Source organism: Miniopterus natalensis, chromosome 7 (assembly GCF_054644295.1).
Source record: "Miniopterus natalensis isolate mMinNat1 chromosome 7, mMinNat1.hap1, whole genome shotgun sequence".
NCBI lineage: Eukaryota > Metazoa > Chordata > Mammalia > Chiroptera > Miniopteridae > Miniopterus > Miniopterus natalensis.
The window spans coordinates 19,208,101-19,280,189 of NC_142087.1; positions in this window are offsets into that span (position 1 = coordinate 19,208,101).

The window sequence follows — 72,089 nt, forward strand, 5'->3', positions numbered from 1 at the left end:
ATTATCCTTGGCTTACAGGGGCGAACAACAACAGACCTCTAACGGGGTCTGCCAGAAATAATGCATCAAATTAAATTCGTATTAAATTCTATCTAACCTGTCTTTGATCTCTAACCTTTATGCAAACTCAATTTAATCTAGGGTATGTTTGTTTGGTTTAATTTTTTTTTAATTTTCTATAACTGTCTAAAAGGCATGGGAACATGTGCTGCAAAATTTACAGGCAATTCTATCATCAAATAATTGATAAAACTGGGCAGCAAAACTAAAGTCCCCTGCACCCATGTTCTGGGTAGGCACCCACTGAGCATTGAGTTGGCCTTGCTGATCTGCCCTTGGGCAGGTTCCCACAGAAGCGACATTTAGAGCTTTAATCATCAGTAGAGACCAACTGGCCCAATTCTCTCTTTACACAGTGGAAAAGCTGAAGTTGCGAAGGAAAAGCAAATCCTCTCAGGGCCGCACAGGCTGGAGCAGGAACTAGAACCAGGGCTCACCCAGGGTTCATGGTAACTCCAAGTGGCTGGCCCTGTGCTTACAGAGGCTTGCAGGGGTCACTGCTTGCTGCCCACCTGTGCCTGTGAGTGCTCCCTGGCAGGGCTGGACCGGGTCTCGGAAGCTCTGCCTCTTTGTCCGGTGCTCCCTTCTGTCTGTTATATTTTCACTCTATCCCCTTTTCTAACATGAATACTTGATGCACTCCAAACTTCCTTTGGAAGAAAATGGGTCAATATTTAAGAATACCACTGGGTTAATACTGTCAATAGGAAAATTAAAATTTTTCTTCCAGTTGAAATAAACTGTTGTCAATCTAAAAGTACGTTGGAAAAGTAATTCACCACAGGCAAAGAGGAAGGAGAAGCTTTGGAATTTATTTTCAATAAAGGATCCTGAAAGTAGAAGAAACCCCCTGAAACGCTGGTTTTATTGAGGCCCATTAACATGTGTACTTGTAGCAAGAGTATGAAGCTCTTAAAATCTGCCCTTTCAGGAACTTTGAAAAGTTATGTAGGGAGTTAAAAGTACACAGATGAAAATGAACACCTTCCCTTGGTAGATGTATTTCAGGAGCGTTGAGGAACCATAAAGAGAAATTGAGGGTAATAGAATCTCACCTGGTAATTTTCAGGGGTGAGAAGAAGAGGCTAAGCTGCCCAGAGCTAAAGGGACTAAGAGACAGAAAGAAGGGCAACACACGGTTAAGTAACATATATAGAACTGTGCTCGGAAATTCTTATTTTGGGTAAGAAAGTTTACCTTCCCTGACGACGTGATCATATTGACTAGTTCGATAAAATGTTTAGATGTGTAACCTTTGTGTTTCTGTTAAATAAAAACCTAAACATAGGTGAAATATCTCTGCTTATTCTATGTCAATATAATTAGGTGGAAAGTGGGACAATCCAATCCATGTCTCACTTTACATTTAACATCTCTTTCAGTTGGATTGTAGTGGAGATTCTTGGCTTTTCTGTCTGAGAGTCTATTCAATTATTCTCTTATGGACCTTTCCCTTCTCTTAAATCTATCCATAAGTGGCCATTACATCCTAGTCCCAAAGGTAGTGAGTGAATAGGTGATTAGTGAATAGAACTCTTGGCATCCACCTCCTCTGTTCACTATGACTTTGCTCTTCCAAGTGAGCCAGTCACATCAGTATTGCCTGGGAGCTTGTTTGAAATGCAAATCTCAGGGCTTCACCCTAACCTGCTGAATCAAGACCAACATTTAAAAGAGATTTTTGGGTGAATTGTATGCACATTGAAGTTGAGAAGCTGCCATTATCTGTATAACACTCTTCACCTGGAAACGTTGATTACGATTAGATAAAGTCTAAAATATGCCCCGCGTGATTTAAATGCCTACTGTGGGAAATATCTGGCAATAGCTGGGAAATAAAATTAATGAGATTATCTGTGTGCATATGTATATAGTTTTATAGGTCTCTGCTTGATGTTTCTTTCTTCTGTTTTATTTTTTTTTTAATTTTCATTTTTTTAAAGTGATTTTTATTATTACCCACTTTGTTTTTCAGCAATAGCTGAAAAAGTTGAGAACAGAGCCAAATGGACATCTTGGTTAATCTCTTTCCTCTATTTTATTGTATGCCAACGATTAACTATTCTACTGAACTAGAGATGCTTCTCTTTTGGAGAAATTCAGACTCTGACCAAGGGAGCAAAATTAATGTTGTAAGGAGCCCTAACTCAGATGTTCTGAGTAGGTCATAGGCTTGAAGAACTTGATAGCACAATGGAAACTAAGGAAGCTTCTTCAAGAAAATGTTCTCAGTTTTGGATGTTAAAGCAACTAGATTAAGCCCAACATGGAGCTGCTCATGCTAAGTCTTATGTCAGCTAACCATAATTCAAATAAGTTTCTAAGCTCGGCTCTCCCAGGAAAGGAAGGCTTTGGCCAACCAATCTTAGTTCTTGACTGCTCAGCACAAGACACTCCATGTTATTCCAAGACTTCCCTTTGCTTCATATAAGGACAGTAACCCTGTTTTTGCCAATCAGTACACGCCCAGTATAACTTCCTTGATCCTGCACATATAGTCTATAAAAATCTCTTGCACTGTACAGCTATTTGGAGCCCCTTTCTGTCTGCTGGAGTGGATGCTGCCTGGTTCATGAATCACTGAATAAAATCCTACTGGATCAGTAAATTGTCCATGGATATTTTCTTTGAACACGGGGAATTCATGGTATCACTGGAGCCCATCTGTAGACTTCCTTAGGAAATTTTACTAATCTGGTTCACGTTGGCCACAGTGTCTGGGATTCATGAATCTTAAGAAATATCCCAAACCCCTGAGTTCATATTTAAAAATTCTATGTTTATGTGCAATTTTTCTGGGAAGAAAATGGTTACCAAAGAAATCCATTTCCCAAAAATCAAGGTTAGTAGATATTAATAATTTCAAAGGTTTACATAGGTTCTCACTACTTAGAAAATCCTTTGTGTGTGTTATCTTAGCAAGTCAACAAAATGGGTAAATGGAGATTCAAGGGTGGGGTCTATAGAAAGTGTAAGTCAATTAACTTAGTTTACACTCAATCACCATTCCCTGCCTATTGAGCTGGTAAACTTGAGGGGCCCTTCTCCAAAACCCACACCTACCATATTCACAAGTGTTCCCAATAAGGTGTTCTGACTCCCAAATCTTAGTTCTTCCAGGGCAGCTCCAATCAACCCCAACTTCCCAGGTCCTTACAAAAGAAGCAGCCCCCAGCTTTCCTGTAGTGGGCAAGCAGAGTAGGTCCACTTGAAGGACCTTCATGACCATGAGAAAAAGGAAGAAAGGAAACCAGGAGAGGAGGGAAGGAAGTTAGCTGGAAGGGAAGTGTGGCGGAGGGAGATGCAGTGGTAGGACGTTTTCTTCCAGAGGGTCCTAGGGGTTTCAATTGAGTAAAAGAGTTTGTTTAAAATGCAGTGGGCAAGCTTTCTCTTTGGGCAGGGTGAATTAAAAATGATTGTAAGTTTAGGCCTGGCTGGGTGGCTCAGCTGGTTGGAGCATTGGCCCATACACCCAAAGGTTGTGGGTTCAGTCCCTGTTCAGGGTGCTTATGGGAGGCAACTGATCGATGTTTCTCTCTCTCTCTCTCTTCTCTCTCTAAAAATCAATGAAAACATATCCTTGGGTTAGGATTATAAAAATGATTTGAAGGTTACTAAAACTATTTAAAGAGTCTCAGCTTGCTTAGAGTTGCCTAGTTAGCAGAACCCCGGCTCCATTTCATAGTGTGGGTATTTCAAATTTAGCTCTTTGTAGTCTCCATTTCTTGAGTGATCTTGGATGTCTCCACAAACATGAGCAACTGTGATACATTTTTCTTCAGCTTATTTCTTTGAAATATTTTATGCATTAAAATATTTTCCTTTTGGCCTTTAAGCATAAAAGATATAGTCAATGGCTCAAACATATCCCTTTTTTCTTTAATGGTAAATTTGTGAACTATTGTCTTAACTACTTGTATAGAATAGATCTGACAACCAGGGAAGATTCTAGGTCAGGGGAAGTTGAAACTGAATTTCTTCTTAGATGAAGGAAACTTTGGAAAAACTGTCTTTGAGTAGAACGTTTTGTGGATTGTTTTAGAATGTAGGTGATGGCTCTTTTTAAAGCTGGACCTCACGTATGAATTACAGTGCCTAGAATAGTCTTGTTATTTCGTTTTCATTTGCCTAATAGTAACAATTTACTCTAATTGAATCTTTTAATCGAGAAATACCAGGGCACTTTACAGGCATTAATTAATGCTCCCAACTCCCCGGTGCGGTAGGTAAGTGTTAGCCTTGTTCTATAAATGGGTAACTGAAAGAACAGAGTTAAGTGACTTGCCCAGGGCCACCCAGGAAGCCAAGGGGTGGAAGGCCGAGGGAAACTGCAGGGGCTGGTGATCATCCCCAGCCTCTCAAGCTGGAGGCAGGCCTGCGTTTGATTTATGTGGTGTAAGAGAAAAGGGAAAAAACGTGGAAGTCCTTTCATCTTCACTTCTTTGTTTCAGAGATGAGGGAACTAGGTCACAGAGCAGTGATGTGACTTCACTACCCAAGATAAACCTGCCCATTCACCTATTCATTCAACAAATATTCTTTTGCGCACCTGTCACATGACAAGCGCACTTAAATTCTGGGAACACACTGAACAAAACAAAGGCCCTGTTCTTGAGGAGGTTATATGACAATGGGAGGAAGACGGGCAATACATTTTATGCTATATCAGGGTGTAATCAGGGTTTTGGGGTTTTTTTAAAAGCCCCAAAAGGGGAGCAGAAGCGTGTGTTTGTTGGAGGGGAGGTGCTGCTACTTCATAGATGGTGTGCAATAAAGAGCTCATTGATAGTAAAGCATTTAAGTAGAGAAATGGGGGGTGGGGGGGACAAGACATGCAGGTACCTGGAGGAACAGTTTTCTAAGTGGAGGGAACAGCATATACAAAAACTCTGAGATAAAAAAGAGTATTTGGCTTATATGAGGAATAGTGAGGAGGCCTTTACCCAAGAGAAGTAAGCAAAGGGGAGAATCTCAGGCAATGAGATTAAAGTATAAGAGGTGACAATATTTTAGAGAGCCTGGTCATGCACTGTAAGGATTTCAGCTTTTCCCCTGATTGACATGTGAAGCAATGAGAAAATTGGGGAAGAGGAGTGATATAATCTGACTTTTAGTTGGGACAGATTACTCTGGCTCTTATATGGAGAAAAGTAGGGGTGTGGGCGGGGGGGAGGGAGTGTCCAAATAGGGAGGCCAATTAAATGGGCAAGAGATTATGTTAGAATTGACCAAGATAAATGGCATGGAATAGGAAAGGCTGTCACAGACTGTATAGCTCTGGCATTAAATTCCAACTTCAAGGCATAAGCTTTTTCCATTGTCATGCTGGGTGTTTAATAGGCTTCAGAAGATGGAAAATATTCCTTCTAGGTGAGTAACAGCAACTGTATCTAAGTTTTCTCTAATGTGTGCTCCTTAAGATACAGGTGCCAAAAGATGAGGAAGGGGTGAGCTGCACCTTGGGTGCAGATGTACATGTCACTGAGGTGAGGCACATTCCAAGAAACTGATTCTGTAGATCAAAAGGGAAATAAAGGAAGGGAGTTGATGGTGCTAGAGATAAGCTTGTGAATGGCCAGGTCAGTGGGCCTGGGTTTTCATTCCAGCTCTCTCTTGGAAGCTGAGTGACTTTGGGCAAATTAACCTCTCAGAGTCTCAGTTTCCTCATCTGTGAAATGGGGTTAATAAAACTGGCTCTTTCATTAGGTCAGATAATTCACAAGCTCAGGTCCTTGAGGCAAAACACTTAGCTACTATTTCTCAGTAGTAGTCAGACTCATTAAGGATGAATTTTTATTATTCTTAGGTTTATTAAGCAAGCTTTTCCATGGAAATGCTTATAAAACAAGTCACTTTTATACTTCAGCCTTCATTGGTTACTACTTAAGAGCTTCAAGAAAGTTTAGCAAGAAAATTATAGGCCTCAGTAATTCGGTTGGTTCTTTGTCATCAGGTATTTTTAAGTGCACTCTACATTATAGAGTCTACGATACTTAAATAGTGACTCATCATCACTTAGCAAGAAGGTTCTCTGTGACTGAATGTATCCATCAGGGATATTTTCAGCTGCATGGAACAGAAAGATATGGCCAACGGGGTCCTAAGTGATAAGGGCATGCAATTATTTCTCGGGTGAAGGAGTCTGGTAGAGGTTGGTAGACCAGGACTGGTGCAGAGGTTCAAAGATCAGAGTCCTGCGCTTTCTGTATCTTACAATTTATCTTTCTTATACTGCTGTTTGTCTCTTCACAAGATAGTTGCTTGTCTCCATCCTAACTCCGGACATGACACCCTCCAGGGGCCACACTCAGAGAGGCCGTGGGCGAGAAAAACACGCCGTCCTGACCAGGCTCGCTCTCTTTACCTTAGAAGGGAGGCCCGGAACAGACAGACCCTCTCCTCTCACTAGTCAGTACAGCACCGCATGGCACTTCTAGAGCCTTTCGTTGGGTCCTTGAATGGAAAGGACCACCGCGCCTGCTCAGAGCAAGCCTGAGGCCTTCCGTGTCGATGAGAGGGGCCCGCATTCCCCACGATCACGATCTCTCTGCCTTCTCTTGAACACAGTCAGGACCCTAGGAGCAGGTGAAAAGTACACTGTGTTTGTGTGGGGGACAGGGGGCAGGGATGACAGTTGGGCAGGGGACCGCCTGAATCAGTACTTTAGATAGGGTAGTGTGTGCTGACTTTTCTGGCGGTGACAATTAAGCTGTGATCGGTATCTTCCCAAGGAAGAGGAACCCCAACCCGGCTCGTTGGAAGGACAGGAATATATCTTTGGTGGCTGGGAGTGGTGGGAAAGGAGGCTGACAAATAGGCAGGGCCAGGTTAAGAGCTTGGATCTTACTCGGAGTAAAAAATGGGAAGCCATTGGAGAGTTTTCAGTACAAGGATGACAAGATTTGATTTATGCCTTAAAAAGAGAAATTAATATCTACATTAAAAGATTCCCTCCTCCTAGTGTTTTTACGCTTGTGTAGTCAGTGCCCATATTTTACCAGGGTTAGTCAATGCGGCCAGTAGAACATAGCAGAAGTGATGTTCTATTGCTTCTGAGACGACGTTATAAAAGACTGTGGCTTCCATCCTGGTCTCTCTCTTTCTTGGGCCTTGCACTCTGGGAGAAACAGGCTACCATGTTATGAGATGCCCTAAGCAGAAGCTCATGTAGCAAGGAACTAAAGCCTGCAGCCAGGTGCCAGCAAAGAGCTGATCCATGCTAACAGCTCCGCGAGTGACCTCAGCTGAGGATCCTGCGCCAGGTGAGGTGACTGAAGCCGCATTTGACAGTTTGCAGCCTCATGAGAGAGCCTGAGCCAGAACCACCTGGCAAAGTAAGTCCCTTCCAGATTCCTGACCCTTAGGCGCTGTGTGAAACGATACATCCTTGTTGTTCTAGGGCTCTGTGCTATGATTTATTATACCACAGGCGATGGCTGATACAGGTGGCAGCAGTGGAGTTGGAGAGACTTGATTTTTAGAGAATTAGGTGCCTCTGGATTCAGCAAGAATTCCTGGCAGATTGTGTGTAAGGACTGAGAGAATAGAGTCTGATCAGAGTTACCTTGCAGACTATTGACTTGAGAAACTGGAGGGATTTAGTGTCATTTACTCAGGTGAGGGCATTTTGGTAGAAGACCAGGTTTGGGTAACATAACCAAGAGTTAACACTTTGGGGCCTGGGGGTATGATGCCGGTTACTCCTCAGGTGGGCAACTGGCTGTGCATCTGAAGTCCCAGGGAGAACTTGGGAATGGAGAACTTGATTTCAGAATCTCTAGAATAGATTTTAGGTGGATTTAAAGCCCGTGGATCTGGATGAACTAACCTACAGCGAGTATCTAGAGAAGAGAAGGGTTCAGGGCATGGCCCTGGGTCCCTTAGCATTGCTGCTCTTATTGCAAATATTGACCAGGGACTGAGAAATTAATATCTACATTAAAACACAGCTCACTTTACAAATTAAAACTCAAAATGGGAATACATATAAGCGTTAAGTTGTCCACGCTGGGCCTGTTCAATATTGGGCATTCCTACTAGAGAAGCCTCTTAAACCTCTTTATGATGTGGCATCTGTGCACTGTGGGTGTGTGTAAAGGTTGCTATGGGACCTTAACTCTTGAACTTCCTGACACTCGGTGTATTTTCATTTGAAACCTTCCTATTGTACAACCATAAACTTACAAGTTAAATATGAGCAGCTTTGCACAGTGGCTTCCACTGTGTTGAATTCCCAAGGAAACGTGTACCATGGTATTTGCTATTTATGAGTGGAGAGAAATCTAAGGAAATGTATTTCCATTTCATATTCCATAGCAAATTACAGCTCGGCATGGGCCTTTAAAAATAGATTTGCTTTACTTCAAACAACTTGCTTACCCTGAGTTTTTCTGAGAGTGCCGGTACATATACTCCTGAGGGCTCTTTTATATATGGTGTGGTGCGCCAGAACCTTGCTCCCCCCTCGGCTCCTTGGAAACAGGCAGAAGAGGTTATCTTTTGCCTTGAGAGTTTACTTAGGGAAAACTAAAAGCAATGTTCCATTTGAGGTCCATTTCCATTATACTGAAAAGTTTTAGTCTTAGGAATACAAAATTAATATAGTATCTTTCCAGTGGTCAGGAGAATACATGTCCAACATACCTTGTAAGGAGAGAGAGAATGACAGTCAATTCAATTTCTCGTATTGGTAGGACAACAGGACTGAAACACACCAGAACTTCTTGAAAGTTGAGTGTGAACACAGTTGTTCCCCTTTGCTCTCTGGACTTTTCTGTTTCCTATCTCAAGGGAGACTGATTCCCTAGAGCATGAAAACTTTCAATTGGGCTTTAAGCTTACAATTTGTGCTTCCCTTTAAGAACACCCCCCCGCCATGCCCTGGACTTCAATCATGATATATTACCAGCAGGTGGCAACAGCGAGTGCAACAGTAGGAAAACCCCGGGTCAGGATCTCTGCAGATAACTAGGAAGGGTGGCACGCCAGTGTGTGCAGAAGGGAAATGACTGCTATCATTTAAAGAGAAATGTGCTTCACCACTCAAGCCCACCTCTTCAAAAGCCCGTTCGTTCTCTTTCTTCCACCAACACTGATTTGGATCAGGTCAGTACCCTATTAACCAGGGGGAGGTCCTTTTAACAGCCTGTAGATCTTTCCCTCTACATCAAGGGGAGGGTGGTTTGCCAGCGTTTGTTAAAGAGTTCTCATTTTCTGACTTGCCTGCCCCTATGGGCCTCTTAAAACAGCTCTGGCAGCAAGTGGCAAAGAATAATTTATTACTTAGAAGACTTAGCAAGAGCCAACTAATTTGACCCTGTAAGTGGGGTATCAGAAAGCCAGGAAGGGATGGATGACTGGGGTATTTGCCAACACATAAGAGCACCAGAGCCCCTTGGTTTTAAGGGCTGGCAGCAGCTGTGGTCAGTTCACTGACATTGCTCTGGCTGGTTGATGAGGAGTCCCATTTCTTTGCAGATGTCACCTCAGAGGGGATTATTGCTCCCCTGCAGTGGTTTCTGTGTGATTTCAGAACTAGCGTCATGACAGGCGCAATATGGCAGAGTGGGATGCTTGGGCTTCTTACATGCACAAGGAGGTCTCAAGCTCTCTTTCAGTCCCAAGGAACAAGATTATTTGAGGAAGTTCAACTGGGAGTGAGTGAGTGTTTTTCGAGGGAACATTTGCCCCACAGGCATTTAGACCCTTGGAAGGGCATTCCTTGCAAGCTGTGGATGAGACAAGCCATACATGAGTGAGGATGAGCTTGGGTCTCCTCTGAGCTCAAAATTACCTCATAGACTTAGGAGTTAGTTAGACCTAAGCCATAACAGTGTGTAAGGGAAGTAAATACAAAATTGTGAGAACACAGTTGTAGACACAGCTTTGGTGGGGCAACTCTAAAAATGATCCCTTTGTCTGGCTGGGGTGGCCCAGTGGTTGAGCGTTGACCTATGAACCAGGAGGTCACAGTTCAATTCCCAGTCAGGGCACATGCCCGGGTTGCAGGCTTGATCTGCAGTAGGAGGCATGCAGGAGGCAACCAATCAATGACTCTCTCATCATTGGTGTTTCTACCTCTCTTCCTCTCTCTGAAGTCAATAATAAAAATACATATGTTAAACAATGATCCCTTCATTTTCCTCTGAAAGCAAGTATGTGAGCATTTTGCAGAAACCTCTTACCTCCCATCCCACTCAGAATCCAAACTGTTGGCAGCTTCCTGAGATGCAGTTCTTTTCATCCATGAGGCATCTTCCCTCTTCACTGGCTGTCTAAGAACAATGACATATTTTAAAAAGCAGGGGGAATTGTACTTACCTCACCACCTAAAATAGCTCATAGTAGGAGCTTGGGCCATGGTTTTAGTCTGGCTTGTATTTAACATTTTAACTTCTTGGCAAGTTATAAAATTTTTGTATTTCCATTTACGGATCTGTCAAATAGGGTAATCATCTTGCCTTGGAGACTCTACAGGATATATAATAATAATGGTATTGATAACTAATTATGACTATCGCTTAGTCATGTTCTAATTGCTAGACCATATGGTCCCCCACCCATACTCCTAACATTACTGATAACCCATGTCTGGCTCTTTCTCTATTTTCCAAAGCACTTAACTATTAATTACGATTACAGTTTATTGACATAAGATCTATAAGTGCAAGAATTGTTGTTTGATTTTTTTCTCAGTGGAATATCCCAAGTACTTTGAAAGTGTTTGACATGCAAAGGCATTCAAAATATCTGGTAAATGAAAGACAACGAAACAGTCCTGCAGGTAGGTACACACACACACCACACATTCTCAAACACACTCATACAGTCGGCATGCTAATTATAAATGGTTCTTATCTATTCATTCAACTAGATCTAGCAGAGTGTTTATTTGGAATAGTTAGTAGCCTGCCTCCTATTAATTTATATACTGAAAACATTAAAACCACATTTCTCTTAAAATATTCCTAGATTTTGATCTTTCAGAGTCAGACTGATCATCTCATAGTTATTTCATGTTAGAAAGTTAATACTCTCTAAAATATGTGAATGAGTTATACTTCTATAATATATAAGCATTTTCTTTTATAAAAATAGTTTCAGAAAAAAAGAAGTTATCCAACTCATCTAAGTGCAGACTTCAGTAGTTCTTATTGTACTGCCTTTGTGGTAGGAATGAAAAATAAGTTATTAACCAACCTCATCGAGATCTAAAATGAATCCCTTTATATGTGCGTGAGTGTGTCTGCATGTGAGCGTTTGTGAGAGTTGTGTGTGTGAGTATGTGGGTTGGTGAATATATGTCTGTGTGAGTGAGTATATGTGTGTATGAGAGTGTGTGGTGAAGTCTATATGGGCACCTTGTTACTGCTGTTCATGTTTTCTGTCAGATTGTAGACAGTCTTAGTGACATCATTGGCCCTTAAAATATCCCAGAGCCTAATCACTGCTTCTACTATTCTAGGGAGGACAATCCTGAAGCACAGATTCACCAAGAACCTGTTCAAATATTATGCAAATCTAGCCAAGAATCAAGTCCAAGTCTTCGGACATATACGGACAGCTGTGAGGAAGGCAAATGCAGTGCCTAGATCTACACCAGAGAACATTAGTGTAAGTAATGATGATTTTGAGTCTTAATTGTAATGTCTTAATTTTTTCAAATGGATCATAAGCAAGAGGACGTAAGGGAGTTTGCTGACCTTGGCAATGTCTTAGATCCCAGTGTGACCTCCAGATTCTGGATTGCTTTGAGGAGTAGTGGTTCACACAGCAATGATTAACAACTATAATTTAGCAATTACAAATTTTTTCTCTGACCCAGACAACAGAATCATCTGAAGGAGATTAAGTATCAGAATGGAACAGGGTAAAAAGAATCATGAAGGAAAATCACCTTCGACTTAAAACTAAACACGGTGATGGTTAGTATCAAAGAGGGTTCTTGCAATGTGTAGAATTGGTTAGCCGCTACAGTGATCATTTTGAAAACCAAATCTTCTGCTCTACCTCTATAGTAGTTTTTGTCTGCTAGCAAATGGAGAGGGCCACTGGGCTTTGGGGATCACTCAAGCTATTTTATAGAACTAATGGGAGGGGGGAGAAACCAGTTTGCCAACAATGGTTATTCACAACTGTCACTGAATTCCTAGTAAAGGGTCTGAACATTTTGGTTTCTTTGATGAACTCATACTTTTGCTTCTTGCCACTTACCAATGTATTTGTAGAATTTGGGGCATAAATGAGTTTGGTTTCAAAGTTTATAAAATGTTTTGTGAACTGCAGAGGGAAAATCAGCGATGCAGAATGTCATTAAAAAGTGATTTATTAGGAATATTTAACCCGAGTAAAGAAATATTGGGCCTGGATAAAATATAATTAGTAAGGTCTTAACTGAAGGCTTAATAGTAGCTGCCACTGAATTTATATTCAGATTGTGTATTAAGTATCTAGCAACCTATGATATTATGCAAAAGAGTGTTTTGCATATTTACCATGTTTTTCCACATTTGCCTGACTGAAGTTCAAGGAATTGGTACACGTTAAAATTATAAAATGTGACATGTTACTACAAAGATTGTAACTTTTTTTTGTTTTCCATTTCTTAATGTCTCTTACGATTTGAACAAAGGTACTTGTTAAACAGCACATGAAATACATGTGACAACTTAGCTGGGCAGTCTTCATCTCTCTGAGCCGTACAGTTTTCAAGTGACATTTATGATTTTTTTCCACTTTCAAATAATATATGCTCTGTTATGGAAAACATGTAAATTTTTAAAAAGCATAAAAAAGGAAAACACTGATCCAGAAATTAGCACTGTTAATATTTTAATGTTTCTTTCCTGTCTTTTCTTACCACTTCATTTTACATAGTCTATATAACTTTGTGTTTGTTTTTTTACTTTATACTACTGTTTTGCATATTATGAGTGCTTCCTAAATATATTTTGTAATATCCTGTCAGAATGGATAACTAATAGCACAAATGACCAAAGCTTTCTATATTTTGACAACATTGTTTAGGAAAAACATGCTATAGGTCAGCAATTTTCAACCAGTGCGCCTCAAGAATTTTTAAAACATGCAATACCTGACTCTTTAGTCAGGGGCACTGACCTCTTTTCCCTTAGATTGTCAAATGAAGAAATGACAACGGCCAACAACCACCCGGTATGAATGAATAAAAATTATACCTATTTTTTTTGGTCAGAGCTGCAAAAAATATAATTTTTGGTGTGTGCAGAACTTTAGTAATTAGTTTATATGTACCATGAGATGAAAAAGGTTGAAAATCGCTGCTTTGGGTGATGAAAAACAATGGCTTTTTCATATGGTGAAGGTAGAGGTGTGAGTGAGCCCCTTCCCCAGCTGTAAACATGCAGTTTTCCTTTTCAGTATACAACTAACTTTATATGAGCCAACATTTTCTCACAGTGAAAATTAGAGAGGTGGGGTGGAAAATGGATTTGAAATACAGAATTCATGGAAGAGGCTAAGGTGATGTTGGGTTGGTCGTTTTCCTCATCAGGTGGCATAGGACCGCTCTTTGAGGGTGAAGCTGGAAAGCTATCCAGTTGGAAGGAAGAAAATTGCTTTTACATTTATGCTCTAGAACTGTGCCCCTCAAAGCGTGTCCATGATTCATCAGGATCATCAGGAGATTGCTGGAAACGCAGTTAGGAGGTGCCAGGGCTCCTGCGAGAGCTTCCTAACTCCATCCTGGTGAATTTCCTATGGTGAGCGACTGTGGAGGAAACTGAGTCACTGAACTGCAGGTGGCATCCGAAGTTTACCTTGATATAGAGGAAGCACCAAAAAAAAAAAAAAAAGTATTGATTGCAAAAATTCTTTCCCATTGATTTAATAGCTTCAGAAAGTCTCCGCTTTCAAACTACTATGAAGGGAGATTCAAGCTTACAATAAATTGACCTGAACTAGTTCTGTTTTCTAAACACAGTAAAATCTTGAACGGGACATCTTCTGGGTAGGGAAGACCCACAACACTCTTGCATTTGGAGAATCTGTAACTAGAAAGAGAGGAAACCAGCATCAGGTAGGGGAAAAAAGGAAGGTTGGGGAGTTTAGAATCATAAGGAAAACATCATCATTTCGATCAGGGAAAGACTTATCTCAGCAGCTGCTTCAGCCCAGGTTAGAGGAATCTCGTTGGTAAGAACCAAGTCATGTATCGATTTCAGCGCCACTGAAATCGGGCTCACCCGCGAGTTCTGAAGGCAGCGTTACTAAGAAGTTCCTGTAGTGTTATTTCAAGTACTTTGAGTTTTCCAGGAATCATCAGATCCAAATGATAAGACAGTGGCATTGGACTGTCATTCCCTCTCTTTCTTCAACAACAAAATGGGAAGACCGTTTCCCTGTAAAATACATACATATATATATATATATATATATATATATATATATATATATTTTTTTTTTGTAAAAATACATATTAAAACAGAATTCTGTATGAGTCAGGTCAAATTACCTTTGCCACTGTAGCAATGGTGAGTCACCATTTGAAATTACTTGTCAACTCTCAAACCCCCGTGGTTGCTAGGAATGACTTTGTCTTTCCTGGAGCAGGCCCGGGAGATAGCCAAGCCCCAAGGAGCACCATTTTCTCTCTGCCTTTTAACAGGCTGAGCTTTCAAATGCACGTTTCCTTTGTGCACCTGCAGTTTTGAGTCAACAAAAATTGCCAACCCAGGGTGATAAGCTCCATATAAATAATTAATGACATGGAACTAATTACTCCTGCATTAGGCCACCTGCACCCTCAAAGCTCCAGAGCCCCAGGTGTGAAAATTGCAGGGACAACTAATTGTGAGCCGCATTTCATCACGTAAGCCCTGCACGGGAGGCCCTGGCTGTTTCCTGCTCACATTTTTTCAGGGTTCAGCAGGCAGAGCATGGGTGGGACTGGCCGCATTTGTAACTATTTCAGAAGGTAAAACAGACAACACAGTGACTCTTGAAAACCGAGCGCTCGGAGGCCACCAGGAGGTAATAGGGATTAGGTTTAATGAAAGGAAAATATGCCTTGAAGGATATGTTTGGAAATTGTTCCATGAGGTGTGTGAAACCTCTTGCAGCAAACCTTAGGTGAGAATGCTACACTTAGGAGGTATGAGAGTTTTATTTCATTATGCAAGTAGATTCCGCCAGAGGACTTCAGGATTTTCGTCTCCAAATATGTGCATGAAATTATATATCTACACATCTGAAGTTTTACAAATGGACATTTTTTGATGGGGATCCTAGTTTTGCTGCATTGGGTCGTGTGTGTGTGGTATGATGTGGGCTCCCCCAATCAAGATCTTAAAATCTTGTTTAAAAGAAATCTAAAGAAAAGAACTCTCTCTATAGGGTGTGCAGCTTAAACGCTGGCTAAGCTCTCGGGCTGTCTTGCCGAACGCTATTATTTTGCACTGGCTTTGGAATGAGTAAGAAAAGACCAAAAACACGCTTAAAGCTACTACCTCTAGCGACTTCAAATCTGCTGATTTTGCCTGGTGCGAAGCGCGGCCTGAGGATCTGGCCCCTCAGTTAATGATTGTTTCTTACCAACTATTATCCCTGTCTCGTGGTCTGAAGGGGATTTGGGGAAAGGGCATTTACACAGTGATGGAACTAAGGGTTCTAAAAGCACTCGGAAACCATTCCAGCTGAATGTGTTCAACTGTATAGTTTCCCTTTTACACACACACACTTTCATGCGAATCAGATCATAGAATACCTATTGTTTTCATCTTGTGAGTTTAAAAACTAAGAAAAAACTCCTTTTTTTGGCTTAACTCCCTCACCCACTTCTCTCCCTCCCCTTCTATCTGCAACTGAGGTTAGCAAGCTACAGTTTCTTCTCTGCTCATTATTATATTTAAATTTATGTTTAAATACATATATAGTGATCTCTAATCATTATTTAAATTGATAGGATTGTTACTGATTTTAGAGAGAGAGGAAGGGAGGGAAAGGGGGAAATGTCGATGTGTTGTCCCACTTATTGCTGCATTTGTTGGCTGTTTCTTGTATGTGCCCTGACGGGGGTCAAACCTACAACCTTGGCTTTAACCAACTGAACTACCCAGTCAGGGCCTAAATTAATAGACTTTTTTGAGCAGCTTTCCGTTTACCTAAAGTTTGAGTGGAAAGCACAGAGATCCCATGTACCCTCTCGACTCCCCTACCCGTTTCTCCTGTTATTAACATCTTACATTGGTGTAGTACATTTGTAATTTTGATGAACCAATATAGATACCTTATTATGCTTTATTATTAAATTTTTAACTAAAATCCACAGTTAGGCTTCTGTCTGTGTTTCACGTTCTGTGAGGTTTGACAAATATATCCACTATAACAATATCATACAGAAGAGTCTCACTGCCCTAAAATTTCTAATCTTTTCTTTAAAACAAAAAAAGGATATGTGTGACAGTCAGTGCCTGGGTGGTTTACGCTCTTGCTTCTAGTGGCTCTGTTGTTTTCCACGGTACGACTCTGCCGCCGTTTACTCACATTTCCCGTGGGGAATTCACACTCTACCCTGCGCATGTTCTGCCTTTACGCCTACAGGGTGGACTCCCAGCAGCAGGGCTGCGCGACCCAAGGCCGAGTGCCCTGTTCACTTTAATAAGCGTTGCCACGTGGCTTTGAAAGTAGCTGCACCGAGGGACATTTCCAAGAGCAATATGCAAGTACTTTTTTGCCCCAATCCCCGCCAATAGCAGGTGTTTTTTGACACTTGGTATTTTTAAACACTTGGTCATTTCTGTTTGAGAAGGACTCGTGACACACTAGTTGCTTATGTTGGCTCTGGATTCTGACTGGGTTAGAGTTCCAGCCCTATCGCTTTCTGCTCAGCGGCCCAGGTAATTCACTTCACCTCACAGCGCCTCAGTTTCCCCATCTGTAAAGTATGGATGGTAATGATTCCATTAGCTCATAGGGTTGATTGGGTGATTAGACTAGATAATGCATATGACAGGCTTAGCTTGTGCCTGACTTAGACTAAGTATCCACTTAATGATGGTTGTTATTAGAATGTTGTAGATTGATCACCAGACTCTCTTGGCAGTATCTAGGAGTAATGATACCCCTGGATAGATTGTGGATTTCTATGAAATTTGGTATTAATTAAGTGAGATACAAAGCAGTGCAAACATTCCCTTACTGCCAAACCACAGAATAAAACATTCCTCTGTAAATATGCAAAATAAAAAATAAAAAATTAAACTAAGTCCAGGTTATTATAGAGCCTTGCTTGGTATAAGCACAAACCTGTTGTCAGGGTTGAAGCTACCATCTTGTCATATCAAATTTATTTAAAATATTTCAATATTTAAAAATTAAATAGAAGCTGTTACTATTGAATTATTGAGTAGCCTCTTTTCAGATTTTACTTTAAATCCCTTGTTTAGGCAGCCTGTAGACTGTGCCTCAGGGTATATCACTATGTTCCCTGTGATTCTTTGGGCCCAAGACCATTTCTCTGATAATTACCCTTTCCCATGCTATTTCTGATACTCACTCACCAAACATTATTCCTTAACAGGAACTGGGAGCATCTTTTGGGGAGAGAGAGTGAGGGACAAGAAGGAGATGGGGGAAGGGGAAGGATTGATGTTTGATCTCTATCTTTGAAATGGAAGCATTACCTTTCAGGAGCCTGTAGGCCAATGGCAGTCAGGTGACAGGGCAAGTGTCCCATCGTAGGTCCAGGTGAAATGTTCCCTCCCTCAGATGAGAATTCTCATGCTAGGTTAAGAAATTGTGAACACCCTGAGAGTACGGCTTTTGGTCTCATGCTGGGCAATGTCTAGTTATGACAGTAAGCTGGTTATGTTGGATAAAGATCTTGAAGAATTGTGAGGATTTTTGCTTGTTTGTCTGGGGGCTTTTGGTGTACACTGAAGCAGGGGATATGGCTTATGAACCACATGACCCAGTCTACATGGCCTGCTAGGTCGACTCCTACTTCTGAACAAAAGTCAGGACATGTTTGACAAGGGCGTTTTCATTAACTGCTGAAAGTAATGACAGGCACTGAAATTTCCAATACCTCCTCACTATTTTATGGGATTTGCATACAAGAGTATTCTAATTAAAATTGGTATTGACTTGAAAATCAATAAAGTTCAGTTTCTGAACAGTAAAATTGAAAATTAGTTGTTTTTAAAAACAAATTCTAGCCAGTTCTTACATGATTCCATACCAAGAAAGTTAATGCCCTAGAGATTTCCACTGAATATTTTCAGAGGAAAAACAAGACTTGCCAATTATTTATATGGATGGCACAATGAAATGAGAGAAACCAGGGAGGAATCTGAGGTTTGAAACTGTTGTGGGTTGACTGAAAAGCAATATAATGATTGAATGCTTGAACTGTAGTGTGTGGATATAGCTTGAAGCTCATTTTTCTCACTTCCTATGAGTGTAACTTCGGGAAAGTTTCCTTATCTTTAAAATAGAAACCCTTATAGAACCTATAGTATAGAGCTGCCTAAACAAATCTGTGTTCCAAAAATTTTAGTTATATTATTAGGAAAATATTTTAGGCAAGGAAGCTTAGACTTTCTCACTGAACGGCCTGAATATCTTTCTTTTGTTAGAATCAACACAGCGGGGGCAGAAATCAAAATGAGCATGAAATAGTGGGTCCAATTTTGCCTTGTTTCTTATTTGCAAGTTGCTTGTAGAATGCCATGGACGATTACTAGAAGCTTCGGTAGCAAAGGACAGAGAAGAAAAAGAAAGGGTAGGAATAGTAGGATGGGACATCCTGAACCAAGGCAGAGACTTGTTACAGGGAAATCATGTGTGATGGGGGGTGGGAAGCGACAGGAGGAAGCCTGGGCCCTGGTACGCATCACGCTGCTTATTTTGGAAAAATGTAGAAAATTGCACACAGGTTTTGAGAGTGACTGTCCCGGCTATGATTTTCCCTCAAGAAGTCACTCTCAGGCTCGTTGGCCCTGGCGTTTCTTCAGAGGTCATGCTCCCACATAATGTATGAAGCCATAGCATGTGGCTGGAGGTTTCTCCGGCCTGGTTAGAATGTCAGAGCGCTCAGCCTGCCTTCAGCTTCGGCCTGTGTTTTAACTGGGTGAGTGTTGACTGTGCTGGGAGCAAAGAAGGGCTCTCGCTTTATGTGCTGTGGACCACAAATCTGGAACGCTCTGGAGATTTAGTTCCTGCTGTGTCTGCCACCTGGTGCTCACCTGGTCACTTTTAAATCATGAGGAAATGCTGGGGACTCTGAGGGCATCGTTCACCCGGCCCCTCACACTGGTCCTCTTCATTTTCTGGGCCCTAATTGGGGAGAAGTTTTCAAATGCTTTGAAGAAGAGTCATCAGGTCGGGTGTACTGTGGGACCCCCCATGGCTGCTGCTTGTCCCTGGTGATTTGAAAGGGAGGCGGCTTGTGCAAAGGGCCTGGCTTATCCCTAGGGGGTTTCATTGGCTAACATGCTCTTCCTAAAGTCTGCATCTGTCTAATACTGGTTTGTTGCTCTGGGAGCTAAGTAGGATAAATCTCTTTCCTTTTTTTGCATTAAGAGAGGTTAATTTGGAGGCTATCATCTTCCCATATCTCTCCTTGTTTTTCTTTCTTCTACAAGCTAAATTTCCATAGTCCACGCTGTTTTATATTTTCTCTTTCTAGTACTTGGAATCTCTTCTACCAGTAATTAAGAGTAGAGTGTTATGTCTTCAGCATAACTTATCTTTTTGTTGTTGTTAATCTTCACCCAAAGATATTTTTTTCATTGGCTTTTAGAGAGAGTGGAAGGGAGGGAGGGATGGAGAGAGAGACAGAAACATCAATGCGAGAGACACACATCATTTCATTGCCTCCCACATGCTACCCCAACTGGGGCTGGGGATTGAACCTGAAACTCAGGTACGTGCCTTTGACTGGGAATCAGGCCCACGAACCTTCAGTTCAAGGCCGATGCTCTAACCACTAAGCCACACAGGCCTGGGAAGCATAACTTATCTTTATAGGTATACTGGGCTTTCCCAAAGTGGAACAACTAATTTTTAAAATTAGTTTCTCTCTGGAAGTTACCATGTTGACTGCGGAACTGATCATTTCAATTATTTGACCAATTTTTCTAAGGTAAACTCCTTGTACCTAATTTTGAGGGTTTGTCACTCTGCTTTCCAAAGAGGTTTCTCGTGACCAAGTCAATTTGGGCATGCTTCATTTTTTTAGAAAGAAGTTCCTAGCTTCTGGGACAAAGTTGTTTCAGATTATTAATTCCTTTACAGCGATATAAAGTGAGCTCCTTTGTTCATTTGTTCATTAAAGGCTCACTGAGTGCCTGACAGATTGGGTCAGTAGCTGCAAAGGACGAGTAATGTTCCTGCCCCAAGCCCTTCTGGTCTGCTGGCTTTGCCCTCCCATTGATGAAGCTCAGCGTCTCTCTCAAAGTGCTTTCACGTACACTACGGTGTTTAAACCATGGACTCTGGAGTCTGGGGGGCAGAGAAACCAGGGGTCTCACCCTCAGCTGAGAACTGAGCTCCTTGGAACCCAGAGTGGTAAAGTCCTTCGACCTTTGTCCCGCCCTGCTCACCAGGCTCTGCAGGCAAATAAACATGAAGTCGTCAAAGCCACCTCCGATTGAATGACATTGTCTTTACTTTGAAACCAAAAATGATGTGAAAAGGTTTAAAAATGGCAAATGAGTTATTTTTCCCATTTTCGAGTAGCTTATGTTACTCTTCATAGGTCTCAGAGATGATTTCTGGTGTTAACTGGACAACTTGCAGGGAAACGTTTAGAGGTCGTTATTGAACTTCCTGATACTTCTGAGATAATGGTACATATGTATTGTGATCTAGCAACAAGTTTATCTGTAGGACATTTTTGTAGCAACCTCAACTTTGGGAACCAAGGCAGAAACCCAGAGGGAATTGTAAAAATTCTTTGAGCAGCCAAGCAGATGTTACAAGTTCTATAATTGAGTTTTAACAAGAAGATTCTGCAAATTCAAGAAATAGCTAAATGTTTATACATTATCTTTAAGATGGCAGGGAAGAGTTTCATTGACTTTAGAAAGATGGCTAATAGATCTATCTTTTAATAATGGTGGAAATCCTCAGTTATGTGGGAAAAATATGAACGTGGAATGAAATTGGATACATGAGATACTACTATGATCGGTTGAGTGGGTTTGAAATGGAAGATGGCTTTGGAAAGAAAGAGTGATTAATATGGGTCCGAGAGGTTGGGGTGCTTGTGTGTGTGTGTGTGTGTGTGTGTGTGTTTTAAGCAATATTGTTAAGTAAAAGAATATTTGAACTTAAGCCTTGAGACTGTGCCTAAGCCCTTTGAAGCTGTCTTTCAGGCTTGTGGCTATGTGGTGTATTTTTTTACCTCCATCTCATTACCATCTTTGGCCCCATCATTAAGCACATTATTTAACAGTACAGGTCAACATCTTTTCAAACAAATGCCACTAAAATGCAAAAAAGATGCCCAAATGTCATGAATTTTACATGGCATTGCATACAGTAAAATCCAGAACTATAGAACAACTTGGTTAAACTTGAGAGTTTGCTGTACAGTAGAATTTGGACTGTGACCAAGTTATCTAAAGTGTAACACTGTCATCCACCTGGGCTGAGCCTGACTTCCCATGAGCTTTTCACTGAGGTAGGGGGTCTTGAGCTAATTAGTCACTTCTTGCCAGAGGCCAGGGATTAAATCATGTTTCCTAGAAACTTATAATTCTATAGATCTGTTTTCAAAGCCTTGTACCTCTCAACAGTGTCACCCATCTGCAAAGTTACATGGTATTTTTCCACCAGTCTTTGAGTGCCTGGATGTAAAAGGAGAGAAAGCACGTGGTTGGGTTGATCTAAGGCGCAGTTAAAAGACAAGGAACTAAGGAATTAATGGGTCAAGTAGAAGTTGAGAGGCCAAACCAGAATGGCTAGGCTGCTAAGAAAGCAGGGAAGAGACGCTTGTAACGGAGCAAAAGGGAAGCTGCTAGGACTAGATGAGCTAGTGGAGGGGAGTGAGAGAGCGAGGAAGAGGGGAGGGTGTGCGCAGAAGGAAGCATATTTGGAACTAAAATTTCAGAGGTAGAACAATTCTGAACGCAGGGTATGGCTATGGAAGTAGACTGGCAAAGGTGGTAGAAATTTTAGTTACTGGGCTCTGGTAGACAGGGCACCGCAGATCTGATGATGGCTACGCTGCCAGTTAACAAAAGCCGTGGTGGTTTAAGAAGACTGTCATGCAGGACAGAAGTCCAGCGGATGGAGTGTGGGAGCCGGTAGGTATCAGCCCTGCCGAGGGGCAGGGAGTGATGGAGTGAGGTGTCACAGGCCTTGTGGAGAGAGGGAGTTTCGCAGGAGGTTGGAAAGAGGTGAGGAGCCAGATGAATGCCGCTGAGCGTGTCCCCAGTGGTGGGAGAGGGACAGTCTTCCCTGAGGAAGGTTGCAGAGGGGAAGGCAGTGACCTCGTGAAAGGGCGCGTTTTGTTTAGCAGGGGACACACGGTTGACCTCCAGCTTCCTTAATCCATAAGCCTCTCGGGATCTGTTTCCCACATTTGGACTTCTCAGCGTCATCTATGGCAGAGAGGCCAATGCCACAGCCTTCAAAGGAAGAGCCCCGTAGCTGGGCTTTAACAGCGTGCTTGCAAATCAGGGACCCGAGCTGGCAGGCCCCATCCTTCCCCGTAATGTTCCCCAGCCGCGGATCCCCCAGCTAATTACATGTTGGGTAATAGGGTTGCTTTTATCTGTGCTAAATTTCAGTTTTAAGCTTTATTAATGGCCTTTCATTTTGGCACTTGGGGGGAAAGAGCAGCAAAGAGGCCTATTAAATTTTCTCTTGGTTTTTATGTATCTTCCTTCCTTCCAAATAGAACAATAAAAATTTGCTTCCTTTCGTCTCCTTTAACACTCTTTCATGTATTTTAACCCGGACGCCCCTTCCACCATTTCTGAATCCCAGCCGTGCCGCTTCTTAGTGCTTGAGCTTCTCCATGCCTCAGTTTCCTCATTCATAAATTAATGATAATAATGTCATCTGCCTTAGAGGGTTGGTGAGGTAGAATTGAGGTAGCATTTTCAAGGCGGTAAGAACAGTGTCTGGCAATAATAAGCCCAATGTGAAGTGTTTGTGAAATAAAAATATTCCCTCTGTGTGTGTGTGTATGTGTGTCTGTCGGGTGATGCTTTAATAGTAAAACTTTCTGGGAAATTTGCCATAGAAATCAAGCACAAAGCAATTGACTAGTGTTGTCATCTTTGAAGGATGAAAGCCTTCTTCTTGGAGCTCCTCATTGTGGTTCTGCAGACTTGTGCACCTTTAGTAGAGTTCTGTGAACAGACATGTCCTCAGTATCAACTCCCTGACTTCCTCTGCCTCTATCACCACGGCCACTTATCTCTCTGCTGTCTCACACCTGCTCCAGCCAAAGATTAGGAATTTCAATCAAAGCCTTAGCAGAGGATTAGAAAGCCTGCTTCTGCTTTGGTACACTATACCAAAGCCTCTCAAGGCTAGCGGTTGGGCCATTTAAGGGCCTGAGCTGAACTTAATTGTCAACCCACTTCCTAACCAAACCTCTAACTCAATTAGCACTTATTTGACTGTCTAAATCTTTGGCTTGAAGCACCCTGCCAGTTTGGGTGGGAGCTTTTGGTATTAAAGACTCCCTTTTCCTGGGAACTCAGCCCGGACAAACCAATTCATTTCACACTTCTTGCCAACCGCCTACAAATGGGAAGCAAATCTCCATCCCAGTTCAGCTACTGGGATTCCAGCCAGCAACCTGATAGACCCCATCAGCCCATCCTTTTAGGTTACCTGGTCTTTTTATACTTATAATAGCTTTGGGATAACACCTTTGCTTTGAACAACCATTTAATTGAGGGGCTTCATGTGCTCACTGGCAGTTCCTTTGGGGAGACCAACATTTTTGAAGATGACATTTGTGTCCCTCTTAATGTCATTTTATAACTAGAGTGTTAAAGATTGTTAAGCAAACAAGCACAGCCTTCGGTTTTGTACTAACATTTTATGACTGGTGAATTCAATGACCTTCTACTTAGGCTTTGATCTTAATTATTTTAAATATCATAGGGTCTGATTCACAAGGCAGTAGGGCAGATCATTATTCCTGGCATGATTAGTCTAGGTTAGAAATTAGCTTTGATGCCCCCGGCACTATGCTCTAATACTTTCTGAAATGGAACACCTGTGTAATGGCTGCACAAATCATTTGGTTAAATCAGTCTCTAATTTAATGAGCTCTGACTTCACATTTGTGTGGTGATCTCTAGGAGTTAAGTATGTATGCATAGTTTTGAATTTGCCATGTTGTACAATTATATGCGTGCTCCACTGGTGTAACTTTTTGCGACTAATTTGTATAAGAAAACTTTGCATGAATAAGCATCTGCAAATGGAAAATCAGCCTTTACGGGGTACAAAAATAGAAACCTGTAACAATCTATTTACACATCACTCTACTCGCCAAAATGTAAAGAGTGGCAACAGGACATCCTCATGAAACTTTGGATGAAGTCACAAATGAATATGAGAATTTTAGCATCTACACCAGAGGTTCAATGTTGTACATGGCCAATTGCTCTTTAGAAAGTTACTCTTTCATTTTGTGGTCTCTGGACCATCACATCACCTGGAAACTTCTCCACACAGCAGAGTAAATCTTTTCAAAAATTGACTTAAATGCACCCCTCACTGCCTAAAGCCTTCCACCTGCCCCCCAACCCCCAGTGTCACTCAAGGTAACTACTGTTACGCATAGTTATCTTCTGCTCAAACATTTCGAGCCAATGAACACTCTAAGAATCATGTGAATTCTTCCTGGAGTGAGTGGATATTGGGTATCATATGGTGTCCACTTCCCTAATCATATTTTAATACACAGTCACTTTTCACTTCCCCAAATCTTTGAAACCACTAGGGTTTATGTCACTGAGCTTCCTTCACTGAAAAGGGAAGGGATTGCTACTGGCTGCCCACTTTTCCTTGCTCAGGCTTGTGGGAAGGGAAGGGGGCAGGCTGAAGGGGAATGTGCCTGGAATTAGGCAGCTGCTCAAAAAACTACCTGGGGAAACCTTGTTATGCTGATAAAAGTGCATTTCTTGCCCTTCTTTCTCACTATATAACTTTTATTTCTTTCCCTACCCCCCATTCCTCCCTCCCTCCTTCCTTCTTTCCCTCCCTCCCTCCCCCCCCTCCCTTCTTCCCTCCCTCCTTCCCCCCCTCTTTTCCGTCACACCTTCCTCATGTTCCTTTGAGAACTAGAGCATATTATGACTTGCTGGCGATTATCTAAATGTCTTCATGTCTCTTGCCTTGTTTTAAAGATATTTTGAGTTATTATTGCTTGTGTTTCTTTAGACAAATACCCTAGACCTCAAAGGTCAAGATTCTTTTACGTAGCAATTTAAGGGGTCTCAAAAGAGGAAACCCTGCCCCTCTGCTCTGACTGTCCAGCAGCACCTGAGCAGGGCCACTCAACTAGCTCCCCCGGAAACACCTGTCTGCCGCTGATGTCCTTTTATGGGCCAATGTTTTTGCCATCAGGCTTCAGAAAAATCATTTGAGATTTATGCAGATTGTGTTTTCTGTAAGTCCCAGCAATGATATCTCCCATCCACATGTTCTGGAACTTTGACAATCTGTTATCAGGAGGTGAGGTCATTATCTCCCTACCTTGGACCTGAATGGGCCACTGTAATTGTCCCAATGAATAAAGTAAAATGGAAGCAAACACTACGTGACTTCTAAGGTGAGGTCATAGAAGCGTGTACCTCAGAACACCTGGGACATTCACGCAACAAGGAACCGCAAGCAGCCCATGGGGAGGCCACGCTGCGAGGAGCCATGGCCTCTAGTTCCAGCCCCAGCTAAGCTCCCAGCCAGCATCCAGCAGAAACTGAGCCAACCAAGGGACTCAGCCATCTCAAAAATGGCTCCCCCAGCCCCCAGTTGAGTTGCACAGAGCAGAGATGAACAGTCCTCACTACACCATCTGAAGTTGTGTATTCATGAACAAAATAAATAATTGCTATTGTCTTAAGTTACTAAAGTTTAGGGTGACTTGTCATGCAGGAATAGATAACTGATACATATATACAGATATATGTTAGATATTCATTTATGGATTTAGCCAGAGTGTGAAAAACACTTAATGCTCATTTTATAACTGGGACCACCCCCAAAGAGTAGCCATAGTCTCAGCTTTTATGAAGCATTTACTTTGTCCCAGGGCCATAATTTGAATGCAGAAAACTCTGGAACTCTGCCCAGGATTAGTTTAATTTTCTAATAACTTATCACATTAGGAAATGGTGCACTACTGTTCCCAGGCTTATGTCAGACTCCTAGAAGCAACGATGGATGACCCCTGAGAAACTTCACATCAGGAATGAAAGTAGCAAGTGTGAATTCCAAGCTCAATCAAAGCTGTCATCTAGGCAGCTTTAGCTTTGTGGAGGAGGGTAAATCCCTAAAATAAGACATGATATAGAAAGGGAATGAGTCTTCAGGGAGGGGTGAGATTGAGGCTAGCCGTACTAAACTGCTCTTGAGACCTGGCCCCCAAAGAACTTGGATAGAAACTGAGTCCAGAGAAGAGTAGTCTATTAAGAACCATCTTGACAGTGCTTAGTACCAGGGATCCAACCTGCTAGTGGGTCTACTGTTAGGAACCTCAGGCAGAGACAGAGTTCAATGCCAGGCAACTCTAAGCAAAGCGCATCCATGTAGTGGTGAGGCCTCCCCAGTGTCTACAATCCGCCTTTCCTGGAGTGGCCAGCCAGGGTCAGGCAGCCTGTCTGAGCTGTGGTTCAGAACAGCACTCTCAAGCTGAAGGGGATCTGGATCGCCAGCCAGTAAGGAAGCCAGACAGAACCAGCTGCCCCCAAGGGGGCTAATTGGTATTATATCATTGGTCTGTTTATTGCATAATGTTGTTCAGAATATTTCTCAGGCTCTCAAAAGTAAAGTGAACAAGTGTATGAGTCCATAACACTGTCAGCTATTTCTGAATTTGCCTCGATTGTCATTTTTTTCTTTATGTTCTACTGATTTCAACACAAGCTCTCAATCACTCACTTACTTGTCCCTGCAAATTGCATAGACCCATCTTGACTGCAGGCCCACAGAAACATGAGAGAGATCATCCCTTGGGTGAATGGGCCCTTCTGCCAGGTTGTAGAGGTGGTGGAGGGGAGGAAGCAGTCTCGAGACGGGTGAGTGGCACAGAGGATTACCTGGTGGTTCTATGGCCAGGTGGCACAGGAAGGGGCCTGAGAACACCAGACAAATGCTGAAACAGCCTTAAGAGCAGTTTGGGGCAGTTTAGTTGTCCTGTAGATGAAAATTAAAAATAGGGAAAAAAAGTTCAGGTATGTGCCTATTTTATTTACTCTTTGATCTCCAGAAATTAGGGCCATGCTTGACATGTAAATATTCAAAAAATTTACTGGAGGAAACAGACACAGACCCTACAGTTCTCCCAGCACATCTCTGGGACAAACCCAGGCCACTGACCCTAAGTCTTCAGTCCCTACAACCATCTTCCAAAGTTTCTTTTGCTTCTTTCTTTAAAATGATCACTGATGATAGATCAGCAAGAGCCCTTTGTCAGAAATTCTTGCCAATATTAGGGAAGAATACATTCTTTTGCCCATTCTCTGATTAATTAATTGAACCTTCCAGATGCAGTAGGATGAAGGCTATGCATTCTCAGGCACAAAAATCAGACACAATGTTCCCAGCCCCTGCCTGTCCCCCAGAGCCCCTCTTATTTCCTGCTTAAAGTCACACACGTTATAACCAGGCACTTAGTCTGGGATCCTTAGCCTTCTGTTGGGGAGGCTTCTTCCTCTTGTTTCAAATGTCCAAAGAGTAGAGACCTGCCACCCTCCTCCCGCCCTTAAATAAAGAAAAACAGAAGTTAATTCCCCGGAGAGATCTGTGGACATGGCCAGGTTACAGCTTCCCAGGGGCAAGGAAACCTGACTCTCTCTTTAATAAGCAGATGGTTGACCTTGGTGACATCCACTTACCACTTTTCCTTTCTCATGTGAGGCCCTGGGAGGTGGGTTTCCTCTCTTCTCCAGCAGATATTTTGTGAAATTCCAAGCGGATACATTTTCGGGACAGAGAGCAAGGTGTTAAAAGGAAGCAGAACATTCTCCGCTTCAGGTTCTTCAGGTTCTTTCACGTGTAATATTCAGGGATCATCACCTTGAATGAAACCATTCTGTTCTTGTGGTTCCATGTTTAAGAAGTAAGTGTGTCTGTTTGTCAGGCTTACTTGATTCCAGGTCCAGAGAGATGTTAATGTGTAGGAGTTAATTCTGTGCCCCATGCCACATTCCCTCTGCAGATTTTGGATTTCAGCCGCATTATCTGTGCCATTCTTTACAGGGTCCTCATAAGACGCAACCCCATTGCCATAATGAACAATGAACTCACCTTCAGACTGGCTTTCCCTCATCCCTTATTTTATCTTCCTGGGATCATTTCTATTTCCTATTGTATCACCTCTCAAATAAGCTACCTGCACCCCCAGTTCCTTATCTCCGGCTGTATTGTAGGGAGAACTCCAACTCAAACTAAATATGAGAGGGAGCAGACAATATTGCAACTTTTATATGAAACACACAGTGGTGTGCTGGTTGTCAGGTCTCCCAAAGAAAAATCCCTGATTGTAGCATTTCATGATTTCTCTGGTGTGAACACTCCCACTCTGACCAATTTCAAGCTACTAACACATAGTTAAACTCAGTGGGATGAGCGGTGGGTGTATCGTCAGCTCTCTGGATGCAAGCTGGCTTCAGGACTTTACTCCCAGAGCCCGGATCAATACAATTCACACCACTGACCATCAAGAAATAGCAATTAGGAGTGTGGATACTATTAATGTTCTGTCTTCCGTTAGATGCCCTAACACATTGTACTGCATATTGCTTTATTTATTTTAACCATTAAAAATGCATATTTTACCCAAACACCTATATTCAGAATGTAAGTCACTGATAGTTGGAATTGCTTTGTTGCATAAAAAGCAGTTTCCATCTCCCGGGAGGGAAACAGGTGGCACGCTCACACTGGGATAATTTGAAGAGAGTTTAGTGGAAGAGCTATTTACAAAGCAGCAGGCAGGGTACAGAGAAGCAGGGTTTGTGCAGCACCCCTGGGTCTACGTTATTGATCCTAGGCCTGCAGGGGTGAAGGGAAGGTGTGGTTATCAGAACTGAGTACAGAGGGGGCTGTGCGGAAAGGGCCAGCTGACGGGTGGAAAGATTGCAAAAGAGCCCGGCCAGGCGTGGCTCAGCGGTTGAGCGTCCACCTAGGATCCAGACCATCGGGGTTCGATTCCTGGTCAGGGCACATGCCCGGGTTGCGGGCTCGATCAATGACTCTCTCATCCTTGATGTTTCTATCTCTCTCTCCCCCTCTCCTTTCCTCTCTCTGAAATCAATAAATATATTTAAAAAAAAAAAAAAGATTGCAAAAGACACAGCTAGCACTCGATAACGCACCAGGAAGCTGCGGGGATAATTATCCCACAGGCCTCTCCTTTCCAGTCTCCTACTTGGCCGACCCATTGGCCAAACCACCTCTGCCCTTGAGAAGCTCCCAGTCCGGGTCCAGTAGGGTGCGTGCACTCATTCGAGCCTCGGAAGTTTCATCCTGTTGGCGCCAGAACACGTTTTCACGAAATGAACTAATCGGGGCCGTAATGAACTTGGTTACAACACAGATCGCTCACAGCACGAAATAATAATAACGCTTGGGCTGTGGGCCTGAAATGGTCGAGGAAATGGACCCAGATGCCACGCTGATCTGTTTGCTGGGAAGGCTGTCCTTTAACTAATGAAAGTGCCACAATTGAAGTTGGGAGAGTGGAAATTTACCAGGCGAGGATGCCAGGGAACATTCTGAAGGAAATCCAAGGGAAAGGTGTCTAGACAATATTAAGGAGTGGCTGGACAACGCCGTCAGCTGGTGACACAAATAACTATCTGTAAAGTTAGTGGCTCAAAATGGTTGCCATAGATACTCCTGGAATGGAACAATAGGGTTTCTAGCAATGCTTTCTTTCCAACGTATTAAAATGTCCGAGGGAAATCTCTCCGATTTTATTTTTTAATTTTTGCCCACTGGCCTGTCCATGTGGGAAGCCCCGGGTTTTAGAACACGGCCCGGGAGCAGTGCTCTACCCTGACCTAGATTTTGACCTCATTTTTGCTTTCAATCTTTGGTCAACAGGTTTCAGAGAAATTACAAAGTCTAAGACTTGGATTTAATCTTCGACGTTGCTTTCTGCTAGTGAGAATTGGGGGGTAGGGCAAGGTGGAGGAGGGGTTGCTTTTAAAGTAAGATTTTTTGGAAAGTTATTCAAAGAAACAATTCTTAACTTGAAGTCATTGGACTCCTGGCAGCTGAAATACTTCTCTTTGAGTTTCAGTCTGTTGCTCATGGGACCTACAGCATCCCGCAGCTTGAACGGTGCATGCCAGGCTGCCATGCAGCGCAGCCCCTCCTCCCTGGGGCCACCGCTTTAGTAGGACATTTTTCTGGAATGTGGTTTAAGCTCATCTTTATAAAGAAGGAAGAGACAGGGGTATGCTGTTCTGGACGGAAGAGCAAGAGAGTTTATCAGGACGCTTTTTGTTACATTTCAGAAAAGACCCAACCCTACCTGACTTTAATGATAGGAGTTGTATTGGTTTTTGCTTCTGGAAAATTTATAAGGCTCCAAGCCTGGTTTGTTCAGGGTTCAAGCTCCTTTTTCCAGTGAGCCTCTCATTTCAGCCCTCTTCTCTGTGTTGTTTTTGTATTTGTGGCACCAAAAGAGCTACCAGGGCACCACGACCACACCCTGCGTCACCCAGAGCATAAGAGTCACTGTTGCAGAATCCTCTGGGAATTCCCAGATGTCACTGTGATTCGGCTGACTTAAGCTACACACCCACCCCTAGATCAAGCCTGTGGTCTGAGCAGCAGAGAGGGAGATCTCCTCCACCCTCAGACTGTGCCTCTGAAACGGCAGTCACACCCGGGAGGCGGCCACCGGATGGCAGAGAGCTCGCGGGCGCCCACTGGGAGGAGCGGGTGAGACAGGGCGGAGAAGGGAGGCCCGGGGACAGCTGGCAGCGCCAAGGCCCACCTCGCGCAGCGGCTGCCCCAGCGACGCCCAGGCTGCGGGGCTCGCAGGCAGTACACGGAGGAAGCTCAAGGGGCGGTGTCAAACAGTAAGGACATTTTAGCCCTGTCGCCTATAAACTGTGGTTTTGGGTGGGTTGGTTTATTTTACTCTCAGTTTTTTCAACTATAAGATACAGATAATAGTTACTATTGTGTAGGGTTGTATTGATTATTAGCTAAGAGAGTGTCTCTAAAGTCCCTGCTGTAGGCTCTCACGTAAAATACGCACAAAATATATGGTGGAATTAACGGCCAAAATAATAATTTATTGCTACTATATTTAGTTCACTTTATGCACTCCCAAGGTGGTTAGTAACTATATTTTAGGGTTGTTTTTATAATTATAAAAGAATATCTCTAAAGGATTTTGGAGTAAGTGGGGAGAAAATTAATACTATTAGAATTAATAATAACAATGGATTTAATTTCATTTATATAACATGTAATTATTATCTATCCAGAATAATCTATTACTAATTTTATACTTTATGTAATTCCAAGGTGCTAATTTGAAGGGTAGACTCCCTTAAATATTTAAATTTACAAATGGTAGTTTATAAGGTTTGCCTTATTACCATATGGCTCCACAGCATAGTCATTGCGAAAGGCCAATAAATTAACAGTGCTGGTTGTGATTCACTATTATTATTTGTTAGCTGTTAATACTAAAGGCTAACTCTTAACATGTACTTATTTGTTTACAGTGTATATAATTTCCGCCTTTTGGTATTCAGCAGCTCCTGTGCACAGTGGGACAATTTTGAGAAAACAAGGTTCAGATGGCCAGGACTGGGCTAAGGGTTGAGGGCCAGTGGTGGCAATGCCTTGCTGAGCTGTACGTTCAATTAGATTCTCAGGGGCTTGTCTTTAGAAATATTCTCATAGGCTGCTTTTATAAACTCAGGGGTCTTAGGTAGTGGAGCAGATGAAATCCATACATCATAGGAGCTTTTAGTGTTATGTTTTGAATTGTTTGGCCTTCAGCACTCAAAACATTAACGTATTTCTCACATTAAACTCTTTCCTAGTCATTACCATTTGTTGATTACTCATCTCCGGGACTTTATTGTTTAATTCCTGTGGCAATCTTGTTTTTGGTTTCAACTGTTGTGTTCTGTCAAAAGCTTTTTAAATCATAATCGGTGGTTAATTTCAGTCTCATGATCCATGTCATTTTTTCTTTAATTTTTTCTAAGCATTTCTTCCTGGGTTTCTCTGGGTTCTTTTCCAACTTTTCAGTAGAGCCTAAAATATTTAAACCTTTCTTTAAGTTACCAGAAACACATACAATGATTTGATCCAGTAAATAAGTGATTAGAAATTCATAGGATTATTAAAGATATGTCTTATATTAAATTTCAATTTAAAAACATGTTTGCTGTAAGACAACATTAGAGATTCTAACTTATTTATAAAGCATAAGTAAATAAATACTCAGAAATGCATATAATTCTTATTAAGTGCCCTTACCTCTCACCTCTAAGCATTGACATTTATCAATAACAGACTTGATTTATCAAGCAGTCCCAGTGGGCTTGGTCATCCTTTAGCTGGCATCTTCATGTGAAAGTCACTCCTACTGAATCTTAAGGACACATACATACACGTACACATATCATAGGTTATAGGTAAGAAAAAAATGTTTTTAGAGATGCTTGATCAAGTGTATTTACGTTTATTGGAATTGGATCACCAGTTAAATGCAACTTTGGCATTATTTTTTATATCAGGAAGTAATAAAATGGATTATCAGAGCATAAGTTCTTTGCAAAGAGTATATTTTAGAGTCAGGTGTGCCTTATAAAACATCAAAATTTAATTCTAAGATGAAACCATTAAAAGAAGGAAAAACATTGTAATGCTGATGAAACGGTGGTTTTGGAAAGCATAAGGTCTTTAAACATGACTAACCACAAATTATTTACAATCAGATAGAAGGGAATAGCAGGAAAGATAGTCCTTGACCAAGGCCATCAAACTCATGGAACAGGAGCAGGTTTTTCCCTAAAGAAATCTATGAAATTGCCCCAGGGGCTCCACTCTGAATATGATTAGTTGATGAAGGCTGCCTTTTTATTTTCCAACTTAGTGTAGTAAAATTAGAGCAATATATATAAAGGAAAGAGTAAATAAAGTTCAAATAATACAAGATTAAAAATATTAAATTAAACTTATCTTTATATATAGCATATTATAATTACATATTATAGGATGTACAATTTCATATACTTGAAACCAGAATTGCCTCGTTTAATCAATTGAGGTGCCTCTTAGAATGATTTTTACTTACAGCATGTAAGTACCATATATATGACTTTGGCGTTTGGCATTTGGCAACACACCCTTTACTACAAGAGTGTTTCATGGGAAATAAATTAGAACTTCCAGGCTTGCCCTGTTCAGACCATTTTAAGGAAGGTAATGTGTCTTTGGTAACAGGATTGTGTTGAGTCATTCACATCCCTCGTTATCAAATGTGTGTTGACCAATTTATAAATATTAAGAAATTAGTCTCTGTAGGGTTGACATAAACTACTTAAACGGTAGGTTTGTGGAACTCTTATGTTGTTTCTTCTGTTTGCCAATGAGGCGAGTAAAAAGACTACCGAAGGGTCCTCAGTTTTCTGCTGTGTGGCTGCAGGCGAGTTGCTTTGCCTCCCTGAGTCTCAGTTACTTCATCTGCAAAATGAGAGGGTTGAAGCAGATTATCCTTCAAATGTCCTTCTATTTCAGATTTTAATCTCACAATGAATGAAAGTTGCTCATTGGTAGCACATTAATATGGGAAAGGTGACTAACAGGGGACCCAAGCGTGCACTTGTCTCAATCCAGTGCACGGGGATGCAGCTCACCTGGTCTGTGGGTCATTGCTGGCCACGAAGCAGCGCAGGTCAGGTGAGCCTACATGGAATTAGCAAAGTTCTAGGTTCCTTTTGGAGCTTCTTCCACGTGGAAAGATATTTCCCAAGTCTCAATGTGAGCCAATAACTATACGAACAACAAACCTAATTAACTTCAAACTCCCCAACTTCAGACAACCTCCACTCCCAGCACAGCAATAACCAGTTAAGATATTTGGCTGAAATTTTACAGACGCCCTTAGAGTTTTTGAACTTTAATGTTAACTTTAGCTTTCATATATATATACATATGTGTGTGTGTCTACTATGTACACACACATATATAATCTGTCATCCTTTTAATATATACTATATAATATGTATATATTATTACTTATATATAATATATATGTATATATTATTCTAATGGGGACCCTATCTTCCATTTTTATTTTTCCTGGAACATTTCTGAGGCTATTCCCACCTATTTTTCTCTGTCCCAATCCTGACTTTTTTCTTGTAATGTTTGCATTTATTTTATGTAGGTGTGTTCGCTCCTTTCTGTGTTCCCCGTTAGAAAGGACTTCCCATGGAGACAGAACTGGAGCTGTCTTGCTATTGTCGTACACCCAGGGCCTGACTGACACAAGTTCATTGTGTGCAATGTTCCGTGAGAACACTGTGTTAACGATTATCTAATACCCTCCCATAATTTTGAGGTAGGTTGTGCAGTCCTTTTGGACAGATGGAGGAACTAAAGATCCAGAATAAATCCAAGTAGATTAAACTCACTACAAAAACATTATTAGCTTGAATATTTTAAAACAAGTATATAACAACAATAAAAAACAACCAGCTTAGTAACATATCTTACGAGAGACATACTTGAAGCAAAACAATGAAAGAGGTTGAAAAACTAAGAGATGGAGAAACATCCACCGGAAGCCCAAAGAAAAAGTGGACAAATCCATCATTATAAAGGGATATTTATACACACGTCCATCAGAAACTGACGGATGAAGGCAACGAAACACTGTTAGAGCTGCAAGATTTTCGACAATGAACGAGCTTGATATGAGCCCTACCCTCTAACGTGGCCATTGCCCCTCTGTTATTATTTTTCTTTAAATGGACTTTATTGCAGCATATGTTAGAGTGAAGAGCATGGGTATGACCTGCACTGTACGAGGCGCTTTGACAAATGTGTACACACCTGTAACAACTGTCCCACTTAGGATCAGGGCACTTTCATCATCAGAGTTCTCCCGTGACCCCTTCCAGTCAACTCCCAGACCCACCTCCGCAGGCAACCCTGACCTGATTTCTGTTACGAAAGATTAGTTTTCTTCTCTCCTTGAACTTCACATAAATGAACTAATATAATGTATTCTTTTATCAGTTTGTCTCCTTTCACTAAGCATAGTGTTTTTGAGATTCACCGATATTATTACATGTATCAGTGGTTCATTCTTTTTAAGGTCAGTAACAGTTTATTCTAATACTTCTATTTGTTACTGACATTTTATCATTTAAAATACAATAGAACATTTTAGGGTTATTTTCTTCTTTTAAAGTAATGTTTTATTTTTCAATTACAATTGACATGACATATTATATTAGTTTTGGGTATACAGTAAAGTGGTTAGACATTTGTATAACTTACGAAGTGATCACCCTGATAAGTCTAGTACCTATCTAACACTCTGCACAGTTATTATAATATTATTGACTATATTCTCTATACTGTACTTCACAGTCCTTTGTTTTCATAACTGTCCATTTGCACATCTGAATCCCTTCCCCTTTTTCACCCATCCCTCTAACATGCCCCATCCCATCCCACTTCTGATCAAAAGAAACACACTGACTGAAAGTAAGAGATGGAGAAAGATATTTCACGCAAATGGAAACAAACAAACAAAGCTGAGGTAGCAATACTTAGACCAGGCAAAATAGACTTTAAAACAAAAGCTATAACAAGAGACAAAGAAGGACCCAGCAATTCCACTTCTGGGTATTTATCTAAAGAAACCCAAGACACATTCAAAAATATGTATGCACCCCTGCTTGTTGCAGCATTATTTACAGTAGCCAAGATATGGAAGCAACCTAAGTGCCCATCAATAGACGAGTGGATACAAAAGATGGACTAGAGGGTATTTTGCTAAGTGAAATAAGGCAGACAGAGAAAGACAAACACCATATGATTTCACTCATACGTAGAATCTAAAGAACAAAATAAATGAACAAACAAAACAGAAATGAACTGAGAGAAACAGAGAACATTTTGATGGTTGCCAGTTCATTCTTTTATGTGGCTAAGTAGACCGGCGCGGATTTACCACGGTTTATCTGCTCACTTTTGATCAACATTTGGATTGTGTCTAGGTCTTGGTTATTATGAATAAAGTTTCTATGAACAGGTAACTACAAATCTTTTTGTAGACATATGCCTTCATTTCCTCTGGGTAAATGCCTAGGAGAAGAGTTGCTGGATCGCATGGCAAGTGTAATTTTGACATTATAAGAAACTGCCAAGCTGTTTTTCAAAGTGATTGTATTATTTTACACTCTGACCAGAAATGTATGAGACTTCCAGGTGTTTATATTCTCTCCAACCTGGTTTTAGTCATTCTTGCGAGTGTGAAATGTGTGTGAAGTAGTGTCTCAGTATAGCTTTAATTTGCATTTCACTGATGGTGAAAGATTTTGATGAGGTTTCCATGTGCTTATTTGAGAGTTGTACCAAAAGTCCCAAGTCTTTTGCCCTGTAAAAAACAAACAAAAACAAACAAAAAACTAGGTTGTTTGCCTTATTATTAAGTGGGGTGCAATTTTTATATATTCTGGATATGTCTATGGTAGGTGGAATCCCCCCACCCCAAAGATGTCCATGCCCTAGTCCCTGGATTCTATGCATGTTACATTATATGGCAAAAGAGACTTTGCAGACAAAATTAAGGTTAGGGACCTGAAAATAGGAAGGTTACTTTATCTGGGTGGGCTCAATGTCATCACATGAGCCCCTCGAAGCAGGGAACTTTCTCTGGCTGGAGGCAGAAGGGAGGAAGCAGAAGGAAAAGTCAGAGAGACTGAAAGCATGAGAGGATTTGACACACCACTGCTGGCTTGAAGATAGAGAAGACAATGCGACAAGGGACACAGGCAGCCTTAAGTTGCTGAAAGAGGCCCCTGGCCGACAGCCAGCGAGGAAATGACTTCAGTTTAAAAGTCTCAAGGAACGGAATGCTGCCAACACCCTGAATGAGTTTGGAAGTGGATTTTCCCCAAGAGCCTCTATTGAGACCTCAGGATGGCTGACACCTTGGGTTTGGCCCCGTGAGACCCAGAGCAGATGAACCAGAAAGCCCACCTGGACTTGCAACTTGCAGAGCCATGAGATAATAAATCTGCGTTGCTTTAAGTAACTAAGTTTGCAGTAACTTGTTAAAGTGGAATAGAAAACTAAGGCAAGACTCAAGTCCTTTGTCCAACAAGTGCATTGTGGATATTTTCTTGCAATTACGGTTTGGCTTTTCATTTTCTTAATTATATCTTGTGATGAGTAGTAGTTTTAAATTCAGGTGAAGTTCCATTTATAGTTTTTATTTTTATCATTTTTAGCGGTCCTTATTTTGTTCTTGGGAACTTACCTCTTACATGAGGTCCTTTCTTTCAGGGGATTTTTGTACTTTTTCAAAGTTGTTAAGGTTTTTCCGCCAGCTTCCAATATTGCCCAAGAAAAATTGAAATGCTTCAGATCATTGGTTAGCCAGGAATCCTAAAAATAACACCCACATTTATTAGCCAACGTCTCCCTGTATACAGATCCATTCATCTTTATTTTGTTTAATTGATGTTGGTTCATTTTCCGCAAACCATTATCTCCCAATATATTTTATAATGGGCTCTTTTAATTCTAACAGAAAGCAAACTATCCTCAGTGCACACTTTAGCTCCCATTTACTGAGCCTTGTAATGTGGCAGATACGCCTCTGGGAACATGATATATCTCTAAGCTTCCTAATAACCCTGCAAAGTAAGTATTATTGACACCACTTTAAAAATAATATTGTAGCATAGTATTTAAAGGAAAACACAAACATTCTGAAAATCTATTGCTTTGGGTCTTGCCAGTTTTCAACTCAGATCCCCATTAGGATGTTAATCTATGTATATCCATACATTTCTCTTTAGAGTAGAACTTCACCAGTTTTTACTTTTTAAATAATATAATTATGATTAAAAATTTTTGGATTCTAAGATATTTCTGTTTAAATATTTGAGTACAAAAGCTAACGAGAAAATTTAATAAGAGGGTGGGCAACATGGTCTTAAATTTAAACATCAGAAGACCTGCGTATGCATTTTGTTTCATGACATCTCTTTATAAGACAAGGCATTCTTTCCTTAACCACACATGGAAAAGAAGGGAATTTTATCACCTAGAAATTTCACCTCTCTTGGCAAAGTCCTTCTTTTGGCAGGTTTAGGAACTCCTGAGATATGTACTCTGGCTGTTGTGGTTTTTGTCTCCCTCTGCCACCTGGATCAAAGATGGCTCAGAATCTCACCTGCATTGGGCAAGCACTGCTACATGAAACTCAATCCACTGTAATTCATTCTCTTGAAATCTTTATAAAGAAGTTGTAAGGGAAATGCATGGATAATTACTGTTTATGCTCAAGGACCAAATTGACCCCTTTCATTGGGCTTGAAGGAGATGGTAATGAGCTGCTTTTGTGGCCCTGCCATTCACCAGAGGACGGCTCTTTCAAGCTGAAGGCTGCTGTAATTCTTTCTCACTGAATAGCATTTCAGCCAGGTTGCCAGGGGAATTTTATTTTATTTTTTTTAGTGAAAATATTACATCCAACTGTTTAAAAAATCAAACTCTGCAGAAAGGTACAAGATGAAAAATAGCAATTATATCCACACCCTGCACCTTCTAACTGTGTAGTGGTTGTTAACTATCTCTTGCGTGCTTCTGAGGGAAGGGGGTACATACACATACCCATATGCACGGTCTTTAAAAATATACAATTTTCTCTATATATCAATTTTCACTTTTTCACTATAAAATATAACTCCCCCCCTTTTAATAATATATCTAGGACACCTTTTCTCTTATATGGTTGAAATTGCTTTTTTGGGTGGTTTGACCTAAAATCTCAGGATATAGATGTAGCTCATTCTTTGGACCGGTGATGGAATGGTCTCTATTTATTCTAATTGGATTATGTTTGACAGACAATATTAGTTTCAGGTATACAACACGGTGATCTGATATTTTTATACATTATGTAGCTGTCTCTTATATAATTGATACATAGAAATGTATCTAGTCAGCCCTAATTACTGAACATTCAGTTTGACTACAATTTTTTCTGATTATGTACAGTGCTAAAGTAAATATATATATACTTCTATATATAATATATATATAGAAGTATATATATATATTTCTTGGAATACTTTGTGACTTTATCTGTTTGGTACATTCTTGGTAGGAGAATTTCGAAGTTGAAGAAAATGTACATTTTTTAAATCTCAATTTTGTCAAAAATGTTGTACCATTCAATTTACCTGGGCCCCAGCAGTACAGGACACTGCCTCAAAACTGTTGCAACTCAGGAGTTTTAATTTTTGCCAATTTTATGGGTAAATTTTTTATTTATTTTATTTTTTAGATTGACTTTAAAAAATAAGTGGTTATGAACATCTGATAGTTTTATTTGCTTTTTGTATTTCTTTTTCTACTATTTCACAGCTTACATATAGGATATTTTTCTTTTTGCAGTTTTATTTTAATTTTTTAATTTAATAAAAACTTTCTTAAATTTTTAAAACAATTTTTATTTATTTATCAGATATAATATTTTTTCTTTATGGTTTTGGTATTCTTTGTCTGACTTAGAAAGACCTTTCCTGCTCCAAAATTATTAAAGATTCATCTCTATTTTCTTCTAGTATTTCTCGTATTTCCTTGTCTTCTTTGAAAGAAGCACACGTCTCTGCTTTTCCCAGAAAGTTCTGATTATAATATCCCATCTTAGAATAAGACTATGCCACCAGAATTAATTTTAGAAATATAACTATGTCCAGTAACTTTACTTACTGTAACATAGCTAAGTCACAGTCTGCATTATTAAGCATTCCTCAAAACTGTCTGTGCCTGTCCTGCCAGCTCCTTCCTGATTCATGCTCCCAAACAACTTTCCAGTCATTATATTTCAGTTCTCTGGAAGGTGATGCTCTGGAGCAGGAATGTAGCTCGAACCCCACCTGGAAATGATGGATTTATATTCTGATGCAAAGCACTGTTTTCTGCCACAGGGTTTCCCCTTGAAATTTCTGACTTGCAGAGATGAGACCGAGCTCACCCCAGAAGCTGGAGGTAAGGGTGATTTAATTACAGGTTAAGGAAGGGGTTAGAGCCCGTTCCTAATTTAGGTTCCCATCTGAAAGGTGGCTCAGATACTTGTCCCACAGAAGCCAAGAAAAAAAAAAAAATGAGTGCCCAGGTAACAAGATCTTCCCTGGGGCAAGCAAATGTTAAGGCAACAAAGTCAGGGGTTTGTTGTTGGTTTTGTGCATTTTGTGTGTTTGCTGGCTTGTTTTTCTCCAGGAGTTCATTGGCCCTAGACAGCCCGGCTCATTTAGGGAAAGGTTCGTGGGCGTCTTGTGGGCTTCACTCCATCTGCCTCTGCAGTACCTCTATGACTTGCAAAAACAACCATGTGGGATGCTAATTCGGTCTTTGGTTTCTTTTTGGTATCAAATACTGCCAACTTGGCCTTAAATGTGTGCCAGATGCGCTCTGGTTTTATGATGTGATACCGTTAGGAAGTCTGGGTTAAGCATGAATGTGAGCTGGCTTCTGCCCTGGAGCGGTTCCTGTCGCCGATGGCAACGGCACAAGCCTGGGAGCAGAGAGCTTTGCTGGGTGCTCTGGTGGGAAGTGCCCGGCAGTGAAAGGTCATGGAGTCCCTGGTGGCCACTGTAGGTTCTATAGTTGGTTGTCTTTTCTCTGATGGCCAGATTTCCGAGTCCTATGAGAACTTGCCGCATACTTGCCTGGGGACAGATACAGAGCCTCACCGGAGTGCGACACTCACTGTCAGGGCTCGTCACAGTGCTCCAGGGTAACCCCGATACACACACCTAGGGCACTGTCGCCTTCCTCAGTGACGACTGACTTGGCATAACCAGCCAGCACTTCTTAAATATAAATATATTTTAATCCTTACTCGAGGATATGTTTATTGATTTGAGAGAGAGAAACATTGATCAGTTGCCTCCCATATGCCCTAACCAGGGGTTGAACCCGCAACTTTTTTGTGTATGGGATGGCACTCCGACCAATTGAGCCCCCTGGCCAGGGTTCCAATTAATATTTTAAGGACGTCGTCATCACTGATAGGCAAAGAAACTTGAACAAATTTACCTTTGGGGTAGGAACTGAAAACCAAAAGAGAGAGAGGGCTACCTAGTGGGAAAAAATAATAATTAGGAAGTTTAAGGAGAGGAAGCGACGATTTTAACTGAAATGGATCCTTTTGGAGTCTGAAGTATATGGATAATTATCCCAGTTCTATATATACATTTTACAAGAGACATATTCCAGACACTGTATGTGAACATTGTTATTTACATTTTCTCTTTTCCTTTTATTGCTTGAAATCAGGTGCAAAAAGGTTACAATTTGGTGCTTTGTTTCTGATTTTGACCACACTTGGTCTTTCTCGAGCCTAGCTATGATCTAAGATGTACTACCAAGTGGTATTAAAGTCCTGTACACTTGGGAAACTAATCAATGTTATGAATCAATGGAATTCTAACATTTTTGAATCTTGAAAAAAATGCAAGGGTAAGTTGCAACTTCTGTTGGTCACTGGGCAGACTTGACTAGTTTATTCCTGAGATCTGTTTGCTTACTCTGCTAGCATTCCAGGTAAATTAGGTGACGCCAGAATATTTACTGTTGCTGATAATAGTAATTGCAGATGGAAGGAAAATCATAGAGGAAAACAATGATGTATCTTGGACATTCTTTCCATAGTAAGGTATTTACAAAATGCCGAGCAATGAAAGGGATTTTTACATTGAGTCAAAAGGAGGTACCAGAGACCAATTTGTTTTCAGGATGTGGCAGCGACTCCCACTTCCCCTAACAGGGTCATCACCTCTTGCTAACAGGCTACCTTCTCCCACGCCGTGTGGCTCCAAAAAGATTTATGACATTTGCAGTCCAGAAAGATAATTAGTTTACATGCACTTATAAATGTATAGTAGAGGTAAGATAACCCATTCCCTTTACTCCCCTCTCCATTCTTTTCTGACGCGTCCTAGCGCAGAGCTGCCCAGTAGAACTTTCTGCACTAATTTGGTAGACAGTGGCCACCCGTGGCTGTGGAACACTCAAAATGTGGCTGGTGTGGCTGGAATTTAGATAGGCAGATGGGGCTAGTTCTGCTGCTTTGGCCAGTGCAGCCCTAGATAAGAGCCTACATAATTTTCCTAGTGAGGGTTGACTGGGGAAAACATCACCAGCCAGCATTTCTTAAATAACAGCACTGGTGGGAGAATTTCGAGTAATTGTTTACAATTTCCAGAATTTAACTTAGGGAGATTTCACAGGACCCTAGTTCTCCCTAATGGCTCTAAGGAAATGTTATTGATTATATAAGAAGCTCTAATACCACTTTCTAAAATGTTCAAACAGAAATGCAATTTGATACACACATCTTATCACTTAGAACTTGGGGATTTTTTTTCATTCTTGAATACTTTTTAAATTATTTTGGTGTGATCCTAAGTCAGGTTGGATGTAAATTTGGAAGCTTCTTGTATTTATCCCAGACTATTTCAATAGAAATCTTATGTGACAAGATTTAGAGAGGAGGCATTTTTCTTACTATATTTTGGTGCTTTGCAACCTGTCTTCTCTTAAATCGTGAAGGGGTGGGAGAAGTGCATGAAGTTATTCTCAGAAATATGTTCTGCAGCTGGCTTTGCTTCACAACTCTGGGAGGAAGAACCTCTGTGCAGCTTTAGGAGGACTCGGTCTAGTTGCCTTTGGAATGGGGCCACTGGTTCTAGAGGTGGCAGAGAGGAAGGATGGACTAGGTGGTGAAAATGCCTTTTCTTTTAGATAAGTGAATCTTCTAGATGCTGGTGGCCCTATCACTTTGTACCCATTTACAATGCAAAAACTTGATATGGCCTTTGCATCCCTTTTACTGGCATGAGAAGCTTCCTCCAGCCTTATCTCTATTGACCAAATTAACAGGAATGCATTTGTTTGGTTTCAGGGTGTACTAACCAGCAGCTGCCCTAAATGTATGGCATGTTTTCCCCATTGGAAGGATACATAAGAGGCTATAGCTTAGGGCTGTGAGTCCCTAAATCAAATCAGTGGTTTCATGTTCTCCCATTCTTAGCTTTTTGCTCTGATAACAAACTGGCTGCGTTTCCCACACACACATCACGCTGTTTCGTAAATCAGTGGCCTGGATTAGGCTATTTCAATTCATCCAGCCGTTCATCTAGTAACCCTAATGTGCTGCTCACTCTAAAAAGAGCTGGGTGAGTGGCAGTGAAGCAATCTTGGGGTGACGGGAAGGAGGGGAATAAACTGGAAAACATCCACGAGCCAAAGCAGCAGGACTCGGGGATTGATGGGATAGGAGGTACAATGGGAGAAAAGGGGGCGATAAAAAACAGGATTCAGCGGTCTAATCTGGGTGACCGGGCAGATATCAGCGCCAACAACTGCATCTGTGAACTGCGAGGGATAAACCAGATTGAGGGGAAGATAATAGCCTTAAAGTGCCATTGGAATATAGCCCCAGGAAACGTCCAGGAGGCTGTGAGATAATTAAGTCCAGGTTAGAGAAGATTTCTGTGCAGGAAAGAGAGATTTAAGAGTAATCAACATTCTGGCAAATCTTCCATGGATGGGCAGTGGTGGACTGGGATCATCAATGTGTAAAAATGGTCAAAGAAAAAGGAACCTGTGGATATAGAGAAGGAATAGGGTTGGGGCTGGGGGGGGGGGGGATGAACAGGAGTATAGCATCGTGGGAGGGAAAGAAGTAGTTTCCAGAAGGTTAGCATGGTAAACAGAAGAGAGAGGAGACTGAGACTCTTCTTCAGACACTGTCTTCTACGTGACAAGCATCTAGCCTCTCTGTTGACTCTCTCTCTGACTCTTCTCCAAGCTGTTCCCCTGCATATTCCCCTGTGCATTCCTCAAAGCTCAGTTTCGAGGCAGGTGCCCTTGGAGGCAGGCAAATTTTCCAAACCTGATGCTTACCCATCATTGCTACAGAAGGCGCTTCTTCATTTGACCCGCTAGCTCTAATACCGACCCCTGTCATTTTACAGACAGTACCTGCATGCTTACTTTCTCCTACATAGTGCAAGCTCTTCAAGGTTATTGTGACACACGGATTTGCACTGAGGGCCCCGCTTTTTCATGCTTCCCCATATCCACTCCCTTCGGTAGTGCCCTCCCACACTCAGGCTTGACTTGTGTGACTTCTTTGAGCCAATGGAACGGTAGCAAACTTGACATAGCAGAGGCTTCATTTTCTCTCTTAGATTTCTGCTACCCCAGGTGATAGGTCCAGGCTAACCTGCTGGAGGAAGAGAGATCATTTGGAGCAGAACCAAGCTATCCGAACCAAAGCCATCCTACACCATCCAGCCCCTAGCTGACCCAATAGTGGAATTCCCAAGTGCTAAGTTTGAGGGTGATTTGTTACACAGCAATTCCTAATACAATTAGAAATCATGTCTTATACATTTTTTTTTTTTTTTACGTTAGCACATTTAGCTGAGTGCTTAATATGGTGACTGGTCCATAAATACATGTTGAACTGAAAAACATAGAAGACACAGAATGAAAATTCCAATGTATTGCAAAGCATTTTTTCTCCTCTGTCTACCAAACATCATGACTATGACCCAACTTTCTCACTTACTGTTACCCCTGAGATCTCAGGAGCTAAATCTTAAACCTGCTGGGTGGCTGTGGGGATTCCCCACAGTGCGGTTCGACGTCCACAGACACGGGAGCATGGCTGCCTTCCTTGGCCTGCTGCCCCACGAGCGGTGAGCGGAGCAGCCAGGCCCAAGTGGCAGCCGCAGCGTGGGAGCCCAGCTCTGCTGCCATAAATTACCCAGGGGCAGGAAGGAGCAGTGAGAATCAGCGGTTTCAACTGCCTAGTAGTTCATTTTTGTTCTTGTTTTCCAGTTAGCAATCTGTAAAATTTATTGCAAAATTAAGCTCCCTACTCCAGAGTCAATAATATTCCTGGTGCCAGGTGGTGTAATAATTCACATAAAGGGCAGGAGCTGGAGGGAAGGAGGCTGCTTTAGGAAGCAGACTTCCAGCCCCTATTTGCTGCTGCCCACTCCCTGCTGCTAAAGGTCAGGTAAGTAGAGGGCTACGATTACAGCCTCATAATATCCTCGGAGGGCTAGAGTTTCTATTGGGGTTGAAATTTAAAACAAAAACTGTTTCTTTTGCATGATGGATTCCTTTTCTCCTTCCCACCTCTGTTTCCATTTTAGCATAAAAATAGAAACATTCAATTTCACATTCTGCTCCTGGCATCTCAGGGAAGAGGTGCTGTAGAAAACTTGGCCCTGTGCAAGCTTCCTGCAGTGCTTTCTAATACCCTTCCACCCGTCTCTGAACTTGAGGAGCCGTTGGCGATCTCTCTGTTCCAACATCTTCCTTTACAGATGCAAACACCACGTCCCAGTGTCATCAATGGATGTTAGCGTCTTGCCCAGCTGCCGACCTGGGATTATAGAGCCTAGATCTGATTCCCAGGCCTAGATCTGATTCCCAGGCCTAGATCTGATTCCCAGGCCATACGCCAACTACTTCCCTCCATGTTCTGCTACTTAAAGGATTTCAACTTACCACCTTAGCCTCTTTTGATTATACAAAGGTGGGCAAAAGTAGGCTTACAGTTGTTCAAATGAAAAATAATACAATCATTAATAAATAATACAAAAATAAACTGTTTCACAGTCCCACAACTGTAAGCCTACTTTTGCCCATCCCTGTATATAGCATCTTTAAAAACTTTTCTTCATCTCCTATATTTTCTTTTTGCAAAATGATCACAATAAGTCTAGTTATTATTATTAAGTCCTATTATTTCTTAAAGAGTCTAAATTATGTGTCTGGTTATATAAAAGGACCGTAAAGCCACATTTTCATTCCAGCTGCAAGGCGTAAGATGTTATCATTAATTTGCTTTCAGTTAATTTGCTTTCAGTTAATTATCTTTACAAAGTTACTTTCTGAAGGACAATGATTGAAATGTTATATTTGGTTATTCAGTCTCCTCTTTAAAATGCCTACAAAATTATCTTTACAACCTGGGGTGCAAGTTTAGTGTTTTGGGGGTACATTTAGCAGTTGGGAATTATACTCCACAAGTTAAGTGTCTATGCATTTTTCTTTTTTTAGCAAAAAAAAAAAAAAAAAAAAAGGAATTTATTGATTCATGTCATTGAAAAACTCAGAGGTAGATTTAATTCTATTTCTCAGCCTGTCATCTGCAGGGTTGGTTTCGTGTTCAATGTCCCCATTGGCTCTTTTAGAAAATTTAGATGGAATTTCTTTCTTTTAAACCCTGGGTCCTTTATTGGAATTGCAGCTTTAGCCACTGCTCAGGGCTGGCTATAAGGCATAGATTAGAAAGAATTGCTTTGATGTTTTTCAAAGTCAAGAAAGAATTTTACACCTCTCTGAGTATCCCTTGACTGCAGGTAAAGAATGTACCTCTCTGGAGAGGTACCAATTAGAGCTAATTGTATATGTCCTGATTGCTCCATGGAGCGCTTAGAGTTTCTAATTGAATTTGCTGCTGTCTTCATAAAATGAAGATTTGGTTTAGTTGCAAATTGTGCATTGGAGAACCTTGCTGTATTGTCTATCTGACCACAAGGATACTGTCAATATAATGACCTAAAGGGGGCTATGTAAATCAGCCCTGTCGCAGAATTCCTCCTGTAAAATCAAGGATGGCTTAGGAGAGCTGGTTCCCAGCACCTGGGAGGCAATGCCAGTTCCACCTCTCAAGGGCTGATGCTTTTTTCCCAGGTACCTGCCTGGTGGGTAGGGTGGGAGAAGTATAGAAACTCCCGCGTTGTGAAGCTTTTGTAACCTTAGCTGGGACTGGGCAAGAGGAGCCTGGCTTCCAGCTTCACCAAGACCTTGAAACTCAGCCCAAGCTGATTAAAACTTGCGAGTGTGTGAGTGTTTTCAGGTGCACTAATTGTGTTACATCGTGGATGGAAACCTTGAAAAATGGGTGTTTTAAAAATCTCCAGCTTGGGGTGAATCTTACTTCTAAGATGATTAAACATATATTCCAAGATTTGGAATCAAGTAAATGAACAGTTGGAAGACAAATTAAATAGGCATAGTTAAGCAGTCAATAAAATGGTTATATATCTGATGATGTTCATTCTTATCTAGTTGAAATTAAATGCCTCAAATGGGTATCATCTGCTCAATTATATTCTTAAAAAAATGAATTGAAAAAACAAATTTTGATATGCTACTTACTGCATATTTCAAGCTGTTTCAAAATAGGAATTGTCTGTATTCAAAGAAACTTTCTTAAGTTTACTTTCTCTTTGTAAATGTATATAAAAAGCATTCTACAACCTTCCTTGGAAAACAAAACCAAATGTAATGCTATCTCCAACCCTTGCAAAATAGTATTTAAAATTTCATACTCTATTGCTTTCCTCACCTCACACACATAGACACACTCTGTTCCTCCATCTACCAAGCACCCTAGACATTAAGTTTCAGGGTCCGCCTTCCAGAATCCTTGTTACACAGTTAAGGGCAAAAAGCGAAAAGGGGAGCATTTCCTCAACTAGCCATTTTCTTCCCAATTTGCATAACAACAAATTTTCTGCAATTGATTGTACATGGAGCAGATGTACCCGCAGCAATATATAAAGCTGTGGTGAAAGGTATGCGCTTTAAAACTAGGCTGCCCGAGCTCAAATTCCTGCTCCGCCACTTATTAGCTTTATGACCTAGGGCAAGTTATTTAAATTGTTTGAGCCCCAGTTGGCTCCTCTACAAAGTGGGATAATAATTCCCCATCTCTCAAGGGGCATGGATGAAGCAAATCAATCTATATAAAGTCCTTAAAATAGTGCCTGGGTACTATTACACTTACATATGCAATATACGCTTCTCTTGTAAATGCCTGAAGTGTCTTAGGAATCTCATATTTGTGAATTCAAGAAGTCATGCAGTGCATTTTCTCACAGTTATGCGAGATTTACCGAGTTAAAGCGCTCCAATCTGAGGTTGCTCGGTGTCCACATGGCACCCTCCTCTTGAAATCAAGGGTAATTTGCTTGTAGCTTAGAGCCCTTCTGCTTGGAAAGCACCCATCGTGAAGCCCCAAGGTATACCACTTTGGAGATTTTTAAAACACTTTTCTTTTTTCCTGCTTTTTCTCAGGCTTGTGTAAGTTTTATTATTCTTATCACAAAGGTGAAGAAGGGCTGATGTCCTTGGTGGAACAGTTTTAGTCAGAATGAATGAAATCCACGGGCTGCAGCTGATTTGCCTCACTGGCATGTGCTCACCCTACATGCAACCTCTTAAAATAGTAAAATGCTATTTTTCTAGAGTCCTTCTCATTAGGAAAAGTTTTTAAAGACCCCCTTGGAAGAGCATCTGAAAGCTCCTGGTCCTCAGGTGGTGAGGTTTGCCTGGTGGAGGATTTGTTTCAGGTTGTGCCATAAATAAGCACGTGTGCTTCTTTCTCTCTATGACCCGGGGTGGGGCTGAGCCCTCCCTAACCTGAAGGTATGTAAGGTGGGGAGGAGCGGGGACAAGAGGGGAGCATTAGAATAGAAAGGAAAAGAAGAGAAAAGAGAAACGCAGCCCTCGGATCTTAGGAAACCCTTTCTGCCCAGGCTCCCTTCTCCCGTCTCTCTAGGACAGACGGGCTTTGATCGCGGTGCCTCCCTTCAGGCGTCAGGGTGAATAAGTTCACAGTTTCCATGTCTTGGGACTTTCATTCCTTCACACAACGCAAGGTGGAGGAATGATCTCCTAGCCCTTCTTAAAGGCGTGAATTTTTAAATTTGGATTCAAAACATTGCTTTCCCTTTGTAAGGATCGTGACTGCATGGCTGCCTGCGCTCGGAAGCGTGTCCCCTACATCTAGGCCCGCTCATTCCTGGCAGTATATTACAAAATAATTCAGAATATGAGTCTTTTTTCTAATCCTCACTGAATGATATGTTTATTTTGAGAAAGAGAGACAGAGATAGAGAGAGAGAGAGAGAGAGAGAGAGCAATCAGCTGCCTCCTGTGTGCGCCCCGACTGGGAATTGAACCGCGACCTTTTGGTGTACCAGTCGGTGCTCCAACCAATTGAGACACCTGCTGGGGCTAGATAAGGGTCTATCATTCCTTGTTTGCTTTCTCTTTTACAGCATAAAGCTAGAAACTTCTCACCAAGGTATCCAAACATCGTCGCTAGGTACGAGATAAGCAGCCATTAGCAGCGATGGCTCAGGGAGAAACCATTTACATGCATAAAGAAGGGTAAAAATGAAGGGTCAGAGAACGGTACTTTCAGAGAGTATAATACCTTTCCCCAGCGGATGTCCTTTCCAAAATTTCTGTTTTTTCCATCTGACTCTGCCTTATGGGTCATGCTTCCTGAGAACCCAGAGATAAATTTCCAATGGCCACTGACTTATTGGACAATATGCCTTTTCATTGCTTGAGTCCCCACTTCCTAAAAGCTACCCCAGCCTAAAGAGCCAAAGTAATCTATGTGTGGAACACTTTTGCTGAAGTTTCTCTGGCTTTGTGCCCCCAAACTGGTGGGCCATTAGTGGAGAGACTCTATAACTTATCATTGAAACCAGGGTATTTTTGAGAGTGTCAGGAAGAGCTCCTAATAATTACCTGGGACTGCAAAACTTGGGATTATCTCACACAAGTTATGCTGAGTTGTTAAGAAGTAACTGAGCAGTAAATAAAAACTTACTCAAAAGAAAGGGGGAGGATAAAATTAGGAATGACTTTCTTGCAATAATGTTTAGAAACTGTACTGTGTACTTGGTATCTATTAACTCATCATAGTAACTGTACTAGATAGAGGTCATTATTCCCATTTTATAGATGAGAAACCTGAGCTTCTAAGAAGTACAGTCATATCTCATTCACGAGATGAAGAGAATCCTGTGTATATTATCATCTGAGTTTTCAGAAATCTGTCAATTTGAAAAAATATTCTTAGCTAATTAACACTTCCTGAACCTATTTTACATTTACAACATCAGAAAGGTAATAGCAAGTTCCAGCAAGTAAGAAAGCTCAGGGCCATTGCTGCCGATAATTTCTTCAAATGGGAAAATATATATAGCTTCTCAATCACATATTTGACTAGCTGAGAAGAGTTCTTATGCTTTTTAAAAAAATGTATCTTTATTGTTGAAAGTATTACAGATACCCCTTCTTTTCCCCCCCATTGGCTCCCTCCAGCCCACTCCTGCCCCCTCCCCAGGCCTTCACCCCACTACGTTCTGTCCATGGGTTAAGCATATAAATTCTTTGGTTAATCTCTTCCTGCCCCCACCTTCCCTCTGAGATCCCTCAGCCTGTTGCATGCTTCAGTGTCTCTGGATCTATTTTGTTCATCAGTTTATGAGTCATTATACTTTTATTCAGTAATTTCACTTCTAATAATGCATTTGACAGAAATAGAGCTGGGCCTTCATACCCTGTATGGACCAGTTGTTGGACACAGGCTACCCTGTGGAGGAGCTGAGGCCTTTAGCTGGAGGCTTTCTTCAGCCAATTTTAACAGGCTTTCTTACGTTAAAATGGGGCTTAGTAATAACCACCTTGCTTACTGTGCATGGCTACTGTGGGAATCGCTGTATCTCAAAGCACCTCAAAATATAAAACATGACATGTGAGAGATGTTGTCAGTCCTATAGCCCTGAATGAATTTGCCTTCCTTCTGGACTGTGTGTGAGGACCTGATGTTTTAAAGAAAGCCCTACACTTGGCTTTGGAAAGGTTCCTAAAGGCAAGCATGCTGAACACATGTCTCCTCTTTGCATTCTGCGGGACACCATCTTCAAAAGGGTAAACATGGTGGTTGGTGACTATCCACCATATACTGGGGATGGCAAACTGATTTTTAAATGGCCTCCAATTATCCCCGGCCCGGTTTTCATGCCCATATGTAGTCCCCTCTCCTGGAGGGTACGCGGGAACTGTGATTTGCTCCTAACCAATGGAATATGGCAAAGTGGATGGTCTGCCACTTACATGATGGCGTTGCGTTGGATTGTAAGTTGCAGCTTGTCAGCAGCCTCTCTGCATTGACTCTCCCTTGCTGGCTCTGTGGAGTGAGCTGTTATGGTGACAAAGCCACACAGCAGGGAACTGAGGCCAGCCACCATCCCGTAGCCAGCAAGAGATTGAGGGCCCATGTCTGAGAGCTCACCAGGAGCTAATTCTAACAGCCATGTGAGCGTAGAAGCGGGTCCTTACCCAGGCGAACCTCGGGGGAGAAGGCAGCCCCGCCTGCCGCCTTGACTGCAGCTGTGCAGAGGGCCCAGCTAAGCCATGGGCTTCTGACACCAGACGCTGAGATAAGATGTGTTGTTTTAAGCTGCTAAGTTTGTGATATGGTTATGCAGCAAGATAACTAATACACTAGGTAGTAATCATAATATACTTTCAAAGGTGTATATTCCTGTGTTATTTTTCCAAATTGGCCATTTTCTAAACTAAGCCAATTATTTATTCACTGACCTCTAGTACAAGAGAGTTCAACCAGGGAGTTTGGGAGGAAGGTGCAGTAAACCCAAAACTGGGAATGAATTCCATCTACTGTGCTTATAAGCTGTATAACTCTGAGAAAGTCACATAACCATTATATATTATATACACACACACGTATATGTATATGTGTATGTGTATGTGTATCTGTATCTATCTATATCTATCTATATCTATACCTATAGATCTGTATCTATAGATCTATATCTATACCTATCTATATCTATATCATCTATCTATCTACCGACTTGCTTTATATTTGCAGTCAGGTAATATTTTCCTTGCAGGATTTTGTGAGAATTAAATGAGATGGTGCATGTAAATCATCTGATAGAGTGGTCCTCGATAGATTCCAGTTTCTTTCAAAGGTTGAATGGAATTTAATTGAGCTGACACATACTCCATGGAGAAATGGCGGGAAAGAGTGTTTATTCATGAAACTGAGAGACGCTAACTTCAGTGGATGATCATATTGCCTTTGTTATTGTGATTAGATTAGCCAAGTCAGCTGGACACTGGCTAAATTGGTTTTGTCTATTAAAGCCAGGTCTTGCTGATAAAAGTGGTAAATGGTTTGGATATGTACATCCAGGGGATCTTCAGGTTTCTGAAAGGACTTACAGGTGCCATGTTGGTGACTGCAATATGCAAGTTACCTAGATAGGAAAAAAATTTTATTCATTTAACAAATATTTATTGAGCAACAATTATATATCTGGATATCTTGATTTAAAACTCTTCATTAAAGGTCAACAAATTTAAATTTTCAGGGACAGACTTTCATTAGCCCACAGTATCATGGGATGATCTTTTTTTAAAAGTCAGGATTGTTGAGGTATTTATATAGAATGGTAAACGATTCAGCAATAAGAGGAACAAACCAGTGATCCATGCAATATCCTGGATGAATCTCAACATCATTATTCCCAGTGCAGAAGCCAGACAAGAGAGTACATATAAAATTCTACAAAGTGCAAACTCTCCAACAGTTGTTTCCTGGGAATGGGGCTGGAGACAGATGGATCAAAACAGGTTTGAAGAAGTTTGAGGGAGTGATTGAAATAGTTGGTATCTTGATCGATTGTGGTGATGGTTTCACAGATGTATAAGCAATGTCAAAGTTCATCAGATTGTACACATCAGATTTGTACTTTATCATATGTCAATAATAGCTTAATAAATTTGTAAAAGTGTTTCTAGACCATTTGATAGATCTGTGAAATATGTTTTTTCAAGTTAGCTGATATACAATCTGTATTTAACCTAATATCATTTTGTAGTGGAATTTTAGCAGAATCTTAGACAGGGAAGGAAAATACAGTATCTCCTTTTGACTGTAAATCATGTAAACTGCTGAGGGATTTGTTATAAAGAAAGTGTGTAAAGTCACTGAGAGACATGAAGCATTGTTGCTGGGGAACGGAGTTCTCTCATGGGTATTTAAAATATTTCTCTTGATTTTAGGCAATGAGAGGTCCTACCATCAGTTTAGCTGGTGACTGAATGCAAAAATATTCTCATTTTTTATTTTATAGAATCTGTAGTAATTATAAACCAACTTTAAGTCTTTTTATACTACCATGATTCACCTTGGGTATTCATGAAAACAAAACCAAACACCTTTTTATGTCTCACTCAGAAAAGTCTTCTTTCTCTGAACATTATTTGAGTTTCTAGTTGGGATTAACTAGATACGTGAACACCTGAGTGGACTGATAAACATAATGACATAGCAAAGGCAAAGAGTGGTCATTAAACATTTAAATACAGTACTTTTTCTATTAAACTATTTTGGAATGTATTTATATTTCTACTTTTGCATTACTTGATTTTTTTTAGATTCAAGATGTATGGTATTTTATAGAAATCTTTTTCCAGTAGAGAAAATAACCCGTCTGTTGTGACTACTTGACTTTAGAAAAGAAACTATGTAAATAACTTAGAAATAATTACTGTTCATTATCTATGCCATTCATTCTGAATGACTTCTTTTCCCCCACTCCTTTTCTTCCATGATTTTCATTTCTTTATCCTTACATTTATGTTATGAGAGAATATCTCAGGATTTTATTCTAATTCATTTCACTGGTTTTCTGCAATATCCAACCTGTTCTTCATTGTTCCCAATGACTTTTGATTAGGCAATTTGATTTCTCATTTGTAAGAACCCTCTGTTGTCTTCAGAGTGATACCTTCTCATGACTACTGGTTCTTATGTATATAAGAGATACAGTTAGGTTACATGTTCAAGTCTTTTCAGGCTGTCTTCCTTTCTTGTACTATGTTTTATAAAGTGATAATTATTCTACTTTCTCAGGTTGATCTTCCTTCTAGGTTTGATGCATTTATTCTTAGTCTGATCTATGAATATATCACAATTTATTTCTCCATTCGACCATTGGTGGACCTTTGAGTTTCTTCTAGTTTGAGGCTATTACACTAATGCTATAATGGCTATTTTTCATGTTTCTTCTGGTTTACCTAAGCTAGCTTATTTTGGTTATATAAAAGGGAGTAGAATTTTGGGGTCATGTGTATGCACATCTTCAAGTGTACTAGATAATGCCCAATCATTTCCAAAGCAGTTGTACCATTTCACAGTCTCCTAGTAATGTATATCTTCAATTGTCAGACTTTGTTGCAGACATTGTTGGTGCCCCCAACACCCCATATACTCTGGCATTCACCATTTTCATGCATGACCAAATCAAGGGCTTTGAACTACAAACACCTGCAACTTTTTGCCTGAAGGCTTTCTTTTACTGCCAGAGCGCACTTAGCTCACAGGTGGAGCAGTCGGGAAATGCCCAGGAGTTAACTTTTTCCCCATCTACCCCTAGAAGCTGCCCTGAACAAATCACTAACCAAAATGAAATATAGCGACTCCAGCTCTTTCAGAGTGAGGTAACTGTGAGATGTATTGACCACCATGTGGTGATTTTCAAGGGATGAAACTCTATTTGTTCACAGTGATAACTTGCTCAATAATAATACTTTTTTTTAGCTTTCTTCTGTTCCCTGTCTCACTTCTTCATTTCCATATTAATGATTCCTAGGATCATCTTCCAAATAAACTGTTTGCACTTGAATCATTTTCTGAAACATTTCGACATTTATGGAATGATCCTCCCTCCTGTTTTCCCAAATAGCCCTGTGGCTTTACTCTGAATATTTCTCACACCTCATTGTCTTTCATGAGGAATATAAGCTCAGTGAGAGAAGAGGCTTGATTTGTTTTCTTCACAGCTCTATCACTAATATCTAGCAAAGTTTCTGTTATGTAGAAGGTAATCAGTACTTCTAGAGAAATGACTATCTTCAATAGTGTCAGGAAGTTAAAGGAGCTATGATGAAAAATAAGGCAGCCAAAGATGACAGTGAATATAAGGAGGTGTATCTTAGAGAATTAGAGTGGCTTAGAGAATAGCTCTGAGGGGGAACATTTGACCTCAGTGAAGTGTAGGAACAAACCGTACAGACCTCTGGGGGGAAGAGCACTCCAGGAAGTGAGAAGACTATGTGAAAAGGCTCTGAAATGGAAACATAACTGACTCGTTCAAGGATAAGAGTATAGAGTTGTTTGGCTAGAGCAGCATGAGGAGAGAGCGACAAGAAACAAGGCAGGAGAAATAGCCAGGGATTAATAAATTAATAAATGAATGAACAAATTAATAAATAAATGAATAGAATAAATATCTGAATGGACATATGTACGAGAAGCACCAAGGTACAGTGGAAGATTTAGATCTTCTTATAAACAGATTTCTTAATTTATAATATAGGAATATTAATGTTTAATGTAGAGGGGGTTGAGGATTAAAAGAGAGTTAATAAACAAATTACCTAGTCAGAATCGGCTCTCAGTGAGAACTTAGTAGTTGTAGTCAACATAGTAGACGTAGTAGTATTCTAGTGCAGAAATAGTATTAGAGTACTCTGGGAATTGTGGGAGGAATAATTTTCTCAAGCAAAAGAAAGGCCAAAGGCAGCTACTGAAAGCACCAAATATTTGAGCTCAGTCATAAATAATACAAAGAAATTATGAAAATCTATCAACCAGAAAGACAAATAGCATTCTAGAGGTTAAATTTTGCCCATTGTTGAGGATCTAAGATTGTGGCAGTGTAGATAGAAGTTACACTTACCTTCTCCCAGTACCAGGCTGGAATTATAACTAAAATATAGAGCTATCAACCTGAATAACCAACTGAAGATTAACTGAAGACAAGCCTTATAACCAAGGATTTACAGAAGAAGCCACATTGAGACTGGTAGGAAGTGCAGAGACGTGAAAGGGGCTGACCTCCATCCTTACAGGCAGCGTCAGAGATTCCAGACGGATATCTCAGCTGCAAAGTTTCCCCCTGAGGAGTGTAGGGTTTCAGCCCCACACCAGACTCCCCAGCCCAGAGCACCATAGCCAGGAAGAGACACCCACTTAACATCTGGCTGTGAAAATCAACAGGGATTCCCTCAGCCAGGGGAGACAGGAATCTGCTAGAGACACAGGGGCCCTCTTAAAGGGCCAATGCACGAAATCTCTTTCTCAAACACTCATCCTGAGCTCCAGGGAATGGAGAGTGGAGCAGTATAAAGTAATGTGAGGAGAGACTTGGATTTGTGGTCTGGGGCGAGAGCTGAGGACCCAGCTACTGGGACCACTGTGCTGAGTCTCTCTCCCATAACATAGACATCACCTCCTTGGGTAAAGCATGCCCCTCCACACAGCATCAGCCTGGGGAAATGCAAGAGCCACACCCTCTCAATTCCCTGTCATCCCACCCTGTGGAGCTTGCTTCCACCACTCTTATTCCACACAGTATTGGAAGTCCTAGCCACAGAAATCACACAAGAAGAAGAAATAAAAGGCATCCAAGTTAGAAAGGAGGAAGTAAAACTGTCATTATTTGCAGATGACATAATATTGTATATAGAGACTCTAAATATTCCACCAACAAACTGCTGGAAATGATAAATGAATTCAGTAAAGTTGCGGGATACAAAATAAATACAGTTATGTTTTTATACACCAATAACGAACTATCAGAAAGGGAAACTAAGAAAATAATCCCATTCACAATTGCTCCAACAAAACACACCTAGGAATAAATGTAACCAAGGATGTAAAAGGACCAGTACTCAGAAAATTATAAGACACTGAAGAAAGAAACTGAAGAAGATACAAATAAGTGGAAGCATATATCATGTTCAAGGACAGGAAGAATTAGCTTCATTAAAATGTCCATACTACCCAAAGCAATCTACAGATTCAGTGCAATTCCTATCAAGATACCAATGGTGTATTTCACAGAACTAGAACAAATATTCCAAAAACTTATATGAAACCACAGAGATCCCAAGTAGCCACAGTAAACTTGAGAGAGAAGAACAAAGTTTTAGGAGTCACACTACCTGATATCAAACTATACTACAAGGCCATAATAATCAAAATAGCACCACACTAGTGGTGCTGAGAGAACAGAGACCCCAGAAATTAACCCACACCTTTATGGTTAATATTTGACAAGAGAGGCAAGAACATACAATGGGGTAAAAATAGTCTATTCAATAAATGGTGCTGGGAGAATTGGACAGATACATGCAAAAAAATGATACTAGACCACCTTCTTGCACATACACAAGAGTAAACTCAAAATGGATTAAAGACTTAAATATTATACTTGAAGCATAAAAATCCTAGAAGAAAACATAGGCAGTAAAATCTCTGACATTTCTCATAGCAATATTTTTTCTGATATATGGCCTCAAAAGAAACAAAAGAAGAAAATAATAAAATGGGACTACATCAAACTAAAAAAGTTCTTGCACAGCAAAGGAAACCATCAACCAACAAACTGAGAAGACAACTCACTGAATGAGAGAACATATTTACCAATTAGCATAGGATAACACATTAATATCCAAAATTTATAAAGGACACACACAACTCAACATCAAAAACCCAAACAATCCAAACAAAAAATGGGCAAAGGACCTCAATAAACCCTTTTCAAAGAGGACATACAGATTTCCCTTGACTTTACCCACTGCCTTTTTTGGGTGCTATCCAGTCTCAGATCCAAAGGTAAAGAATGCGTTTATATGCACATGGTCTAGGCCAAGAAATTCTGCTTCCTCTCCCAGGGTCTAGGCCCTGCTGTACTGCTCTGCCTCTTCCATGACTGTGAAAGAACGTGTAACTCCATGTAGTCAGTCCTTGCAATGTCTCTAAAAACTTATTTGTATGCACTACCTTCTGCCTTCCTTGTTTTCCCCTTCTATCCACTCCTTTATGCCAATTTCTGCTTCATTGTTTTCTGGGAACCAGAAATAAGTGCAGAAGTATCAGGGTTGTAGTAAACTTAGTCTAGCCTCCTCAAGCACCGGCTACCAGGTAACAACAACAGCAACATTCATTAGCACTTGCTATGTGTTAGCCTTTGTGGTAAAAGCCTTACGTAGGCTATCACCTTATCCACTAAGTGGTCCAACTCTCTCGTTAGTAAAGTTTCTGTACCTCTAAACTAGGGAGAGATAGTAAAGCAGGGTCAAATTTATCCCTTCTTTTTGTCCAGTAAGCAGATGAGTTATTTTTTCATATAACCAACTCCATTAACATTCTAGTTAGTGACAAGTCCTTCTATATTCTGGCACCAGGTACTCATAAACTTTCAATATCAATGCTTTTGAGAATTGTAGTATTTTCAATTGTCTTTTAAAATATTTTGTTGAGAAATTTAAAAATTATTCTTTATATTTATAATTGTATAACTTTGTTTTTGTTTATCAGTTGGAATCCTAGAAGCCTTTAACAGTACTATGATATTTTCTATTGCAAGTGGTAGAAGATATAATTCATAAATAATAGAAGTGGTTCATTGGGGTCATGTTATTGAAAAGGTCAAAGTTAGGATGGATGTCCAGGTGAAGTTTAAGCATGGTTCCATTTTTTCATGATTCTGTTGGCTTTTCTCTCACCTATACTTATTCTTTGTTCTCAGATTTGCTTCTCTAATATTGGCAGAATTGTGGATTAAACTCTCAACATTAAGTCATGTAGAAAGAAAGGGTTGTTCTGTCAAATCCTTAAAAAATGTCCCAAGCTGTGTTCTACTTCTACAACTCCTGAATTACTCTTTGTTTCCAGGATGGATAGATCACGGAGGTTTACCCTGGGACTGTAGCTGCAGTCAGTCCTTCCCAAACCTTTTGGCTGCTACCTGCTCAAGGCAGGGGAGGGGGCCGGTCCCCAGGAAGACAAGGTCATGGGTATAGATTCATTCAGATTCTCTCACAAGTAGGAAACGCACCACAATGGCCAAGGCCATGTTTCCTCTTTCTGAAACAAATATCTAGTAAGTGGTTTTTCTTGAAAACTTTTTAGTGAAATGCTGCTGGGGTGAGAAAATATTGTTCTTTGATTTGGAAAACTCTTCCTCTTTTGACCGTGAGCATTCGATTCTTCTTTATCTGGGAAGTTTTGTCTCTTAAGGGCCTTTTCTTGGTCTCACTAAATCATATCATGAAATAAATAATATTGCTCTCATTTTCTATATTTTTATTTTTACATTTAGGATATTTACTATATATCTCTTTGTACTGTTAGTAGATAAACAATGTTTCAACACTAAAGCTTTACATGACTATTTGGCCTGTTATCCTGGTGTTTCCTATTAAATTAAAGGTGTATAGTACATAGGAAGTGAGTCTGATTGATTCTTGGCCTCACCCCTCAGCCCCTTTTGTGTTCTGCACACAGCATATGCTAAATAAAAACCCACTAAATGAAGGAAATAAAAATATTCCCCCGGAATGGAAAAATTTGCTCTAACACAATCACTACCTACATAAGAGTTTCCTATCTACTCTCTCATCTCCATCCAAATTACATACTCAGCCTTATCTTCCCTCTAATTACACCCCCTCTTGACCTGTAAATGATGGGAATACCTCACTGACCTTTGCTGAACTGGTTTTAAGTTTCTCTCCTGTTTGAAAATCTAATGCCTTGTATGTTGTTTTTTTTCCTCTGTAAACTCTCGGAGGGCTGTGTCAAAATCTATATCCTTTGAGTTATAATATACCTAGCATGATATTAAGCTCAATTTGGTTCATAAAAATTGGTTTATGATTATATGGTTATTTATTATTTATATGGTGTGATTATATAGTGTGGCTCTGAACAAAGTCATATAAAGTGGAAGTACATAATATCAAGGAATGCACCTTAAAAAAACGGCATTAATTTAAACCTTATGTAAAAGAACAGAAATACAGAAGGTACTAAAATAAGGGACTTTAAATGCACTTCAATATTTTAAAAGGAAAGACAAATTCTTTCCCTTTCTATACATCTATACCATTATTGAATGAAAACAAAAATTGCATTCTGACGTGAATATTTTTCATGCTTGGAAAAAGTTAGCTGACTCTTAAATCTCACTCCTGAAACTAGTCTTCTTTTTCAAATTGGAAAGATCTATGCATTTTTATTAAAGTTTTTCAGTACTTCAGAATAATACACGGCATTTTTTTAGATGGATTTAATCTTTTTACTTTTACTCTGATAGCAACAAGACTATTGATTTGCAGTAGTCATCACTCTTCGGTTCGCGCCCAGCAGCCCTCTCGTAAATTGTTCTGGTGGATTTCAGGAAGACGGTCTCGTCTTCCATTTCCCTTAAGGGCAAAATGCAGTGAAACAAAATGAAATTAAATTACATCAAGGAGTTAAACTCCAACTTAGTAAAACCTTCTCATATTTGTCAGAATATTAAGATGAACAAGTAGCTCCAGTGGTTTAAGCAGTGCAAAGGAGATGTTAGCATTCTGAATTTAAGAGCGTTGAATTCTCTTAAATTCTGAAGTGCTAGCAATTAAGTATGAACTCAAGCCAGACGAAATTATTTAAATAGAAGCTGGATAACTCTTAACTCTAGCACCACCTTTAAATGACAGATGGGAATTAATAGATGATTTTTTTTTTAACTTCAGATTCTATCAATGTGGGTTTTTCAAAAATCAGTTCCTGTCTATAAAAACTGCCTGAGAACTCAATTGGAATGATTACCTAGTAGGACAGATAGTTCACATTCAAATAAAACTGACAAGCTGTCCAGTTGCAAGGACAGTTTTAACACTCTGAACATGGAAAGTTGATGCATCATGAAATGAAGTGATCAATGGAAATCATATTTCTTGCAGATCCGCTCTACTGACAAAACTAAAAACATACTGAGCTCAACTTAATTCCTTATCCCCGAAGAAATTATATTAATAAGACAAGCTCCAGGGCATAGTCCATGTACAATGTGGCAGTTACTTTCACTTTATTCTCAAACCACAAAGTGAATTCCAAAACTTGGTTTTTGCAGATATTAATCTGAAACAATGAAGTGTGCAAATCTACCACTATTGGGGGGTTATTGAAACTTAAAGTCTATGATGTGGATCAATAGGATCCATACAGATTTAACAGTTTAAGGGATATCAATATGTGATTATCTGTCACTCAGCTGATTCCCTGAGGTGGTAATGGGCTGTATACGTGGGAAACACAGAATATGTACCTTTGTCTAAAGAATGCCCCTCATCAATTGGCGAGGTTGCTTTCTCAATTTAATGAATTATAGTGTGAGAAAAATAAGCATAGTTTTGAGAGAGGAAAGGAAGCCTGTTACCAATGTATTAACAATGAACAACATTTATCCAGCATTAACTTGCTGTAAGCACTGTGCTTGACATGGAGTAGTCCTTGCAGCCATGTGGCTAAGGAACAGTAGGTGCCCCATATTGTGGAGAAGGTAACCGGGTCATAGATTGTCGAAGTCTACAGGACTACCACATGACAGAGGTGGGATTCAGACCCATCCTCTCTCCCTTCAGAGCCTTTTCCTTACATACTGGTTGTCCAGTAACAGCTGCTATATTTTCAAGGACTGGAGAGTACACTAACACTAGGGTGGAAAGCCCAGCTGGATATGTTGGAAACTAAAATAGAGAGCCCAACAGCCATTAGGAGCCAAAATCTTTTTCATTATATCAAGTATCTCTCTTCAGTACCATCTTCTTTCTTATTTCCTTCAGTTGGTTTTCTCTGCCTTCAAATTTCCATATGGTCCAACATTAGCTAATAACAGTTTGTGTTTTTAATTAAAGTTCTCAAGAACCATAAGCACAGTTGATTCAGCTCATCACTCATAAGGTGTTGGATAGACAATAACTTGTCTTGTTAAGATATCCAATCTCATTCCATGAATGAGGGAGGTCAAGAGACTAGAGTAGCCATGGACCAGGCAAAGGATAGAGATACTGCAGGCATACAGATGTCCCCTTCTCCTGAGGCCATTGGCCTTTGGTCAGCTCCCAATGCCTTGGTTCTCTGAAGCTTGGAGGTTGCCCTCATCAACCATACAAGAACCAAAGCCAAGGAAGGAGTTACCTAAGCCCCCAATTCACTTCTCTGTGTATGATGGGGGCTCATTAAATGTTATACTGCCTGGAACTACAGTCACTTTTATTTAGTTAGTCTTGGCAAGAGAGAAGTCATGTTCCCATTATTTGATTCTTTAAATTTGGATGAGGGAGCTGGGCCGAGAAGGTGAGTGGGGAGTAGAAAGAATAAACCTCTTGGTAAGAGGAGAAATTTCTTGCTGGGCTCACACCTGGGGATTCCAAACGATCCAAGTATTGCAATGAGATTCCCTCCCCTCTTTACCCCCTGCTTCTGTCTGGGGGCCTTTACTCATGTTCAAACTAAGGCAGTACTCCCTCAGAGGGATCCTTTGTGGGGACTCACATTTCTTCCCTTGTTTTTGTTCTTCTTCAGAGAAGCTTTTTCCAATTATCAGGAGCACTCTTGCTCTTCTGGAGCCACCATGGCCTCAATGGTGTGAGCTTAAGAGCTACTGTTCACTTCTGCCAGCACCATGATGAAGTCATTCCTGCGTAGTTTAGATTCCCCCAAGTACAATATTATTGCGTTATGGCTCTAAAAATTAACCTCTATGTCCTCCTTCTGGTATATGGCCTTGCTGGCAGGAAAATACATGTGACATTATAGATCCTTAACATTCTTTATACATAGTTGAGGAAATTATGTAGTAACTCCGTTGTCACCTTTGGTTAGCTTTCTTAAGTTGGCTTTCAATTTTGTTGGCTTGGCCTCTGAAGAATGAAGAGTTGGGAAAGTTTAACCTTGCCTAAAATTAACTTTCTCAGTGCATGGAGTTTAAAGTCAGACCCCTGTTTCTTGCTGCAGTACCCTTGGCCAGCTCGTGGGTCAATGGAAGCACCAGTTTTTGTGAGGAAAAGCGAAATCTTGACACAGCAAGGTCAGAAATAGGATTCTAGGAAGTGAGTTTGGCTGCACACGATTCCTCCGATTTCAAAGCAAAGCAGTTAAGGAGACAGCTTGGTAGTTGTTTTATTTTCTCTAGAGTGGAATTATGTTATCAGTGGCACAAAGCCATGAACCACGAAGATAAAATAATGCTAACCAGAGTGCTAAGTAAAGAAAACAAAGATGGCTCCACAATTAGTAGCATTATATATGTTAGTGCTAAGTAACAACAGATGTGTCTACAGAGAGTGAAGCATTCCTTGCAATCCATCACAAACCAAAGACCTCTGATACCACAAGTCATTATGGTTATCTTGGGCTTGGAGGAATGATGGTTGCGTCCATTGGTTTGGCAAAGTGGGGTTGCTGTTGAGGGTGTTCCAATCTACCTGTGTCATCCTTACCACGCTGCACACTTGTGCTGAGTTAACAGGGCGATGTGTGCTGTAAAATCTGGTTCTGTAAAGACATGCACTAGCCATGAGTCATTAGCAAGCATGCGGAGCTAATTGGCAAAATACTCATAAAAGATTTTGAAGGTGGGTTAATTACAATTCATTACACCGTAAACTGTCCCCAGGCTATTGTTAAAAAATGCAGGAGTTTCAGGGCCCATTATTTTATGATTCATTTTGCCATGTTGTGAAAAACAGACTCTAAATCAAACTACATTTATTATGGGTCAGACCACAAAATCTTTATTGGTTTTTCCAACATTCCACCCTCGTTATATGAATTCATATGGACTGCACATTTCTGTCAATTGGCAAGAAAGCATGAAATAAAATTTATGATATTTTCTTACCTTATCCTCAGTGCAGCCTTAAAAATCACAAGATCTAATTGCTTCCCCTATTTCTCCAAGTTCATGAGGAAAATAAGTATTTCAAAATCGACTCTAAAGTTCTGATGATTGGAAACAACTAAAGGATACTGAGGCCTGTCTTCTAAGGAAAGCTTTTAAAGTATAACCTAAGATGCACCGTCCTGTGGAAATCTACTAACGCTGTCCTCCCCCACCTAGAAAAATGACTGGGATGCACTTTTCCTTTGGGGGTTAATTTGAAGTGCATTGGCTTCCCAAGTATTAATTTTGCTCTTGTCCCCACTTGTCCCCACCTTCAAAAGTATCTTTTTCTTCCTTTTTTTCTAAACAATGAAAAAAAAAGACAAAAGATAGTTGCATCCCTCCTGTTACTACCACAGAAGGACTTGGTCAGAATCATGTAAGGTCTCCTAAGGAGTCATTCTGAACCATTACATGGGATTGTTTGTGGATTAATGCTTTCAATGATGTCGATTTTCACTATGTGACCCCAACCACCTTGACAGTGACGCCTGGTATACTTATTACGGGGGATGAGCAAAGAACAAAATGCCAGGTTCACTTCCAGCCCTCGAGAGTTCAGCAGCTTGTTTGAACCTTACCTGAACTGTTGAAAGTTTTGACTCTGCAGAAGCCCATGTTTGAGGAAGGGGAGGGGATGTGCGGAGCAAGGAAGGCCTGGGGGTGGGGCGGGGCAGGGGGATTGTTGGAAATCATACAAGACCCAGTTTCCTTGCGAGCCATCCTGTACCTCCTGATTCTGGCTGGACCAGAAATACCACAAAAGTCTTTCTTGAAATTTGCAAAATCTTTGGAAGGCCTTCCTCTGAGCCGTTCCCCACTTCTGCATGCCTGGGTTTTGGCCAGGGCTGGAGACAGAAGTATGCTCAGGGTGAAAGAGTTTACTAGAAGGTTACCTGGATACTTGAGAACTGTCAGAAGAGGTTTACCTCTAATGGCACAAAACCTGAATGGTTTGGCCAGGGTCAATGATTTTAACCACTCCCACCCCTTACAGAAGGATGGGCCTGGAAGGCAACATTAGAAGTCACTAGGGCAACCTGCTTGCTTTATAGAGGAAGTCAGGAAGCCTGGAGGAGCCACATGACTGGGCCTGTGCAGTCAAGGACCAGAGCGAAGAGTAGAGAGCCGGTGAAGGAGCAGGAGGGAAGGAGTGAACCTTTCCAGAGGCTGGAGCTCCGTCTCCACCCTGCCACTGATGAGCAGTATGACCTTGAGCAAGTCATTTCTTTCCCTTTGCCTCTTTATGGATCGCTCCCACCGCAACATACAGAGTTAAACATTTCTGTGGGGTGAGAGTTCTAAAAGGGGGTAATTTAGAAGCAATACCCGGCTGGAGGAGAAGAGTGTCCAGTGGAGAAGAGGAAGAAGGGGACCCAGGAAAGGCTGGGACATACGGAGAAAACTCCGAATGAAAAATGCGGAACCTGGTGAGGTGTTTATCTGCCTTTGGTTACAGGCAGATAATTAAATTTTTTAAAAAAAAAGCTTGAAGAGGACGTAAAATTGTGTGATGTGGTTTTTAAAAGTCAAGGTAACCTAAAGTTGGGTGAAATAAACAAAACAATCTAAAGAGAGGGGCGTGAAAGGACAAATTAGCTTCCTCGACCGTGCTTGGTGGGACCTAAGGCACAAAGCATGGAGCATTCTGCTCAGCCAGAGTGACCCCCTGTTTACCTCTCAAGAGGAAGTTCTTGCTTAAAGAAAGTTTCCTGAGACTAAAAGGAAGCTTGCTAACTGCTGAGCTTGCAAGAAATCGAGAAAACCAGTGTCAATTTTATGAGTTCATGGACTGCGTGTGACTCCTTTAAAAGAGAAAACTCCAGGGCCTTGAGCGGATGAAGTTCTGAAGTGGCTGTCCCTTACAGAATGCCACTGGGTTTGCACATGGCCCTTCCAACTGGGAGAAAACGTTGGCTCTAGAAGTCTCTGAGCTGAGCTCTCCAAGGGAAAGGGACTGGCCCCCCTACAGCGACTGACATTCCAGTTCGGGTCACAGTCTCTTGGCCATGTTCAGGGGGAAAGAACCAAGACCCACTGCCCTCCCCCTGCCCTGCGGTAATATCGGCCTCCAGAAAAATCTGATTACAGGGGAGGAACTGAGGAAAGGCGACAGCAATCAGTACCTCAAGAGTATAAATATCGCAGAGCAAGAACATCCAGAAAGACAGGAGCAACTAATAAGCACAATGGCATGACCGAGAACCATGGACACTGACCAAGGCAGGATTGGCGGCCTCGTAGGGGGCAGTGTTGACTCGAACCTGGTGGACAAGCCTTCCTATGTTGACTTAGTAACTGCATCATGGGAGCAAGAGAGCAGGGCTCCTGTAGTGCCACTAATATGAAGACGCTCCTCTTTGCTAGGCACAGAGATCATTTTTCAACGTTGTTAAGTGACAAGATCACCTTCTTTTCTTTCTTTTCTACCCCAAGGCCTTCCCAGTTCCAGCTGCATGACTGCTTCCTCGCTAAGCTCTTAGTTATTCGGGGGCAGGAAGGCCTTAGCCAGTACCTCACCTTGCTCCCTGCTGGGGTGGCCGCAGCTGAATGGAGCAGAGACAGCTGTCCGATTTCGGAGCCAAGTGCAGAAAGCAGCTGGCTCCCAACTTATTGTCCAAGGGAGCCAAGGGGAGCAGAGCTGACAATTGCCCTGGCCTGGGGGAGCAAGAGCCAGGCACCTTCCAAGTGCTGAAGTGCATACTTCCCTGTGCCGGGGTCCGAGGGGCACCTGCTGTGAGAGGGCAGTTCATACCAACACCTTCTGCCTCCACAGAGAGCCAGCTGCCCGCCAGCACCCCCCTAACTGCCTTCGCCTGAAAGTATTTTAATATTTTGGTCCCTAAACAAGTCTCTCTCCCTCTCCCTCCCTCCCTTCTTCTCTCTCAATCTTTACAGGGAAAAAATACCCCAAAGGGAAAAATGATGTCTTTATTTTGTTCTTAAGTGAGGCTATTAAAGGCAGGTGCCCATTTTTTGGGGAAGGATGGATGGCACCAGGTGTCCACTGTGTTTGAGAGGTATTGTAAGGGAAGGGATTTGAGTGTGAACATTTATCTGTTATCTTGTCTTCAGAAACTTGAAATCTGCATCAGAAAGACTGGCCCTCTTCTCTCCTCAGTCCTGAGTTAAAATGTTAGTAAATACTGGTCGATTCTTTCATTCCCAGGTGTGCTGGGTTCAGGCAGACACCAGGAAAAGGGCATTGAAAAATGGACCATGAAGCTCTGGGCATGAATTTAAATGGGCATTTCACACATCTCGGATGAAAGGGTTTACCAGCAGGTCTGGCCTGCTCTGCCTCAGGAAACACTGCCCACTGGATTGACCCCTGGCTTGGGACAAAGGCACTGGCTTGGGAATCAACAGAACTAAGTTCAAGATCAGCTCTGTTGCTAACCCACGTGGGCCGCCAGCAAGCTTTTTCCTTCGCTGGGTTTCAGTACTCTCATTTGTAAAATGAGAGGGTTAGACATCACCTCCAAAATGCTATGATTTTCATAAATTTGGCCACACTTACTTTATGGAGCCATCAGCCCTAACCTGAAGCCTACAAACCAAGTAAACTTATTTCAAGTTAGTTTCTTTCTTCACACAGGAAACAAAAAGAATAGTGTTGCCACGAGCCCAGGGACTCAGTCCTGTTTTTAGAGGAGAACCCTGAGATGACAGCGGCCGGCATGCGGGCACATTCCTTCACCATAACCACAAAGGGCCTGCATATATTTGTTGTTGTTTTTAATTACCAACTTTTCTAACAATCTGCCCTTTAGAAATGATTGCCCCTCTCTGAGGATCAGATCACCGCCCGGCCAGTTCTCAGAGTGAATTAACTGAAGAATGCGGAGCCTGGAATCTATGATTAGGATGCCTGGCTAAGTAAAGATGATCATGTACTTTCCCAAACGGGTCAGCTGTGGCCCCAGATATCCACAACAGGGAGGCAAATGACTCACACTGGCTTGGTAGCCTCTTGAATGCTGGAATTAGAGCTGGCTTTAGGGCTAAATGTTGGGGGTAAATCTGAAGGAACAGGAAGGGGCTAGGGAGGGAACTGAGCGTCCAGGGAATTTCCATCAAAGCCTTTCAGAAGCAGGGATCCATTCCACCTTTGTCGATGGCTGTGGTTTGCTAGGATCAAGATCAAAGGAATCACCGTGGGCAGAGCCATGACAAATGCGCGGCTCAGCCGGGTGAAACCTAGCATTAGCCCCTCTCTTAGGCTGCCGTCTAGACTGGCATGGGCGCTCGTGCCAGGCCGGCTGAGCGTGGAGTCAGCGCGCTCCATCGTGATGGGCAGAGGGGGCCCGAAAGCTCTTCTCTGTGCCCGCAGGGAAGCCCGCCGCCAGGGCCACCCAGCGAGGCACCATGTGGCCGCAGCTCGGGTCAGAAGAGCAGCGTGGAGTAAGCGTGGGGCCGGGTGGGCGGCAGATGCAGATGTGAGCGAAACCCGGCTGCCTTGCTGGTGCATCTTGGCTTGTCTTCCCTGGTAACTGCTTCAAAACTCTGCGAACACGTGCTCGTCTGCAGGCCCAAGACGCTTCCGGACACTGGAGCTCAGACTTGCCAAGAGCAGCTGTTGGTTTTTGTTTTTTGGTTTTTTTTGATGATCCACATGATTTCTCAGAGTGGAACTAAGAGAACGAGAAAACTCAGGAATCAGGGTTTCAATTAGGATTCTGGCAAATAGCTTGAGTGTCAGTCAAGACAAATTTTACTGTCTGTTTCAAGGACCTGGCCATTAAATGGGGAGTGCTGGGGCTGGGGGTGGGGGTAATAGTGCAGCAACCTTCAAAATGATTATGCAGTCACCAGACAGAAAAATTTGCAGCCTTGAAAAATGACAGTGATGGATATAATGCAAAAAAAAAAAAAAAAAAAGATCATGCTACAATGCTACATAAAATGTCAAACACAAGATTGTTTGCATACTGGGTTCCAGCTTTGTGAAACGATGTATGTGGGAAGGGGGGAATGGAAACAATGCAAAATATAGCTGAGGTTACAGTTGAAGAATTTTTCATGTATTTTCATATTTTCTATAATATGATGAGCTGTATCATTTCTTACGGGTTTAAATGTAAACAACTCTGTGAATTGAAAAAGACAGACCTCCCACCAACAATCCCCAACCCTACAAAGGGATTTGCCACTTACTGAAGTCTTGAGCAAGTTACCTGAGCTTTAGTTTCCTTAACTATAAGAGGACTATAAAGATCTTAACTTATAAGTATAAAGTCCTTACTTTGTGCCAGACAATTATCCCGAGCATTTTCACTTGTACTAACACATTTAACTCTCATTACACCTTGAGAAGTAGGTCTTATTAATATCCACACTTTACAGATCAGGAAACTGAGGCAACGAGAGGTGAAATCAGGTCAGACAGCCATGAGTGGAGAGTCCGAGAGCAAATCGGGACAGAGTGATTCCTGAGCCCACCGGGGTACCCCTGAGCCATATGACTTTGAGGATGGTTACAAAGCTGAGTCTTATTTCTTGGGAAATCTCCGTTGTAGGGCTGGCACATTACAGGCACTGAATAAATTCGGTTCTTTCTAAGATTCATTCATTTCTGAGGCTCATAGGCACACCTATTATGTTACAAAGCTGATGACTAAACAACTGGGTGCTAAGAAAATCCGTGTAAATTTGTTATTTGGTCGCCAGCTTCATTGGGGTTAGTCAGCTGGGGTTAGTGATCACAAAGAGGTGCTTTTGGGACTCACATGGCTAAATTGAGAAATGCATGTTTTTGTCTAAAGCGAAGTCATCATGAGCATATTTTGATATGATCTAATATTTCCACTTTCCCCCCCCAAGCATTTGAATGCAAAGAAAACCTGAGACCACGGTGTCCAGAAAATCATTTTCAATCGTTTTCCCCTCCAGCCATTTCTCCTACTAAAACCAGGCATAGTAGGGGCCAGGGAGGAAGCATTATACCTAGAAAACGGAATCCATGTAGTTCTGATTCCCTTCCTTGCAAAAAATTGTTCTGTATGAGCCGTTTTGTAGGTTGATGCCCATTGAATCTTGAGAGCCCTTTTACGTGGGTTTTCTAGGCCCCCTCAGTGACTGAGGCACTCAGTGCTCAGCGCTGCATGTTGCCAAGCTACCTCTTAGCACCAAAAAGGTCTAAGTTCAAGTGAAATCTCCAAACCCAACTGAGGAATGAGTTTCAGCTACGTTCATTTCCTTGCAGGGGCCCTCGTATGAGCAGGTACCACCTTCCGCTAATTTAGGCATCTTGATATTTAAGTTTTGTATGAGGATCATTTTCAAGTGGCCAGGTGAGTGTGAGCAAGTTGTTGGACCTCGGTGGGTCTCTTATCCCTCTGGAAATTGAGTGAACTCTATTGATTAAACAGCAAGCTTCCCCCGTTAGCAAAGCCTAAGATTAGGTTTCGATATCCTCATGCAAATAAAAAGATTGTTTGATGTGAGCTCTTCAATGCCCACTTAAAAATGCTCTTCTGCTGTACATCTCTCATTTAAAAGGAAGCCAGAAACTCAGCAGCGAAGCGAGAGGCGGGGGGCTGTTGGGCAGGGCGCCTCCCACGATACGCGTCCTCGGTTCCACAATTCCCGCCTCTGGTGCTGCCCTCCCGTCTCTGGCAGGGTTAAAACTAGAGAACGGGGGTCTAGGTGCTCAGCTGTGGAACAAACGTGGGTCGGAATACCTTATGGATGGAGTCCCCGCTTCTTGGTGGGAAGGAGGGCCCCTGCATGAAAAGTCAGAAGTAGGAACATACTTGGCACAAGTCTTGCTAACTAGACATGGCCCTGTTAGGCTCCTATAATTATTGGCAAAGTCTCCTTCCTGCTCGCTTCAGCTTCCCTTCTTTCAGATCGACCCTCCCGTGCATTTTACGACTCATCCAGTTCATTTTCTATCTAAATGATTAAAGCAAGGGCTGGCGCCCTCCCAGGACCAGCCTGCTAAGTGTTCATTTATTCCCCATAATTTAAGCCTTCCTCTGCCAGGAGTAATAGCCCTCCTTCCTCGGACCACAGCCTGGGTGCCAGCCTGGGTGCCAGCCTGGGGCAAGGGAAGGAAAGGTAGAGGGACTATAATTGCTCGTAGATTTTTAAAATATTTTTCTGTGAGGGATGCTGACGCTTGGAAAAGGTGCACTGACCTTCAGACCACTTTTTAGGGAAGGTAATCCTGGAAAAGGAAAGGAGGGTGTGTGGTTTTGAAGTATCTCTGCTGTAAGAACTAGAAATATGGTTAAAAACACTGATCAAAACCAGGAGCAGCTTGAACAGACCTCGACAAAACCGAGCATCGGAAAGAGGCTGAGGGAACTGTTCCTCTCTCATCCGACATTCTTCATTTCTTTCCTTTGTTTTTATTGTCAGTTTTCATCGAATAAATGAACTTGTAGATAAAGAACCAGGGAATGAGTACATTTTTGAATGGATAAATGAATGAATGAATCATAGATCGGTGTTTCTTAAATCTGACTCATCCTTAGAACCAACTGCAAGCCCCTTTTATAATACAAATCCCAGAGATATCCTTTGGAAATTCCGATTTGTTAGGTCACAAATGGAGCCTGGGATCTGTATTTTTCTACTGCTTTCCAAGTGATTCCAATAGTCAGCCTGGTTTGGGAACCCAAGGCCTAGAGCACAGCTATAATCTAGATTCGATTCCTTCTCATTGTCATTCTGAATGAGGGCCCCGCACCCATTGGCCCCATACTGAATTTAGTTGCATATTAATTAATCAGTTGCTATTTCCTCTTTGATCAAACCAGCTTATTACCCTGCCTGCCGTCCTTGTATGTTGCCAATGAAACCTGACTGTATTTTGCAAGAATTTGTCTTAGACACTTTTATATTAAAATAATCAGGAGGTTTCCCATTCTGTTCTATCTCAGCTGTTTTGGAATTGTT